This window comes from Lepidochelys kempii, chromosome 5 (genome assembly GCF_965140285.1).
Source record: "Lepidochelys kempii isolate rLepKem1 chromosome 5, rLepKem1.hap1, whole genome shotgun sequence".
Lineage (NCBI taxonomy): Eukaryota > Metazoa > Chordata > Testudines > Cheloniidae > Lepidochelys > Lepidochelys kempii.
Window position 1 is genome coordinate 63,094,154 of NC_136384.1, and position 72,089 is coordinate 63,166,242.

At 42.0% G+C, this 72,089-nt stretch overlaps 1 long non-coding RNA gene across 2 annotated transcripts; it reads right to left on the reverse strand.

Annotated features, from left to right (window-relative positions):
- Window positions 1-5,971: 5,971 nt before the first annotated feature.
- On the reverse strand, window positions 5,972-33,378 carry LOC140911473 (uncharacterized). 2 transcript variants are annotated; one of them, XR_012158982.2, is made up of 5 exons: window positions 33,013-33,378; window positions 31,994-32,120; window positions 31,113-31,204; window positions 26,923-27,047; window positions 5,972-9,514 (listed from the first exon to the last, which is right to left on the reverse strand). It is a non-coding gene; the product is annotated as an uncharacterized LOC140911473 (long non-coding RNA). The 2 variants fall into 2 exon arrangements; XR_012158981.2 differs by lacking the exon at window positions 5,972-9,514 and having other exon boundaries at window positions 25,972-27,047; window positions 33,013-33,374.
- Between the last annotated feature and the right edge of the window lie 38,711 nt (window positions 33,379-72,089).

Here is a 72,089-nt window from a genome sequence, read left to right on the forward strand (position 1 = left end):
CTCTTAAATCTTTGACAGTTACTAACGGGTGGGTTGGTGTTGGCTTTAGGCCTTGTGGTTATTCTTTATATAATTGTTAGTCTTTCTGATATTATGGATGCCAGCTTTGTCATGTGTAATTGGCTTCATTTTACAAATAAAAAATGAGTTAGATAAATATCGAGTCAGATTTTTTTTTTTTTTTGCTATGGTAATGTCATGTCCTTTAACAGTAATAGAGACATTTTGCTGAGGGAGATTTAAACATGAGCACTAATAATGTACCCTTCTTGGTCAATTTCTGTCTTTTTTGACATGAACAATAAACATTTTGTAGCTGTGCTTCAGAATGACCACTCCAAAAGAAGGGTAAAAACACTGGGGTGAGATCCTGTCTGTTTGAAATCAGTGTGGTTTAGCCATTGACTTCACCAGGTATTTCAAGTGGAAAAAAATTAATACTTTGGGATACTATGACCTAAAAGAAAAGGAGGACTTGTGGCACCTTAGAGACTAACAAATTTATTTGAGCATAAGCTTTTGTGAGCTACAGCTCACTTCATCGGATGCATTCAGACTAACACGGCTGCTACTCTATGACCTAAAAGTAACTTTTACAAACCACACTCGTGAATTAGGGTATGTGTAGCATAGATAGATTACTGGAGCCAGAGGAAAAAAAAATCTTACTGAAATTCTGTCCCTAAAAAAGAGTGAGATGTGAAACTCATGAGGACTGGCATTCTATTTTGGTTTTGAGAAGCATCCACAGGCCCAGTACTGAGCTATCCTCACCTCTTAAGTCTGTAGAGTTATTTGGAAATATCTGAAGAACATGCTTTTCCAGAAGATTTATGATCTTTTGTGTTTCTGGTCACAGTAGAAATACTGTAGTCTTACTCATTATATTTTGGCACTTTTGCTTCTGGTGTGTAATCATTGCTTCATTGAAGTAGATAGATAGATCTCTTCCATATCATATCCCCTCTAGGAAAACTGCAGCTAAGGTGAGGTCATGTAACAACCTTCTGAGGAAACTGGCCAGCACTTAATGGGGAGCAAAATGCTCACACTCTCTGAACATCAAGTTTAGCCCTCAGTTACTCCGCAACAGAATACTGACCTGACTCCCTTCGTCTCACATCCAGTTGGTTGACACACAACTATATTAAACTATTCGCATTGTAACTGGGATGATTTGACATACACCAGTACCATAGCTCCAGTGTTAAGCAGCATCACTCCTCCACGCATTTGTCGAGGATGCTACAGCCAGAAAGGTTGAGAAGACCAGGGCAAATCTGACCTAACAGTATACAGAGACATCTTCAACCACCCAAGAGTGTGCTTGTCGTCAAGGCACCTATTGTGGGCCCACTTGCCGTGCCCAGATTTCTCTGGGAAGTCTATGTGGCAGGAAAAATGGTCTGCAGCTGATGTCAGAAACCAATCTCTTATAACTGACCTGACCATGTTTGTACCCAGCATTGATGCTGCTCCTGGGTGCTCCTGAACAGATTTAGAAGGGGCCAGGGTCAATGGGCAGCCATCCTTAACACCTGGGCCAATGAGAGGATCCCACATACGGCTGTGGCCAAAGACAGACAATGTCTCACATCACTGTTGACTGCCCTCTGCTTAGATTTGATGGTGGTCTGAGGGCTCTGCACTTTGCTGAGAAGGCTGCTGCAAATTCACTTGGCAAGATCTGTATCTGATAAGATGAATTGAAGTCACTGGGGATTTTACCTTGACTTCAACAGGTCCAGGATTTCACCCATGATCTCAGTCATAACATAGAAATAAAGAGGCCACAGAAAAAAATGGAAAATAATGGAAAAAAAGCAGACAACTGAACCTTAAAGAACTGAGAAAGTTGGATTAGATCTGTAGGTAAATGACTTTGAGGAAGTTATTTAACTTCTCCTTACACAAATGCATGGTATTCGGTTTAAAATAACAAACAACCTGCAGATATAGAATACTCCACCGTCTAGGAGAAATTACTTAAATATATCATATTGACTTGTTTTGTTTCTATAAAATAAAAATCAGATCTCTACAAGATTGAACATTCTGGGAATGGCTACTCAGTTTTTATTTACTTATGTATTTTGTGTTGCTAAAATCATTAAAAATATTTCATGAGCTCATGTCACATGATATGGAGCGCTCACAATCTTTATTTGTGTTTATGTGTAGAGAAATTTGGGGGATTAAAAATTATTTGCTCTGAGTGCTAGTTTTTGATATTATTATTCCACTGAGGGCTATTCGACTTAATTATATTGTAGATGCTTAGTGGTTCCACTATAGTTATTGAACCAACTCCTCTGTGTTACTTAGGATTACTGACCCAATCCTGCAAACACAAACAAACAGGCTTGACTTCAGTGGGACTAGTCACATACTGAAAGTTAAGCAAGTAGGTAAGTATTTACTGGGGGGAAGGAGAACAAATAAGCACAAATAGTCCCCATTCTAATGTTCATAGAATCATAGAATATCAGGGTTGATATTCTATGATTCTATGATTCTTGTTTGATGTTGTTTAGGTCTACCAAAAAGCAACCATCTAAAGTATTGAGAAATTACTTAGCTTAACCTTGTTCTGTAGTAACATTTCACCAGATTTTATGTGGATAGTTGAAGTCACCCACTGTTACTATTTTATTCGACAGTGTGCACTCAATATCCTTTGCCTGATCAGGAAGCTAGTGCAGTAAACTTATTGGTATACTTGTACAATTGCAACTTGGATTTTATATTCATACAGATTCTGCTTATTGTCCACTTCACTCCGTAATTTTATCTTAGATTTTATATACTCTTTTTTGAATATCAAGATACTGTTTGATCTCTCTTATCTAATCTTCCCTTTCTGTATATTTTGTAGCAAGGTATTATAATATCATATTAATTGCTATTTTGCTATGTTTCAGCAAAGCCTTTTATGTCAAGATCTTCTCCCATTGCCAGGAGTTCTAGTTCACCTGTTTTTGTGTTTTAAAAGTTCTCACATTGGCATATAATGTGGTACCAGGCATATTTTATTGTTTTAATTGATTGTTAGGATTTTCTCTACTTTACTCCAACTGCTACTCACTTAGGAGCCTGCTCCTCCTCAGTACAAGATTCCCACTCAGTTTTAACATCTTTGTGCACACTTTCTCAGTGCCCCCCTCAAACTATGCCTGGGGTTAAAGGCAGGATATGTAGGTTCCAGTGACTTAAATGAGAATCTATTGGTTTCAAGGAATATGAGCCCATTTCTATTAAAATGTTTTGTCTGGAGAGCTGATTAATTAAATGTTAGATTAATTAAACTCTAGCTGGTTTCATTAGACTTAATTAAGCATTTGTCAGGCAGACCTGAGGTCTTTAATATTGTTCCATGCTCTCTAGAACAATGAAATGAAATCACAAATTCCTTCTTTCCCTCCTTCCAAGAGTGACTAAAATGCAAGTACAATCTTATTTTTAAAATAGTTTACACTTTTATACTTTTATAATTTATTTGAATTATATTTATATGAACCCGTGCATTCCTCAAGAGGAATGTCATCTCCTATAATGTATTAGGTTTTGTAATAAATAAATAAAATAAAGGATTCATAAATATCTTACAGGAGAAAGCAAGAGAATGTCACTCAGGCAAACAGACATGGGGCAGGAGGGGAGGTTGCCTGGATAAGGGATGAGTGAAAGCTGAATAAGAACTTAATGATTTTGCCCAATATGTATAGATGTGTTTTTTCATTAATTTTTCATTCAAAAGTATTTTGTCTTTAAGCGTACCCTTACAGTACATGCCGTCTAAGCATTACCGAACTGTGTTAGCATAAAAGAGCAGGAATGCAAAAGTGATTCAAGGCTTGTTACAAACAGAAATGGAACTTACTGTTCTATTTCCATTGTTGTTTTAGCAGCATTGGTCCTGGGATATTAGAGAGACAAGGTTGGTGAGGTAATATCATATCTTGGACCAACTTCTGCTGGTGAAAGAGACAGACTTTTGAGTTACACAGAGCTCTTTCACCAACAGAAGTTGGTCCAAGAAAAGATATTACCTCATCAACCTTGTCTGTTCTTTTTTCATTATCCGGGGGGAAGAAAAAGTAAACAGCATGCATTAGGTTTTTTTTTATGTGACATCAGTTTTGGATTCTAAGGTCTGATTACTATGTAACAGATCCTGATCACTTCTATGACCTGTGTGTGGAGAGGACTCTATACATTGATATCCCACACATGTACAGAAAAGGAGCCGAGATGCATTTGTGGCAGAATCCCCTCTTGGCATGTTATGAGGTGGTGTTTGTATGCTTGGGTATAACCAGGTGTGTGTGCTCCGTGAGATAATAGGACCAAATTCCATGGCAACAGTCCCTCAATTCCATAGCAATGTTCAATTATTCTATTACTGTGAAATACCCTTTTGTCCCATCCCTCATCCTCCATATTTACTGCTTCATAGTAAAAAAAATAAATAAATTCATGGATGTAAAATTGGTCAGTGATGATTTTCAAGGACACTTGTATAGCACAGTACGATGGTGCCGCACAATCTGCTAATCTGCACACAGCCCTGGAGGGAGGAAAGTCCTACTACGCACCGTTTACAGATGAGAACTGGATTACTAAGAGACTACATGATTTTCACAAGAAAGTCTATAGCAGATCTGGGAATTAAACCCAGGTCTCCCAAGTCCTAGGCTAATACCCTAACCATTGAACCTTCCCTCCTCCTCCCTATGCTGCTCATTTCCAGGCTGCCAGGAGATATAAGTGGTACAGGGGCAAGAAGTGTGGGGAAGACCATTCCTTGCACTGAGCTCTAGTGACTGACTGATGCACAAAGCAGTACTGAAGTGCTCTGGAGAGAGCTAAATCTTGCTTTCCCTTACAGAATGGAGCATAATTGTAATATAGAACCATTAAGATAAAAATTAAGGCAATACTTGGGGGGAATATTTAAAAAATGAAATATTAAACTGCATATAGAAGCCCCTGTAATCTTTGGATTAATTTCAATGTGAACTAGATAAAGTATTGGAGGAGATGCAGTCGGGAACTATCCTGTACTGGCCCCAAGGGAACAGATGTGATAGCCCAATATGTCTTTTCCATCTCTAATTTCTGTGGCTAAATTGAAAGATGGTCCTTGGATTTTTTTTAATTGGATTTTTTCCCCCAAGGATGCTTACAAGATTTTTACGTGATCAAGATTAATGTCAATTAAAGACACCGTATATATTACTGCGAAACTGTGCTGCCTCAGATCACGCACAGTTGCTTTCTGCTTTTTTTACTAATGTTCCGATTACTGTAGCAATAAAAGGGAATCTGATAAAAACAGGCCTCTTTTATGCTCTTTCCTTGATGGAGCTGTTCAGTGGTGTATTGTGTCTGCTTTGTGACTCTTTCTCACTCGAACCCATCCCTGATTTGCTGTAATGAATACTCAATAACAAAACGAGTAAAAAGAAAAGGAGGACTTGTGGCACCTTAGAGACTAACCAATTTATTTGAGCATACGCTTTTGTGAGCTACAGCATTCCACTGAATGCATCCGATGAAGTGAGCTGTAGCCCACGAAAGCGTATGCTCAAATAAATTGGTTAGTCTCTAAGGTGCCACAAGTACTCCTTTTCTTTTTGCGGATACAGACTAACACGGCTGCTACTCTAACTAACTAACCTAACAAAATGAGTGTTTCAGTTTTTCTGTGCTTTCTCCTCCAGCCACTTATCCAGCACTGAAGTATTTGGTTTTAGTTTCTCTTTCATGGTGTTTTTCTTTCTTTGCATGCTAGGAGAAATGGTGGAAGTCCCATCATTGCGTTGTGATAAAGTGGCCTAGATGAAGCATTGGAGAATATATAGCAGAGAAAAATCCTGTACAAATATCTAGGAGATAGACTAAATAACCTTTTCCATCTCAGTGTGCTAGGGTTTTCTTATTTCTAAACAGCAATGGCATATTTCCCATCACATAAAATGTGGCTATCTAATGTACTGAGATTTCCAGAATGCTCAGGACACATTCAGTGAGTATCCATTTCTGAAACATTTCACTCAGACACTGGGATGCTTTTCCCATAAGCAATATATTTCTGACATTCCAAATGAAAGGTCCTCCCTTCTTGGCATTCCGACATTTTAATGCCACCTCTTGTCCATAGGTATTAGCCCCCATCTCTCAATTTTATAAGGTGTGTGTTAGAATTTTAAATTGTACATTTTAAAAACAACAGACCCCATCAAAGTCCGATGTAATTGTGATGGAGCTTGTGCGAGTCAGAGTACTTTACTCATTGTTTTCTGTGAGATTTGCAATTTTGTCTTCCTTTCCCAAAGTACTCTGGAGGAAGAGTTACCATTTTCATTTGTAACATAAGATTTATATGCCTTTGATATTAGATATGTACAAATCCTGTCTTTAAATCAGGGATTTTTCCATCTATTTTATTTTCAGTTTTCAAAGGTTTGGACTTTCCTGCCAGTACCTTGTAGCTACGTTTGATTTTTCCACATGATAACTTCTCTTAAAATTGATCATGTAGGCTTAATAATACATCCTCCTGGTATTCATTATTGGACTTGTATACCCAGGGTCCCCCTCACTTTTAAAAATCTATTTGGAAACAACCAGGATAATCTAAATACTCCAAATCTTAGACTGTGTAAAAAAAAAATTGTTTAACTTCTGCTCTCTTTACTACTTGTCACATTTTCAAAGGCACATAAGAAGAGTGAGCATGCAAAATGCATGTGCATCTTCTGCACCTGTGATATCCCATGTTTGGGTGAGCAAATATTTAGCTGTTTGTGCCGGTACCCAGTTTGCCCATGCTAACAAAAGTTTGCAGGCATAAATACAGGGCTTCCATCTAAGATACTGATATGGCCCTCATTACAGAGCACCTCACAATCTTTTATGTATTGTCACAAGATCTGTGCGAGGTACTGTTATCCCCATTTTACAGACGGGGAGCTAGGGTATAGGGGGGCAACGTGACCTGCCCAAAGTCACACAGGAAGTCCATGATGGAGCGGGGAATTTAACCTGGATTTCCCAAGTCCTAGGCTAGTGCCCTAACCCACTTTCCTTCATCTCAATTTTTGTGGGTTCACTAGCTATATGTACAATTTAGGCTCTTGCACAGCTCTTTGAAATCTTGTCTTCATACATTCAAGTTCCTGCTCACTGTTATTTTCAGGAAGTTTGGGGGAAATGGTGAGAAGTGTTTTCGTCTGGAATTTGCTCAAATTACTTTTAGACTTGTCCTGAAGGAGGTTCAAATGTACTTGACTTGTCCCTTACCATGGGGTCTGGGTGAACTCTAAAATAATGAGGGAGCATTTTCATTTTAGATACACAGTACTGGCATTGAATTTATAATTGAAATCGTTGATTCCCCTGTTGTCTAGCAGCAGAATCAGCTTGCTTCTGTTAATTCCTGCTGCTTTGTGATTCCATATAAAAGGAATACAATGAGTAAAGGTTTTAAGGAAAAAGTTCTATGCTGGATCTTCTCCCAATCAGAATGGGAATGAATTATGCTAATGGCTTTGAGGAAAAAAATATACACCATTGATTTACCCCCTTTTAGGCTTTATATCACAAACACAGTTTTTGCTAGCTGCTGCCCTTAAAGTAGCTGCTCACACTCTCTCTCTCTTGAGTTCAGCTTTTGACCCCCATACTGAGATATAATTAGTTGATGAATTTTTATCATCTTAATAATCCAAATACACATTGCAAATAAAAACAAAAACAAAACACCAAACCAACCAAAGCCTGCCTCTCCTGGCTTACAAACATGTAAATTTCATTTCTCTGTGGCAGTCAGGTTTGTGGTACCCCACTAAGGACTTATCAGAGGGAGAGAGGCATATAGTGACCTCTCAGGGCTTTCTCCAGGGGTGAGGATTCACTGTGTTCCTCAGCCACCTTTACCACACCCCTTCCATCCCTTTGCACTGTGGGGGCAGGCTTTGCTGAGCAACTGCAGTCTCTTCTCAATATAAGTTACAATATTAATAAATAAGTCCATAATACATCTAAATCTGACTCTTATTTTTAAATTATTTTTATAAAGTAATTTTATTCTTTTTAAAGACTTCTATCTGGTAGCCCATCTTCCAAACTCAAAATTCCTATGGACTTTACTGGCACTTTCACAGTTAAAACAGCTACAGGATGGATCACACCTATTACACTGAGTTGTCTCGTTCTCTGAGCCAACTTGTGTCTGGCCCGAGTGCAGGTACAAAGGGGAAAAGAAGCAAGGAGCCTTTCTGCCTGTGCCTTGAACCTCCTGTGCAATACCCAAGGACAACTGTAGTCCCTGCATTTAGGGAGCCCAGGAATGGATTCTTCCTAGCATCCCTGGGGAACACAAATAACTCTACAGGGAGGACTGGAGGGCCAGGCTCACAGTTCCATCCCTTCTCACTGGCCTGAAGAGCTAGCTGGTTATGCTGTGGGGGCAGCATTCTGCATTGTCCAAATGGATGGTGCAGCACATGTCTATTTCTTGAATGTGGGCACACACTGTCAGGAATCAGGGCCTGTAACAGAGCCAGTCTCTGGTTAGCACAGCTGGCCTGTAGTAGGCTGCCTGATTGGCTATGCTGGCTGACTAATGGGAAGAGTCAGCAGCAGTGACAGATTAGCCACTGGGCCAATGGGATCCATGGCCAGGGGCCCCGACCAATTGTGGGATCCTTGAAAAATGAGCATCCCCATACTCCCGCCAGGGAGTGGAGTTGGGCTGCGGGGGTTTGCCCTGTTCCACCCACCTGCCATGCTTTGGGGGTGGGTGGAGCAGGGCAAGCCCCTGTACCCTGACCCACTTCCTGCCAGGAACTCCGGGTGGGTGGAGCAAGCCCCCACTCCCAGGCCCCAGGAGCGCAACACCTTACCCTGTCCCTGGTTAGTAGGCCAGGTCTTAAGCTCAGCAGGAGCAGCACTTTGGTGGCTACTCAAAGCGTATACCCACAGCTGCAATAGTTCCTGCCTCTGCCTTGGTCCCAGCCCTCCTCCTGCCTTCCCTCACTCCAGGTAACCTGGCTCTGACCCATGGTTCTGATTCCTGACTTTGGTTCTGACCCCTCAGACCTGGCCTCTGACCCCTCAGACCTGGCCTCTGACTCCTATTCCTGGCTACTGACTTGTGCTCTGGCCAGTAGGTATGATTCCTGCTCCAGCCACTAGGCATGATCACCGAAGTTCAGGTTTCTGGCACAAAGAAAGGGTTTCTTTGCCATTGGAGACCCAATCCCTCTGGAACTCCACCAAGGGTAGAGGTGACTTTGCAGTGCGCCAGTGAAGGCCATTGTATACATAACAGTCTGGCCCAGTCTCTCATACAGGTGGTGGAAAACCTAGAGTGGTATATCTTTTTCTTGTTGTTGAAACAGAACCACCTTTTCACAGAGCCTGTCTCTTCTTCTGTATGAGATTGTTTCAGTTTGCTGAATGCTGCTTCATGGCCTTCTCACCCAAACTGCTTATAGGATACGACACTCTAACACAACAAGAAAGAAGATTTGGTGAGAGAATGAACATATAACTACACTCCACCATCACTGCATTACAATCATTCCCTTGCATCGATAGAAAAATGTCTCTAATAGGAATAACATGGCACTGCCTGGCACCAATGAATGCCCATCCTAATGTGTTGATTCCAAACTTAGGTGTTCCTGCCTTAACAGTGCAGTCAGTAACAAATATGTTTTGAGTAAAATACGATTATTTAAGAACTCAAACATAATTTTTGCCACATAATGCCTTGTATAGCATGAAACCTTAGGTTATGTAGAGGGATGTTTTCTATGGGAGATTAGCAGCACGGTGTTGTGTGGGAACACAAGGCACGCTTTGATACTGGAACCTGACTCCTCATCTAGTTGGAGGCCCCTTTCATTCATGAGCACCCAGCCTATTGCATTTGTTGCCTCATTAAGATGACAAGGGCTGGCCAAGATAAAGGCAAGGGTATTATCTCTCTGCTGTAATATCAGTGTTATGTTTAATATTTAGGGACTGAGGATTAGCTTCATCTTCCAAAAAGGGATTAATATAATAAGGTTTTTGTTCTTTTGTGTTCACTGTAATGTGGAATTAATTTCAGCCTGGATGCACAAAGGTCCCTGCTGGCTGGTGTCACAGTAAGGTGAGTATTGGCAGAAATCCAGCAGGCTTCACACAATAGAGTCAGGCAGCCTTGGCTGAGCATGGCTGGCTTACTGGATTTTTTTAAAAAGCACTGGACATTTCTTCACCATATGAGTGTGAATGTTTAATGTGACTTGATTTTTTATTATTTTAATAGTATGATAATCTATGTTCAGTAAAACCCTCTACAGCAGGTTTCCCTCCCCCTCATAATGCAGGCAGCTTCCTGGCAAAAAATAAAAAAAAAACCTCTACATCATAAAATGATGGGAGAAGAGTGAAGTGAGATGGGTTGGGGAATAAAATGGGTCTTTGCATAGTCCCTGACACACTTTAGATAAGTGAAGATTGTAATGTAGGCAAATGTGAAATGTTAGAAATGAGGAAAGCACACATGTGTATGACAGAGACAGATGGAGAGAAGAAAAAGGATAATATTATGCAGCACTGGAGTACACTATTCCTTATAAGGCTATCACTCCACTGAGGGAGTGTAGAAAACTCATGCACAGTGATATTCATGTCCTTGTCCATGTGATTACCACCACAACGTGAGAGCGGGGCTTGATTCACCTGTTTTTCATTGGTGTTGCCCTAGTGGATTCAACAGAGTTCCACTGGCATCAAATTGCAGAAGTAAAATGGAGAATCAGACCCATACCATACAATATATTGTTCATAGATTTCAAGGCCGGCAAGGACCATTGTCATCATTTAGTGTGACATCTTGCATAACATGGGACTTAGAACTTCACCCAGAAAATTCTGCAATAATTCCTGTTTTAAACTACCAATCGATTACCTCTTACCACATGGTGTCTGAATTCCCCTTTTCAGGTATCTTGCCCTTCAGTTTTTTCATTTCTTTTCCCACAAATGTTATATTAAGATTAAATGTTGATACATTTTATGATCCAAAAGGTATAAGACAAAGCACTCAAACCAGCTCAGCTGAAGTTAATGGAAGCCTTTTCATTGACTTCAGGAGGAGCTGGATATATCCCATATGTGATAGCATAGCACACAGGTTCGCAACCTTTTTCCTTCTGAGCCCTCCCTGCACCCCTCCCCCGCACATGCTATAAAAACTCCATGGCCCACCTGTGAAGCAAGAACTGTTTTTCTGCATATAAAAGCCAGGGCCAGCGTTAAGGGGTAGCAAGCAGGGCAATTACCTGGGGCACCATGCCAAAGGGGGCCCTGCGAAGCCATGTTGCTCAGGCTTCAGACCCAGGCCGTGGGGCTTTGGCTTTCTGCCCTATGCCCCAGGGATAGCACAAGGAAGAACTGGGCCTCCAGAAGCACAATTCCTTCCCCAGCTCCTTGGCACAAGGTAGAAATGGGAGCACAGTATAGTGTAGGATTCTCCATTTTGTGTGACCAGCCAGTGCAGAGGTGGTATGGGGCCCACAGATACACATCCATCCCAACCTCTTTGGGTGGGGGTAATTTCCAGAATCAAAGATCCTTCATTCAGGAAACTGTCGTCAGAGATGAATGAAAACAAGAATGAAAATGCACAGTTTAACTATCACAGCTTCCAATTTTTAATAATTGTTATTAATTCATGTGTTATGTCCTCAAAAAACCCCCACAGTAAAGACATTGCCTCTGCCCTAAAAAGCTTGTAATCTAAATATGACATAATACAACAAATGAGGGTTGTGAATAGTCAAAAAGTGGGGGGGACAACAAAGATGGTATGAAAGGAGGGACAAGGGACCAATAATAAGATCACTTTATTACTCTGTAAGGCATGCATACATCTGTTAACACTGGGTTTTCAGTCCTCCTTTCCTGTCAGTGAGATGGCAGAAGTGAGTTTTTAGGATGGATTTGAATGAGTCAAGGTTAGCGGCTCAGTAATAAAGGAGGGTGTTCATCTGGGGCAATTTGGAAGAAAATATGGCGAGTGAAAGAAAGGAACAAAGAAGAGAAAGTTTTTCACCATTTGTGGAAAACAGATGACAAGGAGACTTGACAGAAGATAAGGTCAGAGATATAGGCATTATAATATTTCACTATTTCTATTATTACCACATTTCTTGGCCCTTGTTTCTATCAGTGTGGTTTGCATATTAACTGATGGACTGAAGCTGATGAGATCTGGATCTGGATCTCAACCTCACACAAATCAGAGGTGTTCAGGGTTTTAGTGTAGCCTGTCATAAAATTGCAAATGTTGAATTCAGATCTAGGTTCAGATTAGGGATAAAATCAATATTCTGAAGACCTCCAAAATAAGTTCTAGGGGTCTCTTTTTTGTGGTTATTTAACTCTTACAGCATATATAATCTCAGTAGTAAATCTTTCCTTTTCCTTGCTAGTGATTCATTAAGAGTCTATTGAGTCAAATCAGCAGCTAGAGTAAATTGGCTTCTCTCTGTTGAAGTAAAGAACTCTATGCCGATTTACACTAGTTGAGTTTCTGTCCCAACTAAATGTCCAGTGGACAGGAAGTAGAAAAATGGAAGCCTTGTACAGAGAGAGAGAGAAAGTAAGTAAGAAATCAACAAAAATCAACAAATTAACAGGGTTACTGGGGAAGCTTAAGGAGAAATTAAAAATAAAAGAAAAGTGAAATAAGGTGGGAGAGAAAATAAGTGAAAGAAAGGGTGGAACAGAAATGAACAAGCAGCACTGTAAGTCAAAACTGCATGAGATCACCATATAAGTAGCACTGCCTTGACTTTGCAACTTACATGGCATTATTTATTAAGAAGGTTTAAAAACAAAGAGCCTCCTGTGGCTCTGAAAGCCCCCTGTGTGCTTCTGGAACCCACTGCAGCTAGAGTAACTAGTAATTAAAACAACTGATATGGTGCACACTGCTGCATTTCTTACCTCTCCCAGAGCTGAAGAAGAGCTCTGTGTGGCTCTAAAGCTTGTCTCTTTTACCAACAGAAGTTGGTCCAATAAAAGATATTACCTCACCCACCTTGCCTCTCTGTTTTCCTACAGGAGACAGGGCTTGTCTTTTCTATCAGGCTTGGTTTATTTGACTTTCCTAAGTGTAACCCTTCTGCCCGTCAGAGTTGGCAGCAACAAGGGCCGGGTTCAATATCTAGGGGTTCCATTCCAATAACACAATGCAAACCGGCTCGAGCCCCCACCCAGTGACCTGGGACAAATATATACCACCCCCGCTGGGCGCCTCCAAGAGGCAATACTTCCCCTCTCGCAAGCACATAGTCTGAGTGTAGCAAAAGTCTTTTAATAACAGAGAGAAACAATGTGGCATTATGTTGGGGAAACACCACCAACCGGATTCATAACACAACCCATGAGCAAAAACAACCCCACCCCAAGCAAATTGGGGCATGCCCTTTTCCCTTTGGTTCTTGAGTCTAGCAACCCCAAAAGTCCAATGCCCCAAAAGTCTCTGTCCCTGGTCAGGGCAGCCCCAGAGTTCGAAAGTTTATCGGCGGAGCTTTACCTCCCAACCTGGGTGGAAATGGGACGGGGGTAAGAGGCACCTTACGTGATCTGAAGCTGACCGCCCCATAGCTCCATAGCGGCGCTCCGCTCCGCCAGCCGCCCCACAAAACTCCTTCGCGCAGCTGCACTCCGCTCCACCAGCCGCCCCACGAACTCCTTCGCTCAGCTGCGCTCCGCTCCGCCAGCCGCCCCACGAACTCCTTCACTCAGCTCCACGGCCCACAAGCAGCTCCTGCCATCCACACACTGCTCCGTGTCGAACTGCTTCACCAGCCGTCCCACAAACTGCTCCACAATATATCTTCAGGCTCCCCCACTACTTAACACAACACTAAGTGATTTCAGCTCTTAGGTGAATTCAGCTTATAGTAGGGGAGCCCCAGTGCTGGTGCACTGTCAGCCCAAAGTGAGCTCAGCAGCCTATAACTAGACTTCTAATGAAATCAAAATTAGCTCTGATATTCCACAGTGGAGAGAGGAGGAAGTGCAATCAGCATGTAAGGCCCTCACCAAGGGGCCCATGCCACCAGTATTAATACTTGTCCCCAGCCTCTCTCCATTCACACAATTTTGGAACCCATGACCCTTGCCTAGCGAGTGCTACTTAGATGATGGTGAATCCCTCCATCGTAACAAAAGGCCACGTACAGTTCCAAGCACAGTTCCCATAATCAGGGTAATAACAATTTATTCTTCCTGCCCCAATAACAGAGACACTGGGGATCCCACAGCAGCCAAAGTGACCATTTGGGCAGCTATGGTCTCATTCTAGGCGTGGTGGGTGTGCCTATGCAAATGAGATTGGCCCCTGAAGTTCTTTTCCACAACTTGCCACACCTCACCACCAGATGTCAGGGTGGAGCTCATCCTGACACTGCTTACATCCTCCCCCCAGCCGAGACTTTGTCGTCCCGACAAATCACACTCCCTTTATACCAACTCATTGGTTTCCTCCAAAGGGCCACAGGAAGCCCACTTTAGCTTCCACAAGCCTGTGTGCTAAATGTATTGGCTCCTCACTAGTCACCCCAGGTGCATCATAAGTTAACCGTTTCACTGGTCTTATCACCCTGTCTCGTCTATTGAGAATCTCTGTTGCCGAAGTAAGGGGAACATCCTCTTGAGTGACGGATGGAGAGGCTTCCCTGGAGGGTCCCTCGGCTACTGGCGTAGGCCCCTGCACTCCTAGTTCTAACGCTGGAGGGTCCAAGGTGCCCAGGACATCCTCTACCTGTCTGTCCCCATTGTCCAATAACCTGTGTGTGTCATCACAGGGGGGTCTCATCAGCAGCACCGGGGTATCAGAAAGGGGCCTAAATAGTTCCGCCATTGGGTTTAGGGCGGAAGAGGGAAAACTCTCGTTTGGTTCAGCTGATCGAGACTGAAATCTTGTCTCCATCCCAGGATACACCAGGGTTGTGTCTTCCTCCTCAGACTCACTCTCAGATGTGCAGAATAGGGGTAAGTTAGCTGCAGGGGGCCCACTGTCTGTGTTGGATGGCGGCTTTGGTCTAGCACCTCTGTTCTGCCCGGCGGCCCTGCCGTGGCCCATCTCACAAGGGGTGCTTACCAATTCCCGCACAGGGAGCAAAAGGTTTCTATGCACCATCTTTATTTGCCCTGGACCGTCTTCAGGTTTGATCTTGTAGACCGGCAGATCTCCCAGCTTTTCCATCACAAGGTAAGGTATTGCCTTCCATCTGTCAGCTATCTTGTGTTTGCCAGCAATACCCAAATTTCGCAGCAGGACTCTGTCCCCCGGCTGGAGCTCCTGCGAACGCACTCTAGCATCATATCAATGTTTGTTGCGGTCTGCGTTCTTCCGAGCCGCAGCGGTAGCTAAGCGATAAGCATCCCGCAGCTTTTCTCTTAGTCGGGATACATATTGCTGATGAGTTTCATAGCTATCTCCATCCTCTGATACACCAAAGCACAAGTCTATGGGTAATCTTGGTTCTCACCCAAACATCAAGAGATATGGGGTGACTCCCGTAGCATCGTTCTTTGTGGCATTGTAGGCATGCACCAGAAATGCGACATGCTGGCTCCAGGTTGCCTTCTGCTCTGGTCGCAAAGTTCCCAACATATCTAATAGGGTTCGATTGAACCTCTCTGGCTGAGGATCACCTTGGGGGTGATAAGGCGTTGTCCTAGACTTTTTAATTCCTGCTATCTTCAGCACCTCCTTCAGAAGGTGACTCTCAAAATCCCGCCCCTGATCAGAGTGTATCCGAGCCGGAAATCCATAGACTGAGAAATATTTGTCCCACAATACTCGAGCAACGGTGGTGGCCCTCTGATCACGTGTGGGATATGCTTGTGCATACCGTGTAAAATGGTCAGTCACTACTAGAATGTTTCCAACATTCCTCTTGTCTACCTCTACAGACAAGAAATCAATGCATACCAACTCCAAAGGTTTGTTGCTGGTGATGTTCTTGAGATATGCAGCCCTCGTGGGCAGAGTTTTCCTTTGAACACATCGAGCGCAAGTCTCACATTTCCTGTGAACATCTTCAGCCATTCGGGGCCAATAGAACCTACTACGAATAAGTTCCAGGGTCCTCTCCATCCCTAAATGCCCAAAGTCATCATGCAGGGCCCTCATGGCCAGGGCTCTGTACTTTTTTGGCAGTACTAGTTGTGCTCGTTGTTTTTTGTAAAGGGTCAGTGGTCATTCGGTGTAGCACTCCCTGAATCAGTTTTAGTTTGGTCCATTCTCTCAATAGTAGTTTACCCTCCGGGTTAGGTGGGACAACCGCAGTTGGGCTTTGCCCCTCCCTTTTGGCAAGTAGTGTATCACGAATGTCAATATCTTGCCGCTGGGCTTCTTGCCAGTCAGCCGCATTGAGCATGGGCAAAGGAGATTGGTCTAATGCAATATAGTTCACCGAAGCAGAAGGCATGCATTCAGGGGGCAGGCCCAAAGCTTCTGCAACACATCCCTGAAAGTCTTCACGGGCCTCTGGCTCTCGGCGACTCACACTGCAAATAGCTCTCACTCCATCTGTGGGTATCACAGCAACTTCTGGAGCCTGCGGACGCCTGGACAATGCATCTGCATCTACATTGCTTCTCCCTGATCGGTACTGAATGCTGAACTCATAGCTAGCCAAGGCGGCCACCCATCTCTGCCCTGTAGCATCCAGCTTAGCACTTGTTAACACGTAAGTCAGTGGATTGTTGTCTGTCCACACCTGGAACTGAGCACCATACAAGTAGTCTCGAAATTTCTCAGTGATGGCCCATTTCAAGGCCAAAAACTCCAGCTTGTGGGTGGGATAGCGAGTTTCACTATCAGACAATCCTCGGCTGGCAAAGGCTACAGGTTTACATTTGCCTTCCACTTCCTGGTACAGGACTGCTCCCAGACCCTCCAAACTGGCATCAGTATGCAGGATAAATGGTTTGCTTGGGTCAGCAAAAACTAGGACTGGAGCATGAGTTAGGCAAGTAATGATTTCTTGAAAAGCCCTTTCACATCTCTCATCCCACCGTGGCCCAAATGGTGCAAAGGGGCCATTGTGTCTCTGCACAGGAGGCTTTGGGGACCTCCCCTTATTCTTGGACTTAGATTTGTTCTTGCTGGACTGATGTCCCCTGGTAAGATCATTCAGAGGCTTTACAATCGTAGCATAGTTTTTCACAAATCTGCGGTAGTAGCCACTAAATCCAAGGAAGGTCTTGAGTTCTCTGTAGTTACTTGGACGTGGCCATGTAGTGAGTGCTTCTATTTTATCAGGATCAGTACTCACACCTTCTTGGGACACAATGTGACCCACATACTTCACTGAGGTTCTGCAGAACTGGCATTTGTCAATTGAAAGCTTCAGACCATAATCCTCCAACCTATCAAGCACTTTAAGAAGTCTTTCTTCATGCTCCTCTAAGGTTCTTCCAAACACAATCAGGTCATCCAAATAAACTAACACTTGCAGTAAATTCATGTCTCCCACAACTTTCTCCATGAGACGTTGAAAGGTGGCAGGTGCTCCAGAAATCCCTTGGGGCATGCGTTCGAACTGATAAAACCCTAATGGGCAGATGAAGGCTGTCTTCTCCTTATCTTCTTCTCCCAGAGGGATCTGGTAGTATCCACTTCGAAGATCCAACACAGAGAACCACTGGCTTCCCAGCAAACAGTCTAAGGCGTCTTGCACTCGAGGCATAGTGTACTGGTCGACCACCGTACGGCTGTTTAGGGTGCGGTAGTCAATACACATCCGGATTTTCCCATTCTTTTTGCGGACTACCACAATGGGTGAGGCGTATGGGCTGCGGGACTCTGTAATGATGCCATTCGCAGCCAGCTCCTGAAGATGATGTCGCACATCTTCCATCTCAGAGAGAGCAATCTTCCTAGATCTCTCCCTGAGAGGTCGAGAGTCATGTAGTCTGATATTGTGCTCTACTCCTTTTGCACATCCCACTCATGCAGTGAGAACACCTTGGATCTTTCACAAAGTTTCTTCCTCAGGCAATCTTTCCAGTCCTCGTACACTGGTGAATCTCCAAAGTCAAACTTTGCTGGGTCTATTGCCGGAACTGGAGTTTCATACTGGGGTTTTACAATCGACTCAGGCTCAAAGAGGTCTGCTATCTTTTGTCCTTGCTTCACAAAAATATCACGACTCGTTTCATTAGCAATCAGTATAGTCACCCTTTCCTGGGCTTCAGCAGGTAGGGTTATGACTCCACTGGGGACCAGCACTCCTTCAGGGAGCTCTCCTCCCATCGGCTGCTCTATCATTGCTAACGTCCCTTTACTGCCTTTCAGACAGGTACTCATGACAAGCACTTCTTGCTCCGTCCTTGCAGGCACTACTAAGGGGGTTGTGCCCGCGTACTTCAGTGCCCCAAGCGGTAGCTCAGATGTGTCCCTTTTAGCGCTCTCAATTTTCCTATAGGCTTCAGCACAAAGCGTATGGATCATCAGGGTATTCAGGTACTGGTCCCCAGCCCGCCTTCTGCAGTAATCCGCGAGTACCTTGAAGAGACTGGAGTTGGTCCCTATCAGCACAGACACATCAGAAGTCCCTTTAGGGTCAGGGCATATTAAGGCAGCTGTGTCTACCTCTTCTCTTACCCCAGCAACCTCCTCTGGGAATTCCAGGTGCACTATGACATACCCTTGATAGGGGTATTCATCCATGCTAAGGCCACATAGGCCAAGGCCAGTCAGTGGCTGTATAGGCAGGTGCCTAAGCATCTGTTGGTAGAATGACTGAAATATAATAGTCACTTGAGATCCAGTGTCAAGCACTGCTTTACACTCCACCCCTTCGATCCTCACCATGACCTCTGCTCGAGGCCCTATCAGTCCTGCAGGGATCCCAGCTGGACAGTCTTTTCTGGGGGGAATCTTCAAATCCTGCAGACCTGGGGGGGTCCCCGTCCCCAGACCCTCTGGCAGCTACCGGATCTCTCCCAACTGATCCTCAGCTTTCCATACACTAAGGAGGGGTTTTCTTCATTACGGCACTTGGCAGCACTGTGTCCATCCTGACCACATCGGTAGCAGAAGAATTGACCTTTCCCCCTTCGCCTGGGGGGGATGGTGGCTCTAAGTGCGGGCTTCTCAATCGCCACAGTTTGAGGCTTCTTATTCCTAGAAGTCTTAACTCGGTCAACGGTACTTTGCAGCTCAGCTATCCGTTCCGTCAGGACCTGCATTTGTTGGGCAAGTTCCTCTCTGGTGCTCACCATCAGTACACTGGCCATTTGCAGTGGTGTTGTGCTGGCTGGCTCCGATGTTTGGGCTTCCCAAAACTCACTGGCAGCCTGCCTTTCTTCCTCCTCTCGGACCTCTTTTATCAGCTGGGAGTAACTTGGGGGATGTTCCCGTCGTTCTCTTAGCCGGAGATGAAGTAGAATCGGGTTCTGATACTGAGTTCCTCTTACAATTTGAGCCAGTCTGGTCTGATCCATCTGCTCAGCAGTCACTGCTCCCCTCATGACAGCTCTCTGAAGCAGTCTCTCCAGTCTCTGTATGTAGGCTGAAGCCTTCTCGCCCTTTTGTTGTCGGGAATTAAGGAACTTACAGTAGCTGTCTTCAGGGCCCTCTACGCTCCCAAAGTTGTGTTCAAGGGCCTCTAGGCAGTCCTTCACACTGACCCCAGGGTCAATGAGCTTCAGGGTGCGAATCACATCTAATGCTGGGCCGCCAAGGCTCTCTATAAGGCATCTTCGCTTTTCTGCATCTGGTACGGCCCACTCTTGCAGCATTTCAGTGGTATGCTCTAACCAGGGTTCAAACTCCTCCTCCCCAGCAAATAATCTTAACTTACGACAAGAGTCTGACTCAGCATGGGGCAGCACAACCTTTTCCAATATTTGCCCCAGAGCTTTTGTCCAATCATTAGCCGAGGCTGCAGCCTCCGAGCTAGAAGCTGCTGAGCCAGGGCCCAACAAACCTGACGTATTAGCCATTATACAAACAGTAATTTCCTCAAAATATAAGCACAAACAAAAAAAAATATAAATTGTTTCCCAATGTAGTGGATCACTCAACAGGTGCTTGCGAGGGGTACTGACCCAGGCGATCCCGGACGAGCCCCCAAAAATGTAACCCTTCTGCCCGTCAGAGTTGGCAGCAACAAGGGCCGGGTTCAATATCTAGGGGTTCCATTCCAATAACACAATGCAAACCGGCTCGAGCCCCCACCCAGTGACCTGGGACAAATATATACCACCCCCGCTGGGCGCCTCCAAGAGGCAATACTTCCCCTCTCGCAAGCACATAGTCTGAGGTAGCAAAAAGCCTTTTAATAACAGAGAGAAATAATGTGGCATTATGTTGGGAAAACACCACCAACAGGATTCATAACACAACCCATGAGCAAAAACAACCCCACCCCAAGCAAATTGGGGCATGCCCTTTTCCCTTTGGTTCTTGAGCCCAGCAACCCCAAAAGTCCAATGCCCCAAAAGTCTCTGTCCCTGGTCAGGGCAGCCCCAGAGTTCGAAAGTTTATCGGCGGAGCTTTACCTCCCAACCTGGGTGGAAATGGGACGGGGGTAAGAGGCACCTTACGTGATCTGAAGCTGACCGCCCCATAGCTCCATAGCGGCGCTCCGCTCCGCCCGCCGCCCCACGAACTCCTTCGCTCAGCTGCGCTCCGCTCCGCCCGCCGCCCCACGAACTCCTTCGCTCAGCTGCGCTCCGCTCCGCCCGCCGCCCCACGAACTCCTTCGCTCAGCTGCGCTCCGCTCCGCCCGCCGCCCCACGAACTCCTTCGCTCAGCTGCGCTCCGCTCCGCCCGCCGCCCCACGAACTCCTTCGCTCAGCTGCGCTCCGCTCCGCCCGCCGCCCCACGAACTCCTTCGCTCAGCTGCGCTCCGCTCCGCCAGCCGCCCCACGAACTCCTTCACTCAGCTCCACGGCCCACAAGCAGCTCCTGCCATCCACACACTGCTCCGTGTCGAACTGCTTCACCAGCCGTCCCGCAAACTGCTCCACAATATATCTTCAGGCTCCCCCACTACTTAACACAACACTAAGTGATTTCAGCTCTTAGGTGAATTCAGCTTATAGTAGGGGAGCCCCAGTGCTGGTGCACTGTCAGCCCAAAGTGAGCTCAGCAGCCTATAACTAGACTTCTAATGAAATCAAAATTAGCTCTGATATTCCACAGTGGAGAGAGGAGGAAGTGCAATCAGCATGTAAGGCCCTCACCAAGGGGCCCATGCCACCAGTATTAATACTTGTCCCCAGCCTCTCTCCATTCACACAGTTTTGGAACCCATGACCCTTGCCTAGTGAGTGCTACTTAGATGATGGTGAATCCCTCCATCGTAACAAAAGGCCACGTACAGTTCCAAGCACAGTTCCCATAATCAGGGTAATAACAATTTATTCTTCCTGCCCCAATAACAGAGACACTGGGGATCCCACAGCAGCCAAAGTGACCATTTGGGCAGCTATGGTCTCATTCTAGGCGTGGTGGGTGTGCCTATGCAAATGAGATTGGCCCCTGAAGTTCTTTTCCACAACTTGCCACACCTCACCACCAGATGTCAGGGTGGAGCTCATCCTGACACTGCTTACATAAGGAAGAAATTTATTTGTTTCCAGATTTTCTTTGCAAGTGACTTGCATTCCACTTCTTTACCTTAATGCAAACTGAAAGTGACACTGACGTGGCTTTTGTCAGTCTATCTAAAGTATCTAGTCTACCCAAAGCTCCAGGAAGCAGTGGGGAGCCATGATTTTAACACCTCTATGTTTAGACAAGGTGTTATACTGTCAGGTAAGAGAGAATCCCAAAGGAATGCTGGTTAACCTTTATGCCACACCATATCATCATTAACTTTCTATATCAGTGGTTTTCAAACTTTTTTTCTGGAGACCCAGTTGAAGAAAATTGTTGATGCCCGTGACCCAACGGAGCTGGGGATGAGGGTTTTGGTCTGTGGGAGGGGCTCAGGGATGGGGCAGAGGTTTGGAGTGCGGGGATGAGAGCTGCCGGGCAGGGCCAGGGATGAGGGGTTTGGTGTGCAGGAGGGGGCTTGATTTGGTGGGCTCAGGGCTGGGGCAGGGGGTTGGGGTACAGGTGGGGGTCAGGGCTCTGGCCTGGGGGTGCAGGCTCTGGGGTGGGGATGAGGGGTTTGGGGTGCAGGAGGGGGCTCCGGGATTGGGGGGCTTAGGGCTGGGGCAGGGGATTGGGGCGCGGGGTTCGGGCACGGACTTACCTCGGGTAAGTGGGGCTTCCTGCCTGCCCTGGCACTGCGTCCCGCGCTGTTCCCCGGAAGCAGCCAGCAGCAGGTCCGGCTCCTAGGCGGAGGTGCACAAGTGGCTCCGGCAGCTCTCTCTCGCAGGCACCACCCCACCAGCTAGGTCCCATTGGCCAGTGTCAGCACCACGGCGTCAGAACAGGTAGGGACTAGCCTGTCTTAGCACTGCTGATGGGACTTTTAACGGCCCGGTTGGGGATGCTAACCAGAGCCACCGCAACCCAGTGCCTTATATTCTGCAACCCAGTACTGGGTCGCGACCTGCAGTTTGAAAACCACTGCTGTACATCTCTTATGTTACTGAAAAACTATTTTAGAAATGTTTTTAAATCATTTTTTTAAAAATCTAACGGAGACTATTTTTGTAACCCTATTCCTGTAAAGCGTCAGTCTGAGTCTGATAACGCTGAAACACCTCTAAAGAATTACCTAAAATAGTCTTTCTGTACCTAAAAATGTCATGATTCCAAAGCCCCACAGTTGCATGTGAGTGGTGGATCCCATTGGGAAGTGCAGAATCTTTCCTTTTTGCAGTTGCTTCTAAACAGATGACATCATGTACTTCAGAAAGCATGGTAGTGCATGGTTACCACCCTATACCGGAAACCTACTGACCGCTATTCCTAGCTATATGCCTCCAGCTTTCATCCAGACCACACCACACGATCCATTGTCTACAGCCAAGCTCTACGATACAACCACATTTGCTCCAACCCCTCAGACAGAGACAAACACCTGCAAGATCTCTATCAAGCATTCTTACAACTACAATACCCACCTGCTGAAGTGAAGAAACAGATTGACAGAGCCAGAAGAGTACCCAGAAGTCACCTACTACAGGACAGGCCCAACAAAGAAAATAACAGAATGCCACTAGCCATCACCTTCAGCCCCCAACTAAAACCTCTCCAACGCATCATGAAGGATTTACAACCTATCCTGAAGGACGACCCATCACTCTCACAGATCTTGGGAGACAGGCCAGTCCTTGCTTACAGACAGTCCCCCAACCTGAAGCAAATACTCACCAGCAACCACATACCACACAACAGAACCCTAACCCAGGAACCTATCCTTGCAACAAAGCCCGTTGCCAACTGTGTCCACATATCTATTCAGGGGACACCATCATAGGGCCTAATCACATCAGCCACACTATCAGAGGCTCGTTCACCTGCACATCCACCAATGTGATATATGCCACCATGTGCCAGCAATGCCCCTCTGCCATGTACAAACTGGATAGTCTCTACGTAAAAGAATAAATGGACACAAATCAGATGTCAAGAATTATAACATTCATAAACCAGTCGGAGAACACTTCAGTCTCTTTGGTCACTCAATTACAGACCTAGAAGTGGCAATTCTTCAACAAAAATACTTCAAAAACAGACTCCAATGAAAGACCGTTGAATTGGAATTAATTTGCAAACTGGATACAATTAACTTAGGCTTGAATAAAGACTGGGAGTGGATGGGTCATTACACAAAGTAAAACTATTTCCCCATGTTTATTCCTCCCACCCCCCACTGTTCCTCAGACTTTCTTGTTAACTACTGGAAATGGCCCGTCTTGATTATCACTACAAAAGGTTCCTCCCACCCCCAGCCCCGCTCTCCTGCTGGTAATAGCTCACCTTAAGTGATCACTCTTGTTACAGTGTGTATGGTAACACCCATTGTTTCATGTTCTCTATGTATATAAATCTCCCCACTGTATTTTCCACTGAATGCATCTGATGAAGTGAGCTGTAGCTCACGAAAGCTTATGCTCAAATAAATTTGTTCGTCTCTAAGGTGCCACAAGTACTCCTTTTCTTTTTGCGAATACAGACTAACACGGCTGCTACTCTGAAACCTATCCTCAAAAATGTTTTCACTTATCCCAGACACAGCACTCCTTCATTTCTATCATTTCAAGTGTTGCTTCCATTAACCAAGTTTCATTTTCATTTTACAAAAACCTTTGCTGTTTTTTGTTGTGGACAAAAAGAGAGAGAGATTTTTGTAACAATTATGGGGCCTACACAGGAACTATAAGGACCCCCACAAACCTCACCATCTTCCACTCCAAGTGCACGGCACATTTCTTCAAGCTTGTCTTCACTATGAACACATTTAAAAAAACCCCAAAACACTACCAAAACAAAACACTGCACACCACACACAATTTTCATGTTGCTGAGAGAGAATGAACCACATGTGATAGACATGATAGATGTAAGTCATGAGAAACCACTATTAAAATAAACTCAGATACTAGGGTGATGAAGGGGTATAAGATCCTATATAGAACGGAAAAGAACAGAATCATGACACAACTTGTCTCTGAAATAGTTTCAACATGATTCCACAGTTAATATACTATAAAATTAACACTGAGGATCAGTTGTTTTTTTCTTCCCATTTTACCCCATTGCCTCATAGGATTTTACCATGAAATTCAAGAAACTTCCCAATGCTATTTACTGAATTAGGCTGATAAAGACCATGGGGGTGATTGGGATGGTTCCAGTAATCTGCAGAAGGTCACATTAACTGAAACAATTGCCACAACTTCACTCTTTCAAACAGAAGGTTGATATAATCCCTTTTGCATTTCTATTTTGGCTTCTTGGGCTGGGTTACTCGTGTGTGTGTGTGCGCACGTACATACATAAGCAATTTGTATAGGTTTGTCCCTGTGGCACTACATCAGTTTTCTAATGTCTGTAAAACAAATCCACCAACAAGACCAAGAAAATGGAGGAGGTAGGAGAAGGAAGTGAACTGTATCAAGCCTGAGAGAGGTTCCTGGCAAAATTATTAATCTTTTATGAGCTTTGCAGCTGTGATTTATATGGTAAAACTTGGACTGAATTTTCATATGTACAGTAAACTTAAGTAGTTCAACTGAAAAAAATTAATGTTACAATAATTACTAACTTAGCTTGTGTCATATCTATCATTAAAATGTAACGAACACTCTCATTCACTGTGAATGCCCACTTGGAGAATAAGTTTACCAAGCAGTGTGGTAACAAGATGAATCCTACTATAAAGCCATATAGATTGTAAATAGCCAAGAATCCAGGTGGTGGGAGGTAGCAAATTGGAGGACATATGTAAAGGGAAATTTGGAAACTATACATGAGTCTGGTGGGACACTGGATATTGCGGGAAGGTGAATGGAGATGGGAATAATTTTTAGGGAGGCCTGAACCTAATGATGGCTAAAACTGGGGGAATCTGGGAGGAGGAAACTCTGGCAAGTATAAAGGGGGCAATTCTATGGGTGCAGTGAGTAGGAAAGTAAAAGATGAGTGAAGAAAGAGACTGGGGAAAAAGAGAGTACGGGAGAACAAAAGGGAAGGGGAGCTAGAGATAGGGAGAGTTGGGGGGAGGGGCAGATCCTGTTCCACAACTCCTCTGTCCTGCCCATTTTGTAAAACTGACTAGACACAAAATGTGGTTCAATACACAAAGTAAACAAATCCAAAAAGTATTTTTTTAAATCTTTCAGTAAGAAGCCTCCAGTAAACCTCTGTGGCAGGATTTTCTCAGGTGGGCAAAGGTGGCTTTGAATTATCCTTATACCACCCACAATTCTAGGACATGCCATGGACCAGTGCAGTCCCCAGGGTAACTTAGAGCAGCCTCTGGTTTTGGGGATGGGTGGTGTACACAGCTATGGTGGGTATTTGAAGCACGACGATTTGTCAGTTCAGTGTGAATGCCCAGGTAGCCAGCTAAACTGGCATAACAGATAAATCAGCCACAGTGGGTACAAGAATCTTGCTCCTTGTTTTATTTATCCCAGTGATGTACAACATATATTACTGTCTTTGTTGTAAAGATAAGATTTACTGTACTGTCATTTGCCAGAAACTGCAGTACTAATTGGTGCTTTCAAACATTTGTACTTAGGCTGGAAATAGCATTGAATTTTGATGCTTTAAAGATGTGTGCAATCCTCAGAAGTTAGGCAGCTATTTTTTAAAATAATAGTCTGTTCATCTCTGACCAAAGCCAAGACGACTGATTCGTCATGCTCTTTATTTTCTCATTTGCTGTCACATTCATTCTGAAGAGCTTTCCTTTCAAACAGATTTCCATCATGTGTATCTGATTTTGTGCTATCAGGAAGCAAATGTTTCTTAAAGGGAAAAGCTTTGAGAAATTAAAAACACACTACCAGCATCTTGGGGTTGGTAATTAAAAGGCTGAGTAATATACACAGTTTTCCCCACATATCACTGATGTAGCACTTAAATAACTAAGACAACTGTGAACTTTGTGGTTTGCTTATGAAATACATTGTGCACAGGTGCAGAGTAGTAAATTGGACCCTAGGTATGTGACTTATTAGCTCCAGTCAGCTGTCTCAGTACTCTTGACTAGGGACTGTCTCCCCTCTAGTGGCTGCTGAATCCCCAGTGAGTCAGCTGCATGGGATTCAACCAATGGTGAGAAAGTATTTCTAATCCCCAGTATTTTGTGTAATTTACTGTGTTGAAAGAAGAACTCAAGCTTTTATAAGAAAGATGATTACACTGCATTGTGTTTGGAGAAGCAGACTGATTATCACTGCCAGCTTTGTATATACCATTTTGATCTTTCACAGTACCCCAATCTTTTAAGAATAATTCTCAGCATATTTTCAGTATGGTAAGTTAATAGCCATTCCGACCAACCAAAAATGTTCAGCACAAGCCGAGATGCTTCTTGCTGCTACACAAGAAAGGAGACATAATGTAAATTAAAGCAGGTGAGAGTGGTATGAAAGGGGAGGAATCTCTTTAAGTATCTGTGCTTGGGAAACCTGCCTACTGGAAAACTGTAGAGAATAACTTAATTTCAAAGGAAGAGTCTGAGGGAAGCTTAATATTTCTTCTACTACTTTAATTGGTTTTATAATGCTTCTTTCCCCACATTATTTATTTAGTGTCCTTGGAGAGATTTCTGGCACAGCAAGCCTGCTTCCCCTAATTTTTTAGAATGAACATGAATAACATCTTTGGGGGGGGGGGGGTCAGTGCAATAGAGAAATACTATCGCATTCTGTGAAAGATAAGTTCAGTTATTCAATTTTCTATTTTTTTGTCTAAATCTCTGCCCTTGCCAATAGCAAAATAAGATTTATTTTATCTTTTTTTTTTTCTTTCCTGACCTGTACTGAGCATTTTTGTTTCAATTTGATAGTCTGCACTGCAGACTAGCATTATCAAAAGGGTCTTGGAGTCTGTATTTTTCTTGTTTAAATTAAGACAGGTGACACAGTGGGGCTCCTGTGATTAATGCTTGAGGAGAAGGGAGATGCTTCCTTTGTGAGCGTTTGCAGCAAAACTATAGAAAGGTCATTGTGTCATAAAGCAGTTTTTCATGTCTGAACTGACAGGTCTTTCCTTCCTATTTACTTCATCAAAGGATATGAATTTAATATTCCCCATAAAGACTTCCTGGGCTTATTATGTTATGCCTTAAGACCTACTTGTCTCCTTTAAAAACCCAGTTGTAATTCTTTTAAGTAGTCTTTACATTAAAAATGTGGAGGGCTCCAAATATTTTCTAGGCAAGGGTTAGAATGGAAGATGCAACAATTGCACCAGCAATTCTTGCTCAAGACTATCCCTATAAGAACTTTGAATAGCTATACTGAAACTTTGTCCAATCATCCTTTCCAAGGGAGAAATGTCATTTGCAGAAGTATTGCTTTCAGTGGCAGTACTTCAGGGGATAAAAGTTAAACATCACAGTCACTTCTGATCAAGGGACAGTGGGCATAAAAGCATCTTTCTTGTCCAAGGGCCTTTTAGTGTAATCTTCTATTTCTTGGGGGTACCTGCATTTTTAAAAGCTATATATACACATCTTTTGGGAAGTAACAGAAGCAGAGAAAACATGTTGGGTGACGTTACAGAGCAACCACAAATTACGAGAAGTGTATACATGGGTGTAGCAGAGAGGGTGAGATGTTAGGAATTTAGGCTTGGATCATGCAAAGTGCAGAGCACTGTGGCTCCAGTCCAGCTAAACACTTGACTACGAGTTTAATTTTAATAGAGCCAGAGAAGTGAGCAATTGTAGGATTGTACCTATAAAGACAACTATGCAGTCTGCTAGTACATTAAAAGAAACCGCTACCTGTATTATAAAAAAAAGCAATCCAATGTATCCTGACTCTTAGTTATTTTTGAAGGATGATTTTACCCATATTCTAAGAAAGGAAACTAAATTGTATAGCAATCACAGGGTGTATTTCTGTATTTTCAGTGAACTTTTGTATAAGTGTAACCCCAACCTTTTCAAACCAATGAATTGTGTTGTGGGTGGGGGGGGGGGGTCAGGGTTCCTTCTCCACTCTGAACTCTAGGGTACAGATGAAAGACCCCCTAAGCTTATTCTTACCAGCTTAGGTTAAAAACTTCCCCAACATACAAACTTTGCCTTGGCCTTGAACAGTATGCTGCCACCACCAAGCGTTTTAAACAAAGAACATGGAAAGAGACCACTTGGGGGGATATTTTGGGGAAAGACATCTCCAAGCCCTACACCCCTTTTCCTGGGGAAGGCTTGATAATAATCCTCACCAATTTGTACAGGTGAACACAGACCCAAACCCTTGGATCTTAAGAACAAGGAAAAAATCAATCAGGTTCTTAAAAGAAGAATTTTAATTAAAGAAAAGGTAAAAGAATCACCTCTGTAAAATCAGGATGGAAAATACTTTACAGGGTATTCAGATTCAAAACACAGAGGATCCCCCTCTGGGCAAAACCATAATGTTACAGAAAACAGGAATAAACTTCTCTCTTAACACAGGGAAAATTCACATAAAACAAAAGATAAACTAATCTGCCTTGCCTGGCTTACCTATACTGGTTGCAGTATTGGAGACATGGATTCGGATGGGTTGGAGAAAATGGATTTCTGTCTGGCCTCTCTCAGTCCCAAGAGAGAACAACCCCATAAACAAAGAGCACAAACAAAAGCCCCCCCGCAAGATTTGAAAGTATCTTGTTCCCTTATTGGTCCTTTTGGTCAGGTGCCAGCCAGGTAAGCTGAGCTTCTTAACCCTTTACAGGTAACACGATGTTGCCTCTGGCCAGGAGGGATTTTATAGCACTGTATACAGAAAGGTGGTTACCCTTCCCTTTATATTTATGACAGGGGGAGTCTCTTTTTCCAGTGCTAAGAAGCACCTTGTTCCTACCAAGAAATCAGAAATAAGCTTACAGGTTTTGACTACCTACCTTTTAATGAACCTCTTTTGTCTTCCTTCGATAATTTATTGTGTGTGTGTGTTGAGAGGGGGCGGGGGATTGCACTCTACTTTTTCTTGCTTTATGATTTATTTATTTTTGCTAACTTTAATGTGTAACTCAACAACATTTGCACAATGCAGTCTAATGAAAAGATCGAGAGAGCAAGTTTAAAAAATCTCAACTTTTGTTTTAACTGTATTATTTACCCAACACAGCCCCTACTCCCAATATAACTGCCGCAAAAAAAAGCGCCAAAAAAAAAAAAAAGATTAAATATACTCAGTTACAAGTTCAGAAAACATGCCTGACTAACCTAATTGCCTTTTATGATGAGATAACAGGCTCTGTGGATGAGGGGAATGCAGTGGACATGTTATTTCTTGACTTTAGCAAAGCTTTTGATACGGTCTCCCGCAGTATTCTTGCCAGCAAGTTAAAGAAGTATGGGCTGGATGAATGGACTATAAGGTGGATAAAAAGCTGGCTAGATCATCGGGCTCAACGGGTAGTGATCAATGGCTCCACATCTAGTTGGTAGCCGGTACCAAGAGGAGTGACCCAAGGGTCGGTCCTATGGCCAGTTTTGTTCAAGATCTTCATTAATTATCTGGAGGATTGTGTGGATTGCACCCTCAGCAAGTTTGCAAATGACACTAAACTGGAGGGTAGGGATAGGATACAGAGGGCCCTAGACAAATTAGAGGATTGAGCCAAAAGAAATCTGATGAGGTTCAACAAGGACAAGTGCAGAGTCCTGCACTTAGGACAGAAGAATCCCATGCACTGCTACAGACAAGGGACCAAGCAGCTAGGCAGCAGTTCTGCAAAAAAGGACCTAGGGAATACAGTGGACGAGAAGCTGGATATGAGTCAGTGTGCCCTTGTTGTCAAGAAGATTAACAGCATTTTGGGCTGTGTAAGTAGGGGCATAACGAGCAGATTGAGGGACGTGATCGTTCCCCTCTATTCGACATTGGTGAGGCCTCATCTGGAGTACTGTGTCCAGTTTTGGGCCCCACACTACAAGAAGGATGTGGAAAAATTGGAAAGAGTCCAGCGGAGGGCATCAAAAATGATTAGGGGTCTGGAGCACATGACTTATGAGGAGAGGCTGAGGGAACTGGGATTATTTAGTCTGCAGAAGAGAAGAATGAGGGGGGATTTGATAGCTGCTTTCAACTACCTGAAAGGGGGTCCGAAGAGGATGGATCTAGACTATTCTCAGTGATAGCAGATGACAGGACAAGGAGTAATGGTCTCAAGTTGCAGTGGGGGAGATTTAGGTTGGATATAAGGAAAAACTTTTTCACTAGGAGGGTGGTGAAACACTGGAATGCATTACCTAGGGAGGTGGTGGAATCCCCTTCCTTAGAAGTTTTTAAGGTCAGGCTTGACAAAGCCCTGGCTGGGATCGTTTACTTGAGGATTAGTCCTGCTTTGAGCAGGGTGTTGGACTAGATGACCTCCTGAGGTCCCTTCCAACCCTGATATTCTATGAAAACTCATGCAGGGGCCAGAGTTTGTTATTTACCTTCAGCATCTACTCCATGTCTCCTGATTTTCATCCTCGTGTAACTGTACAACCTTATTTTTAGTCAGGCAGACTCCGTAACAACTGCATCACTTAAAACAAAACAAACAACTAAGTATCACAAATACCTGGTAAGTGCACCAACATACAAAAGGAGTTCAGCAAAAGAATTGTCACATTATACTTGGTCACTGTGGATGAAACAAAACGTTGGGAACTTCTAGAGTTTTCAATAATGGTCACGATTAGCAAAGCTCTTAAGCAGATGCCTAACTCTGGAAATATGCTGAAGTGCTTTTTTTGAATGAGGATGGACTTAATTGTGTGTTTGTGTGCTTTGTTGAACTGTGTCCAGAGTGAGCAACTTGTCACTGACTGTGGATATATTATTATTTATTATTTAGTATGCACTGTTTGTATTACCATGGAGCCTAGGAGTTGTGGTCATGGACCACGGCCCCATTAGGCGAGGTGCTGTAAAAACACAGAACTGGTTTTATTTTGACAATAATAGATTCTGTATAATTTTGTAGCAAACATTCTGTGTACACATAAAGGGGACATCATGTATTAAATCATACATATTACATCAGTTGACAATGCATCTTAGGTTGTAAGATACCCTAAAACTCACCAAAGCGTTCAGAATAGATGAATTTTTCATCCACCTCACCACAAAGCCCAACTAAATGGGCTTTTTGTGGGGTTGTCTGAAAGATTTGCAAGGAGATATATCTATACACAAACACACAAATCAGGGAATCTAAGGTGCATATTAATATTTTCCATGGGAATATATGGAATGAAATGAGTTCGGTCAAATGTCTTGTTTTATCTTTAAGACAAATTATATTAGACATTACAAAAATCGTAATACTCACCAAGTGTTATTGTCCCATTTAGTTTTCATATACATGCAGTATGTTTAGATATAATAAATGTATGGAAAATTATTCTTTGTCTGCTGAAATTGGGACTGCAATGATTGACTAGGGGCAGATGTGCAACCTGCAGAAATATGAAAAAAAATCACATTTCTTTATGGAAAAACTCAGCTTTCCAAACTGTAGGGGCCCAACCCTGTCAACACTTATTCATATGAATAGTTTGTATTCACATGATTAGTTCCACAAGTATTGAATTGGAGTAGATATAGTTGCTCAAATGTGCAAAGATCACTCATCTAAGTAAAGTTTTGTAGGATGAGGCCCTAAGCTTGTCTCACCAGGAAAATCAGACTGATATTTTCAGCTGCCTGCTAGTTGTGGGAAAACAAATGACTAAAATATAGGGAAATGGCTGGAAGAGTGGAACTGTGCTGTGTGATGGCTGACTTAATAAGGTGAATACTAGCATAATATACTATTCAAAACATTTAACATGTTACTGAAAGCAGTGGCCTCCAAACTTTTTTGATCGCGCACCCCTATTAGTAAAAAATTTTTGAGCACGCACCCCCAATATATGTATATTTATTTATGTATAAATTATATACATGTACTATGGTACTACTATATTGTGTAAATTATAAAACATACACAAAAAATAGAAATTAAAAAACGATGAGATAAAGATGAAATAAACAATATTTTAAAAAATATTTTATGTATTAATGGTACAAAAAACCTTTTTGCTCTCACTACAAAAATTATTAATATTTTTAGTGAGAGCAATGTGATGGAATATGCTTTATTATTTTTGAAAATCTTGGTTTCACACTTTGTGATACAGCGGGCGCTCAGGGTGGGGGTGCGGGGTCTGGGAGGGAGTTAGGGTGCAGGAGGGCGCTCAGGGTGGGGGTGCGGGGTCTGGGAGGGAGTTAGGGTGCAGGAGGGCGCTCAGGGTGGGGGTGCGGGAGGAGGCTCAGGGCTGGGGCAGGCAGGAGGTGCAGAGCACTTACCTGGGGCAGCTCCTGTTTGGTGCAGGGGGTGTGCAGGTGGCTCTGAGCAGCGCAGCACCACCCCCATGGCCACGATTCTGGGGGCCGCGATTCTGGGAGCTGCTCCCCCACCCCCGGCAGGCAGGGCCCCCGGAACGCAGGGGCTTTAGGGGCTTCAGGGCCCTGGGCTAAGGGGGCCCGGGGCCCTGGCCTGCTGCTCTAAAGCCCCTTTCGGAACGCGGCCCTGCGAGCACCGGCCGGAGGACTCAGGAGGAGCAGGGGCAGCCGCGCAGCCAGCGGCCGGAGAGAAGCCGCACTTTCCCCTTCAAAGCGCCGCTTCTCTCCGGCCGGCTTTGAAGGGGAAAGTGCCGCTTCTCTCCGGCCGCTGCCTGCGCGGCTGCCTCTGCTCCTCCACGGGCCGGAGGACTCAGGGCCGCCCTTTCCCCCGCCCTCGGCCCCTGCGGCGTTGCTGGTCCTGCCGCGCCGCCCTTTTCCTCCGGGGGCGCTCCTCCTGCTGCGCCCCCCCATCGATCGTCTTGCGCACCCCACTTTGGAGACCACTGCCCTAAAGTACACTATGCAACCCAACGCTCAACAAATTCTGCAGGAATACATCCCTGCGGAAAAATAAACTGGTTCCTCTTTCTTCCACTGACATGGAGAACAAACATAATTTCTATTAAAACTATGAAGCCTTCTCCACAACATGCAGCGTTGGAGAGAGAGAGGGAGAGAGTATGCTAGGAAAGAGTGAGCGGCATGTGTTCAACTAATACCTGTGTCTCAAAGCAGAGACTGAGGGTGGCGTGTAGTCCTACTCACACGTCTCTGTTCCTGCACCACTTTCCTGCTCTGAATGATGATAGTCGAGACAAGGAGGCCTTATTTCATACTAATGCACCCCCATAATTTTCCTCTCAGAAAACAAGCTCTGTGGGTGGTACAGGTAAATTTGGCTGGCTGTAAAATTAGCCATGGAATGAGAAACAGCTGAGAGGCATAACTCTGAGAGGAATTGATTCCAGTTTCAATAGCTTTAATAAAAAAAAAATACCTCAGCGCTGTGGCTAACACACATTGACAGAAATTACTGCTAACCAGACACAGCAAAGGCTCCTAACTGCACCAGGTGATGAGGTGTTTGGGAATGCTAAATGTTTGGGTGATGCAGTCATTTCATTTGTTAAATAATTTTAGGTCTAGAGCAAATTATTTTTATGTTCTTTTTCCAAAGTTCAGATTGCAGAACATTCCGACAAAACCCCAATTCATTCTTTCAGCCTTTCCTCCAAATAAGGCCCCATTTTAAATCCCCTGTAGCTAATGGATAGTGGAACACCTGTGGAGGAGTTCACATGACATTCCCCCAAACTTAGGAAGTAGACATTCAGTGTTAATATTTAGGGTGGAAACATTTTTGTCTTCACCTGGCCAACAAAGCTCACAAAATATAGCTGAAGAGATAAAATGGTATTCTGCAGAATGGCAGGGAAGTAAGCTTTATCTATTCAGCTATGCAGGACCATGGCTGCAGCTGTCTGAATAGAGACTACTTTCCAAGTTATGTGGTAATAAACATATTCTAGGAGAGAAATTTAGAAATTTGATCCAGGATAAAAATTTGCCATTTTGCTCACTTCAAACATGGCCAGATTTCACAGGGTGTCAAAAGAATCCCCTCCCCCGCCCCCCGCCAATTTTTCCTCTCAGGATGAAATTTTGCCTTTTAAAAAAATACTGGGTTTTTTCCACAGTGAAATTTTTCACTTGTGGCAAGACACAGATGTGTTTCTTTTTTATGTGTACATGGGGGAGGAATATTTGCAGATTTCATGGAATTGTGAAAATGTAAATTTTTTTCTGGTAGTGAGAATTGTTCTCACAGACTCAGCGAAGAGAAGACTGCTGTAACCACTGGCATGTGGAGAGCATTCCACAATTCCTCATCTACAGGGTTACATTACATCATTGAGTATAGTGCAACCTTTAGTGAAGTGTTTCACTGGAGGTTTCAGGAAGCTCTTTCCCTCACCCTTTGGATATTGCAAGTATGTACACGAAGACGTGTCCTCCTAAAGATTTATATGGCTACCAGCCAGGAAAATGCCAACATTTTAGGTGAAAAAGATGGCTAAAAGGCAAATGCCCATTAAAACCAAAATCTCCCCAGCCGTGAGCTGACGAGGAATTTTCTGTTGGAATAATTTTCATTTTCTACTGGGAAAATTGAAATGAAGTAATTCGTTTTGGGTTGGTTTGACCCATATTGCATTTTTTGAATTGACCTGAAATGTTTCCTTTTGAATCAGATCAAGAAAACATTAAACTTCATTTCCCTTTTGTGGCACATAGCCATGCAGGAATTTTAGTTCTGGCCCCCTTATGGGTCAGGGTCCCTGGAGGACTACATCTCCCGTACGCAATGTGTTGATTTCCTTCTGACTCAGCTGTGTGGTGGTGCATTGTGGAAGTCACATAATTCTGGGTGCATTATGGGAGATATAGTCTGGCCAGGAAGCAGGCCATTTCAGAGATGAAAGGTGGAATTACTGGATGGACTAGAACTCAATTACTGGATTTTTTTTTTTTTTTTACTGATCACTTACTCCAAGATGTTTTTCACATGTGACTTTTTTATGAGTGCAAATCACTCCTCTAGGAAGCAGGTATAGCTCTTATCAAGGCATTCTAGATGTGCAAAGGTGGTCTTGTTTAAGGTAAGTGATGCCAAACAGTGGTAAATACTATCCCAGAGCATCCAAACTGGCATATCTTATAAACTTGATGGAACTCTACTAGGCTCCTGGCTCGTAAGCTTGGAACATAGTTTGTGTGTACGGATGGTTAAAATAAAGGCTAACCAAAGAGATGAAAGCTCATTCAGATTTAAAGGGTTTTTATAGCATTCCGTATCTCCACTCCCCCCTTGCAGTTTTATTTTTTGATCAAGACAACTAGAGGTTTTTTCCATCTACTGCACTATGTGAAAAATGTTAAAATTAACATATGTGAAGAACTGGAATATATACAGAAGGGCAAAATATATTTTAAATGAAAAGTGCTCTTTTCTAAGAACTTGATTCTGCCACCCTTATTCACATAGAGAATCACTTAACGTCACAAATAGTGCTAGCGATTTCAGTGATCTGCTCCTAGAGTTAAGACCAGTATGGCATTTAGTTGATTACATTTGAAATCAATAGGATTGCTAGAGGCATTAAATACAACTCAGCAGGCACTAGGGTGGCAGAATCAGGCCCTCATGTCTTAAGAAAAAACACATGAATTTATCACTGACAACTGACACTTTGGGCCAGAATCACTGGCTTGCTCCATCTGCTTTTTGCCATTCTGAGAAGTTGCCATTTGGTGTAGGGGTTGCATAATTGACTCCTATGCTAGTCTCATGTGGGCCTCACTTCAGAGGGCATGGGAGGCTGGGTAGAGAGGCATGGTTAGAGCGAGAGGCATGGTTAGAGCATGTTGTGCTCCACCAATCTCCATCTGGTACATGGGAGCCATAGCCAACTAGTATAGATTAGAGCATATCTAGATGAGGGCAGCATAGAAGCAGGCCCAGGATCAGGAAGATGCAGCTGTATGTCAGAAGTATAAATGAAAGGAAAGAGAGTGATCTCATGTAGTATTTCTGAACTGAAATAACTTTCTTGTGTTTCATAAAATCTTTCGCCATGGATACCATTATCTCTGCAACCCACACACGTCCTGGAGAAGGGTTACATCTCAGTACTCAAAAAGAATGTACCCCAGGAATTGAAGTGACCCAAACTCCTCAGTGCTTTTATTTGGGAGAATATTCATGACTCAAGTTTTCCCCCCAGCTCTAACTATTGCAGTATATGTAAGGATCTGAATTTTCCACAATCTTGTGGCCTCAAAACTGGCCACATGCACAGACCAGTCTTTTGCTTGCTGGAAGAGGGGTCGGGGGGGGGGGGGGGGGAGGAATTTACACTGCTGGCCCCATTCTAAGTAGAGGCAGAATTTCATAAATATTCATGCAGACAGCAGGAACCAAAAAAAGTTTTCAAGACAGCACTATAAGGATGGAACTGCTAATCTTCAGCATTTAACTACTTTATTTAGAATTTTAACAAGCAGATATTCAGCTTTCCAGGCTTAACATGTCCAAAATTGAACCAGAACACAATATTTTTTAAAAAACCAAAACCTATCCCAAATCCTGCAGAATCCAACAAGTTTTCCAGAACTAGGGCTGTGACATATTTGAAATCACAATTTCTCCACTGGACAACCCATCACCAGAGAGCTCAGACCTTGGTTGTTATTGTGAATAACAATTACATGTGCATTCATTGCCTGCCTGTTCTTTGGTGAGTAGTCAGGTTATTAAAAATTACAACACCCATGTTCTCCAAACTCATAGGCAGACAGGCAGATTGGAGGGATGACTATAGTGGAAAGATGCATTTAAAGGAAAAAAGGGAAAGAAATGTATGTCATTTCTTGTTTTCGTTATAGTAACGTGAACAAAAAGTATTAATAGTACAAGAGAAACTAAACAATCTAAGAAATGAATTATTCCCTGTTTATTCTTTAAGGGTGAAATTCAACCCTTTGCAGAAGACCCATGTAATGCATAGCTGGTCCCATTTTAAACTCTATTTTGAGGATTTAAGTGGGACTTAAGTAGTGCACAGACTTTGAGAGCCAGCTACTTTTTACTTCATTACATTAAAACAGAGAACTCACAGCAGTCAGCTGCTAATATCAATTCCTACAATTCTGTTTTCATTTTCCATATAAGAAGACTCACTGGGGTGGATGGAATTACTCAGATGCATAGGTCAGCTGAATTTGGCTTTCCAGGACAAACCTTAATGAGAATATACTATTGCCCAGATGCACCTATCAGAATTTGCAGACCATCTATACTAACACAAAGGTGATGAAGGTGCCAGATGTTTGTAGGAAAAACATGATTGGTTGGGTCATTAGAAAACTGCAGTATTAGTAATACAAACAATATCTTTACTTTGCAGAGCTTGAGTCTGCAAGAGTGTTATTATTAAAGCTGGTTGGAAAATGTACTTATTTTCTGTAGAAAATTTCAGTGAAAATGAAAATTTTTGTCAACATTTTTCATCGACAAGTTTGATTTTCATTGAAAAATCAGACACTGAAATAATTCATCTGAAAACCAAAATATTTCAATTTGAAAATGCTACTGTGGTGCCTCATGGGATTTGTAATCTTCAGTTCTGGTGAGGTAGTTGCTGTGACAGATACTGTAACCACATGCAGTATCTTTGTGGGAACATATTATATTAAGTTTATTCACTGTGGCCAGTGATTGTATGTATGATTGTGCCCTACAGAAGTGTTGGAACCCATAAGACTGATGGGTGACTTCTGGTAAGCTTTTAGCATGCATATAAGAACTATTGTTTTTCTCTGTAACACTTTTGCCTTAAGAAAAATGTGCTTGCTTAGAAAGAGCTGCATGGTAACTTGTAACTGCTGGCATTACTTTGTTCATAGCCCTTGGAGAGAAAGCAAAGCACAGGCACTGACTGACCTTTACATAGACTGGTCTCTTTGGGATATTGCAGTGTAAGACAGAACTGTGCAGCCTTAAAACCTGGGTCAGGAGGGAGAGAGATGCGGCTCTTACCCAGGAGAGGTGATGGCTGAGAGCTGGAAATCTTAAGTGGGTGCCCTTAAGGGATCCTGGAGGGGGAATAGCAGTGCAGTAACATTGAAATGGTGACAGTTGCAACATAGAAATCCCTGGTCTTGATGCATTAAGGGAGATGTAGTCCCACTGAGGAACCCAAAGAGAATAATAGAGACATGAGGATGCCAGACTACAACTCCCACGAGGCAAAATGGCAGTACAGTGGAATCAAGATATTGTGGCTGACAGGTGTCTGGTTTTTGATGAAAAATTGAAATTTTCCATAGAATGCAGACTTTATTCATGAAAATATGTTTGTTCAAAACCCAAATTTTCTGTTAAACAGTTTTGATGGAAAACTTTTGGCTAGCCCTAGTTAATATGTGTTGGTTAAAGATAAAATTCTAAAACTTTTCTTAATTTCCTTTTAAAGTAAACTGTTCATGTGCAGAATTCTGATTCAGTCCCTGCTTTTGCTTCATTGGATAGGAATGCTATTTGATTAATTCTGTTTTTAATAGAGTATCATACATCTGCCAGTCTGTTTGAGGTTAGTAACTCTTTTTTTAAACTGAAATGGAAATAAATATATTATAATCAATCAGTTTAAAAGACAGCCACTTCTAGCACTTCTCCCTAGCTGACGCTCCTCTGCAATGATTTCAGTTAATTGTACCAGCACCAATGCAATCAAAATAACCTAGCTATTTAGTGGCAGAAATACTGCATGATATGGGACATACAGGACTTTGGACAGAAGTCAGAAAAGAGAAAACTATGATTTTCAGCACAGGTCAAAAAATAAACATGGGGTTTTATTTTGTATTATTAAATTACACCTGACCCCATCAGCCAAAGTAACAGGGTTTATGCACTTAAAAATGCTAGTGAATTCAAAAAAGTCACAGCAACCCGATTTTTATTGCCAGACACATTTTCAATTTTTATAATTTTTTTTGCTTGGGGGGGAAACTGACTGGAAAATACATGGAAGTGAAGAAGTAGGTAAGAGCTTTGGCTCTGAATTAAGCATTGATCCTACTGTAGAGAAAAAATGAGTGCTAGCAAACAGTGCTCCCACTGCCTTTATCTTGTTCTCTCTGTACCAGAACAATGGCTATCTCCCACTGCCACCAAATAAAAATCTGGCCTATTCTAAAAAAAACCTGCAAACATAAAATCAAACAACTGCGTACCAGCTGGGCACACCAGTATGTTTGCCATTGCTAATCCTTTTTTTAGAGACATAAGGCAAGCTTACTTAGGTCTTTTCAACACTAACCAGTCCTGTCTGTCCTGACGGGAACATCTGACCTTAACAACTCACAGGCATGGTCTTCATACAATATGAAATTCACCCTGACCCGAGGAATGAAGTGACTTTTTGCTGTCTGTCTTCAAAGAGACAAATTACACCCAGAATGTATATAATTCTTTTTACTATTAAATAAAGTGTTTTTATTTTATTTGGTGATATTTTAGCGTTCCCATGTTCTTACAGTCCCCAATGGAAACATATTTGTGGCACTGTTAGAGATGGACCCCCTCCCTCACCTTTAGCCAGTTCTGGCACCTGATATTTTACTAATGTTAGCCTTACCCATATGTATTGCATTATTTAAGACAATGCATTATATAAAAAGCATATGTTAGTTTTGATGAATGGAACAACATGAGGTAGAATTATTTGGTCCAATGAAAGCTGCACTATCTGCACCAGACCGAAAAGTTTCAGCACATTTTATGGACTTCTCTCTCTGCCTCAGAAAGCATCACAGAGGAACTTAAAGCCTCTTTTGGAGAGAGTGGGCTTAAAAAAGGGGTGTGTGTAGTCTTTTTTGAAATCAGAGAGAGGAAGCAACTGAAAAAAAGAAAAAGTTGGCAACAGACTCAGTTTTTCGGATGTTATTCATATGTTGTGCCTCCTTCATAGCAGCTGTCATAGGAATGTGAACAATAGGAAAAATATGGAGTCTCTTCCCTGCAAACATGTGCCCATTAACAATGATGATGCGCAGCAAAAAACCCCAAACAAACCCAAAACAACACGGCAACAAAGAAAACAGTTGTGAACAGCTTGCATTTAGTATAACTAAACTTAAATAGACATGCCCCACACAATGTACCCCCAGATCTCTGGGAAATCTTCTACCTGATCTGATTGTATCCAGTGGGACAGGAAGCTGGCTCTTATTTTTAAGAACTTCTTTTCATTCCTGATACTTTTAGTCTCTGATAAAAATGACCTTATTTATGGACTAAAGACATGGTGGCCTTCTCATTAATTTCAGTCTCCTAGTAGCTCACAGGAATAGTGATACATATTACTGATTAGAGTTGGGTCGGTACTATATAGAGTATTCACAAACGTTCAGTTGAATTAAACCCATATGTTTGCTAAAATGTGTTTGAATTGCCTGTAATTCACTCTTCTTTGACTTTTTGTTTTAAGGAATGTTCTTGGAAAGCGAAACTTTCACAAATATTCATGTATGCATTAACACAATGCATACTTGTGCAAATGTAGCCATGTGAATGTGTGCGCCACAACCACCTTTGTTCTGCTTATAAAACTTTCAGTGGTCAATTAGGGAACAGAAACAACCTCATGTGACTTAAGCGATCAGTCACATAGTGAAAACTGTAGCTTATGAATAGCAAATAATCAAAGAAATAGACTGAATAGTCTCTGAGGCTGACACTTGCTCTCATTTAAAAAAATCCATAACATAATTTTGAATAATTAACACATTCATAAAAATCTAAGCCTGTTTGTAGAATAAACTGTTAATTGAAAAGAGTTTGCCTTTTGTTTGCACACCAAGAACTAAATCGTCAAGAATCCATTCAATTCCACTTGGATACAATTTGGCTCTTGAACTAAAATATAATGCATATCCCAAACACTATAAAATTCAGCTGTGTGCTAAATAAAATCATCTCTGTAGTAGCCTTCATTTCAAAGAAAAGTAGAAGAAAAGACAGAATGTGAATCTTTTTTTATTCTTTTGTTATGTTGCTATATGTGAAAGTTATAGGGTGATAGGATTCAGAATGCTGGGCTGAAACACAGAAGGCTGTTCATTAAGGAGCTTGGCTAACGCTCATCTCCTCCTCAATAAAGTAGTTGAAACCATGACCCTGAGTAGCTGGTCTGCCTGATCCTAAGGGCACCAGCATAAGTCGGCATTGTCCAGAGTTTATAGTAGTAAAATTAGAGCTGGTCAAAAATGGTGGTAGTGGTTGATAGGAAATTTTGATTTTTGAACACAAATTTAAATACCAAAAATTTCTGGCCAAAAAACAAATGGAAAAATCCCTGATTTGGAAATGCTGCTATAGTGGGTCATAAACGTTGTAGTTCAGATTCCTCATGATTCCCTATGATGATTTAGGGAATCTGTCTACTTACAATTTGTGTTCTGTTTGAAATTATGAACTCACTGTGTTTAAACCCTTATTGTCTGTACTGTATTCTTGACACATACTTCTTGACCTGAGGAGATGAGTATGTGCTGGCATGTCTGCCTAAGCACAGGTCAGTCCTTAAAGATTATCAGTAGCTGAATAGATCTTGCCTGGGCAGACCAAAGGAGTAACTGCATCCTAGATTGAATCAGTTTTCTCCAACTTCTGTGCAGAGAGCAAGGGTTCACAGCAGTGGAATTTCAGCAGAAGGTGAAACAAAGAAACCATTTAAAAACTCAGAGGGACTCAGAGAAACAAAGATAAGTTTGGGGCAGGAGAAAGGAACAAAGGGGCTTGCTTTTGTAGCAGAAGGGACCTTTTTGACTGTTAAACCAGCCAAGGCTGAAGGCAGCTGGCTGCTGGAAAAGCCATGTGCAGGACAAGGGCATCCTGGATGCGCTAGAAGACTCTGGTCAGATCCCAAAGAATGCTCAACAGTGGCAAGGAAAGTGAGTCTTTGCTTCAACTCTCACATGTCCCTGAAGAGGTGAACTGGAAACCAGAGGGTCCACAAAATTGGAAAGCTACTGGGGAGCTAGCATTAGTCTGAGGGCCTAGAAAGTTGGACTCTGGGGCCTCAGCTCAGAAGAGGGTGCTAGGGAGAAAATCTGTGTCCAAAGAGTGTGCCCAGAAATCCAGAGGAAGTACCTGGACTCTTGTCAAACTCAGGAAAGCTTAAAAGCATGTGAGACCCAAACACAGCAACCTGTGAGTGTTCAGCAGGGGGAGCTAGATAAGGGCTGTGACTCCCAAGCACCTCTGCAGAAGGAGAAAAAATGTTTCGTCTTTCTTTAGAAAAACATTTTAGCTGGAAAAACTGTGAGCAGTCATAATTAAAATAAATTAATGACAGGAACATAAAAGGTGCTTCAAATAGGGCAAAGAGGGAGCTTTTACATCTTCCAGCCTCATGACACACAATCAGTCCATGAGTAGATATTTATAACAAGTAGGGATATGCCACATTATTTTATCATGTAAGCGCTTCAGTTTGTCTGCAAATTAGAGAGGTCACCAGTTTGCAAACAGCAAAAGGAAATCTGATAGTCAGTCCTCGTCTATGTGATTCAGTAAATCCAGGAAGTGTTCCCACTCAAGCCATCCACACTGCTCAGATTAATTAAAAATCTCTGTCAAAAGCAGGAAGGCACTCTGACAGCCCCTGCCAGGCTTGAGAAGTGCTTGGTAATTGCTGGTTCATAATGTTGGCTAATTTCACTATTGGCTGTCAGACAGGCAACACTAGTAGGAAGATGCATGGAGCGGGGGAGGTAGCAACATAGCGCATAGAAAATCTTCTCCCTAAAGGGACATAAAATAATAAGACTGGAAAAATGTATTGAAAACACAAAAGGAAGCAGAAAAAATTAATGTACTGCATTGTTTATAAGTAATGTTTATGGACTGTGCTGGCTTCCGAGCACTGAGCTTTTACCTAGGTGCTTATCAGCTATGGAAGATCCCCTTCCAAAAGCAATAATAGAACTAAAAGTTAGCTAATGAATGTGGTCTTCTCTTTGTGCTTTATGATTTGTGACTGCTACTGACTGCTGCCTTATTTAGCTACTTCTGGCTGCTCCCATTCTTTCCCCATAGTTAGTATTCAATGAGTTACTTTCTTGGCAGGCAATTGCCAATAAGTAGCACTATTGTAAAAAGGACTTCTGTGGCATTAGTTGTTTTTTTTTAATGTTTGCAAGTTATTTGGTTTGGGTTAATTCAGATTCTAGCAAAGACCTCAAATATCATGTATCTTACCTTTCTTCCCTCTGAGCATACTTCTTCCTTGGCTTAACTAAAAGACAGGAGGAAGGAGCAGGGAATTCCAAGTTTCACTGGGATTTCATTAGTTTCCCTCTAGCTCCGGCCTTGTGGCTAACTTTTCTGTCCATTGGAATGTGGTATCTAACCTATAAAGGAGGAGAAAAAGGGTAATCAAAAGTCAAGGAGAAAGTACAAGACATTTCTGTGGCTTGATGACAAGCATTGAGGCTTCAGGACAGTTAATTTTAATGCAGTATCCTCTCAACCCAGTAAGGAACCCAAGAAAGAATCCACTCACCGTGATTGGTGGGGCTATACATGGGTGTTCTTTGCAAACTATTTACTCCCAAGCCACAAAAAGAGAAAAGGAATAGATGACCAAGCCACTCCATTTACCTGTGAGGTTTTTTTTGTTAAAAACTAGCTCTATTTAAATAAAGAACCTTATCTTTTTTTTACCCTCAAATTGTATCCCTTGCCTCAGTTAAGCAGAACCCAATAAACAGAAATCCAGCTTAGGGGTGTTTACTGTCCACCTGCCATGCCTTACACAAAAGCAAGAAACTCAATAGAGATGAAAGAAAAAGGCTCATATCTTTATTCTTCCTTCTATAAATTGAAGCACCTAAATACCATATGATCAAGGACTTCTGTGTCTTTGTGTCATATTGCCTACTTGATAGGCCACATTTGGAATGCAGGCAGTTTCGCTTCTTTCTCAATGGCATAATTCTTCCAAGAGAAGGACATAACCTGTAATTATAATTTGTGTGGCCTTGCTAAATTATGTTTGACATGACAGATCATGCTCGGTCGGTGCAACTAGAGGTGCAGGAAAACGAGCAGCAAACCAGCTCAGATAAACAAAAACAAACCCGACACTCCTCCTCTTCCTCCTCTCTGAACCCGTGTACACATACACTCGGTTCCCATAAGGTCTACATCACTTGGCTAATAGTAGGGCAGATTTTATTACCAAAGTAGAGTTTGTGTCAAGGAAGAAAGGGTGTGATTTGCAGATCTCATCTCTGTGCCTCACAGCACACTACAAATTGAGGCCCATTAGCCACTCGAGTACACTTATCTCTCTTGCAGCTTTCCTTGAAAAATGGCTCTTCCTATTAGCTGCCACAGAGGCCTCGTGTCAGGCAATGATTTATGAACTGCTTGAGGTGCTGCCGGGGTTGAAGTACTGTTTCAGCCAACAGCCAGCTGTTGCACACTGGTCAAAGGAAGAGCTCTGTGAGCCTTTGCCTTTTATTAGAGCAGAGAAATTATTCTCTGGATAATTTGCATAATATATAATATTGATAATCAGTATTTGCATACTTAAGAAAGATTCATCTAGAGGAGATAGCACTGGAATGCCTATAAATTCTTTCAGGTAAAATTCAAGTTTTTATTATACATTTATATATTTATGCATGTGTAATTTGTAAGTGTATATAATATGTAAGTATAATTTGTACTCTTAAAACACTGTTCTCCTCATTCAATAACACTGCTATTTGTATCACAGGAGCACCTAGGGATTCCAATCGTAGACCAAGATCTCATTGGGCTAGGTGCTGTACAAACATATAATGAAGATACCCTGTCCCAAGGAGCTTACACTCTAGGGGTCTGTCTACACTTGGAACTGGGGGTGTGATTCCCAGTTTGGGGAGATGTATCCATGCTAGCTGTCATCATGCTAGCTTGTTAAAAACAGAAGGTAGCTGTGTCAGTGTGACCAGTGGAGCTTGCCACCCAGAGTACATCTGTAGGCTCTCTGATGGGCTTGTACTCAGGGTGGCTAACTCCTCCTGTCACTTGCGCTTCCACAGCTGCCTTCTAGTTTTAGCATGCTAGCTTAATGAGAGCTCATGTGAATATGTCTTCTCGAGCTAGTAACCACACCCCACATCGCAAAGTGTACACATATCCAAAGTAGTTTGCTTCAAAATGGGCTATACTGTGCCTGGCCCTAGCATGGATGCACAAAAGAACCAGGCACAATGCCAGTCTCTGCTGGGGAGTGTGGGGACTGCTCCTACCATTTGTCCTCAGCGCCATAAATGTGATGAAGGAAGGATTGGCCCATGGAGCTGGCCAACTGCAAAGGGATGGTGAAGCGTGCACATTGCTTTTACATGCTTAAACTTTTCAAGCACAAATCATTTCATAAGATCTCCTTAAGACCAAAGGGTTTGCATCACCTCTAATGTAGGCCTCTGTCTATCTGGCATAGTATGGCCCAAAGAGTATAATGGGCTAACTGACTGTGAAATTGGTTTTAAATAGAGAAAGTCCTCTTAATATGATCTGGCCTGACTTCTAGAATAGGGCGTTTTCATCTTTAATATGGTGACAGCATTGGAAGGCAGTTATGAACGTTCTGGAGAGCTTCTGTAATATGACTAAATGTAAATGTATACATCTAGGAACAAAGAATGTAGGCCATACTTATAGGATGGGTGACTCTATCCTGGGAAACAGGGACTCTGAAAAAGATTAGGGGGTTGTAGTAGATAATCAGCTGAACATGAGCTGACAGTTCAATGCTGTGGCAAAAAGGGTTAATGAGATCCTTGGATGCAAAAACAGGGGAATTTTGAGTAGGAGTAGAGATGTTATTTTACCTCTGTATGGCACTAGTGTGACTGCTGCTGGAATACTGTGTGCAGTTCTGGTGTTCACAATTAAAGAAAGATGTTGATAAATTGGAGAGGGTTCAGAGAAGAGCCACAAGGATGATAAAAGGAATAGAAAACAGGCGTTATGGTGATAGACTTAAGGAGCTCAATCTATTTAGCTTAATTGGTTACAGTTTATAAGTGGATAAGTGGAACAAATGCTTAATAATGGGCTCTTCAATCTAGTAGAGAAAGGTATAACACAATCCAATGGCTGGAAGTTGAAGGTAGACAAATTCAGACCAGAAATAAGGCATAATTAACCATTGGAACAATTGACCATGGGTCATGGTGGATTCTCCCTGAGTGACTGAAAGAAATGCTCTAGGAAATATTTTGGGGAGCTTCTATGGCCTGTGTTATACAGGATGATCTCAGACTAGATGATCACAGAGACCCTTCTGGCTTTAGAATCTGTGACTATGAGGTCGGTTCATTGGATTTGACATTTTTGGAATCCAAGCACCAATTGTCCTATATTTTCTTTGGAAAAAGCTCTTTATAAACAATGGCTTTGTAAAGAGGGTGCAGTGTGTACCTTGGTTAATTTTCTAAAATGATTATGTGTAAAGCTTTAGGTGATTTGGTAGGGCAGCATGAGGAAGCTTGCACCTCTGCTGCATATTCTGTACTATGTAGGTTTTTATACCACGCTCATCAGTGTAGAATCTGAGCACCTTCCAGTAGTGCATTAACCAAGATGATTACACATATGTCATGTGTTGTTTATTCTCTCAACCTCTCCCAGAGGGAGAAACGTACAGTAGAGTGTCTTCTTTGCTAGGGTTTTTGGTGTGGTTTTGTTGCGGTTGTTAGAGAAGGCAAGGTCAAAGGAATATGTGCGCATTGGAAAGTGGTAAGTATTGTGACTGTTGTTAGTTCCTGGAGAAGTTCATTTCATAGTCTCAGACCAAGTTCCGAGAAAGTCCCATCTCCTGCATCGACGAGCCTTACTCTTATTGTTACTCGTATTGTTCCATTGTGCCAGAGGGGCAGACCAGTCGAACATGGATGGTCTGTTAGATATCTTGGGGCTCAGGCCATAGAATGGAGTGCTTTGAAGATAGTGACTGAGACCTTGATTTGATATTCTATGGGACACCACTATTGAGAGCGGAGTACAGGTTTGATATGCTCATAGTATCCTAACTGCTGAGGAGAGATGCTGCAGCATTCTGCACTAGCTAGAGTTTCTTAAATGCTGAAGGTTTCATGCCCAGGTATATCACAATGCTGTAGTCCAGCCATGAAGTAATGAAGGCGTGAATAACTGGGGTCGGAGTATTCTTTTTCTAGGATGAGATGGAGTCTGCTAGCCAGCAGGAGATGGTAGGAAGCATTACTTGTGGTTGCTGCTATGTGAGACTCCAGCATCAGCCCATGTTGTATATTACCTGTTTTGCTGGATAAGCAAAGGGGTTCAGTGTTCGGGGCAGGAAATCCAGCAACTTTCCCAAGCACAAACAGGTAACAAAAAAAGAGAAGGTGGAAAAAGTGTGTTCTGTGATTCTGAACACTGGTCATTCAGATGCAGCTATTGCACTATAATTTACTAAGATTTACATTTACGTAGACATACTGTAATGTTATTAATAGGAGTTTACCAATCTGTCTGAAAAGAAAGAGATTTCTTTGGTAAATGGGTTTTTAATACATTGGAAAGACAATCTGAGTTCATTCCAATCCAGAAGTGTCTTTCACTGCAGCAAATCTCTTTAAAAGGCTATGACCTTCTTGGGGTTTATCTTTTTGAGGACAGAAAATACTTTGAGCTTTTCTACACATAATTCCCTTAGAAAAACACTCCATAGGAGAGAGCAATATACTAAAAGCACAATTTACTGCTACTTCCCACCATTACAGGCAGAGTCAGTACAAGGGCATTTCAGCCATTTCATTTGAATTGGGTTTCCACCATCCCCATCCCAGCTACTTTTCTAGTTTAAAATAGTGTGGCCCTGATTTTCTGTTCCGACTAAGCTAAACTCTGTGCAGAATAGCGGGCAGGGGGAGGAGGCCACCTTTGCACCCCTGGATTCTGGGGCTAGCTAGGGAACAGAGAAGTCCCAAGGGCTGCTGTAATTTACATTCTACTGCAACTGCTCTCTATTGTCCTTTGCAATAGCCTAGACCAGAGGTGGGCAAACTACGGCCTGCGGGACCCTCCTGCCCGGCCCCTGAGCTCCTGGCCTGGGAGGATAGTCCTCGGCCCCTCCCCTGCTGTTCCCCCTCCCCCGCAGCCTCAGCGCCCTGCGTCGCTGGGGCAACGCTCTGGGCGGCCGGGCAGTGCCGTTGCAGAGCCGCGGCCTGAGCCGGTGCTCTGGGCGGCGCGGCTGTAGCGCCACCAGCCACCCGTGCTCCAGGCAGCACGGTGAGGGGGCAGGGGGGGTTGGATAGAGGGCAGGGGAGTTTGGGGGCTGTGGTCAGGGGTTGGGGCAGACAGAGGGTGGGGAACAGGGGGGTTGGATAGGGCAGAGGTCCTGGGGAGGGCAGCCAGGAATGAAGGGGGGGGTTAAATGGGGCAGCAGGGGGCAGTCAGGGGTGGAGGGTCCAGGGGTGGTTAGGGAGCAGGGGGAGGTGGATGGGGCAGGAGTCCCGGGGGAGCCATCAGGGGGCAAGAAGTTGGGGTGGGGTCGGATAGGAGGCGGGGGCTGGGCCACACCTGGCTGTTTGGGGAGACACAGCCTCCCCTAACCGACCTCTGTACAATTTTGGAAACCTGATGTGGCCCTCAGGCCAAAAAGTTTGCCCGCCCCGGCCTAGACTATCTACAGCATTCTCTAACCATGCCTTCTCCCTCTCCAAGCTATGCCCTGGCACAGCCCTACACTAGGGTCTGCAGAGGGTCAGCAGATTCCCAAGTGGCATGTTTCACCAACGTTATGGTCCTGTACACTGCCAGAAGTGACATACGTGAGTCACAGCAGAGCCTAGAGTCAGGGCTGGTGTTCTAATAAAATGCTAACAGATGCCAAGAAACTGCTTGAATTTAATCTCAGAGCATCTAGAAGCCCCAGCCTGTGGTGGGAATTAAGAATGACAGACTTTTCCCCATCTCCCTTCCATTTGCTCAGGTTGAGCATACTGGTGATGAGATTCTGTCCTCCATTCCACCAGTCTCAATCCAGTGGTTGTGATGAGAAATGCCATCATGACAACCATCAGCTGATTTAAGTTGGTACATCAAAGAAAACAATCTGATATTCCATTTTTGTCAATAAAAAATAATGTGAATGTATATAATGTAGGCCCTTTTTCTTTGACTAGTCCAAGATTTTTCATATTTTGAACTGTTTTAAATTACGCTCTTAGCAATAATCTCCAGGACACTGTAAAAGCCAATGACTTCCTTACACGAAGGAAAATAAAGGGATAGTGTGTAAGGGAGTAACCTTTGAACTAAATATACTGAGTTCCCTTCACCAGCCCTGACCTTTGTACCTGGGGAGGCAGGCAATTCACCCCAAAGGAAGAAAGGCAGTGTTGCCACCTGCCCTCCCTTGAGGACATTGTGCCGTAAATTATACTTGGAGCTCCATAGAAGCCCTGACAGCAGAGCCTTCTCAATGATCTGCTTTGCTTAATCAACACATTGCCCAGCTGCCCTGGTGATGCCTCTTTCTGATGCTTGCTTTGCAGGCTGCAACCCGGCTGAAGATGAAGTTGTGGCCATTTTCTTCTTCTAGATTATCTCCACCCTCAGTGATTTTCAATCCATAAGGACCTCCAAGAGGGTCTCCCTTAGCAGAGTGTAGTGTAGACCTGGGAGCTGACCTTACCAACTCTGGACATTATAAAACACTGCCGTTACTCACAGTGAATCTTCACATGTTTGTGAAAGTAGAGCCAGTGTATGTTTTAGATTATGCTATTGGGGCCTTACAATCTTTGAAAAATAATCTTGGAAATGTATCTGTAGTGTAACTATACTGCAGTGTTGAGTACTGTAGAAATTCCTATAAAGAAATAAATATTTACAAAAGCATAATTAAAACTAACATGCACTAACGTGGATATAATATTGCAATTTGTGAAATGTAGCATGACAGTTAGACCATTTGTCCAACAATAAAGAAGCATTTTCGATTGATTAGAGTCTGTGTAGAAGGCACAGGGATGAAGTGGGCAGAAGGTGCCAGTTTATAACTGTCAAGCTGAGGGAACAGAATGCCAGTTAAAAAGTACTTCTGCATCAGTAGCATAACATTTTTATGCACTATGAAAGAACTGCAGAAATCCTCTAGACAAAAATAATTCGTAATTCAATATTCTCTAGTTCCATGCAACTCAGGCATTTCGTTCTTCTCATTTTGTTTAACAAAATAACTGTAGCCTTAATTTTTTTCCTTCAGCTTTTCTAGTTATAGTTCATACCAGGGACTTAAAAGAACCCAGAAGTCAGTTGTGCTATGCATTGATCAGCAGTGAACTGGAATCCTGACCAACACTTTCTGAGGGTCTAGCATTTGTTCTCTGAGGGACTATAGCATCTCTTTTTACTAGCATGCACATAGATTTCAGATTCCTGAACTTGTACCACCTAATCAAACCTCCAAGGAAGTTCACTGCCTCCACCCATGGCATGTTGAAGAACTGGAATATAAATCACTTATGTAGAACTATACAGCTTTTTTAGAAATGCCTAATAGCATGGGTTTAGAGGAAAAACCTTTCAAATTACTTTTTGTTTGCTAATAGTCCTCTTAGGAATACCTTGGAAGCAAAGCTTCCCACCTGCTGCAAGTTTTTCTGGCCTTAAGTTTTGTCTTTCTTACATGCCGTCATACTGAAACTAAATTTGAATGTCGTCTCTGTTTTGTTTTTAATATCTACCTAGACTTTTACCAGGTGTCGCTTTGGATTGTCTCCTCTGTTTGGTACACTGTAAAACCTCCCCCTAACAGTCTTGTGAATGAGTACTTGAGTCCAGTCTCAAACTGAGATTCATATATCAAAACACTACATTAGTCAGATTTTCAAAGGAAATACTCTATCACGCAGATGCCTATAACAATAGTCAATAGAGTGAGAATTCAGCAGATGCTCACAAGGATGCAAAGCCTTACCCAGCCTTTGATACAGCTGTGCTGCTGTAAGCTATGTAGTGTAGCCTTAGCCTCATGATAGCTGGGGGGAAGAAGAGCTAATGGGTACTGGGATTTCTGAGATTCCCCCACCATATGTGGAAGGACAGTGTATGTGCAAGGAGACAGTATGCATAGCAATTTGTCCAGCTGGAAATGAAACGCTTGCAAATACTCCAGTTCCCTACAATTCAGTAATGTATTCTCAACACTCTATCTCTGTGTGCAGTGTTTTTCTGAAATAATATCTAACTTACCCCACAAATATTGGCTTAAATTAATTCCCCTTTAATATGTTTGAAAACAATCTTTTAAATGGTTTTAAGCAGGAATTAAAATCCTAAACCGTGATCTCAACATTTAATCACAACAGCTAACCAGAAATGTAGCATTAAAAAAAAAAACACTTTTAATTTGAAGATAATTTATTTTGACTAATTAAATGAGCAATGGTAGTGTGTACTTCTCTGACTTTTTGCCATTGCCAGCAATAACGTCTGCTCGGAGCAACTTGAACTTGGAGGAGCTCAACAAATGAATCACATCATGATGTTCAGGAGAGAGCTGCAGTTCAACAACAGAATTGTGATTATATCTCAAGCATAGAGTACAAATCTATTGCTGAACTGTGGGGTTAAGGAGGAGGATACTTTTGCATATTTATGCTTTGAAGAAAAGAATGTGGTTATCCACAATAAATGTGTTGTGTGCTGAGATGAAAATGAAGGGGAGAAGGATAAGATCATCCTCCTGAAGGATTCTCTGTCAGATGAACTAAAAGCATGCCTGGTAACTGCCAAAAACACAGCTAAATGTTCTTCACTAAAGGAAACATTGACTCTGTCCTTCACACACACACACACACACACACACACACAACCGCCACCCCTCAGATAGTACAAGAAGACTGATAGACAACTCTCATCAAATCAGGAAATATAACTTGCCATACTTTGTACGTGCATTTTAAATGTGCCAACAAACTCAATGTTATTCTTTATTTTTATTTTCCCTCTTTGTTTGGATGTGCTATCTAATTTGGCAATTAGAATTAACTTGTTTCGTGTCTACATAGATTTTGGGTATGAACGAATGTTATGTTAAGTGAGCTAATTCAGTAATTTGATCAACGAGATGGCCAGCACATTTCTCACATTTGCAAATTGGGGATCATCATGGGAGATTGTTAGGCGGATTGTTATCACTAAAACCATCTGGATAATGTTTGGCAGTAGTAAAAATGGCAAACAATATCTTGGGATGTGTGCAGAGGAGACTGGCATATATATCACTAAGTCATTTTGGCATGATAATAAGCAATTTTGCGACTAAATTTGGAGTATGGGTTCAAATTCTGCTCTTAGGTACATGCATGCAATGAGATTGATGCCAAATGACTTTGGTTTATATTGTGCAAATCTGGTACTTGCTTCAATTTTAAGAAAGCAGATTGGAGAGGCTTTGAAAGCACCGTGGTAGCAGGGAGAAAGGATCCTCATGTTATCCAATGACATTGGTGCATTGCTATTAATGTTTGTTTATAACTGAAGTGCAATATAGCTTAATGGAAAATTGATTTGGGTACCATAGGCCAAATTCACTGTTGTCCTGCACCCTGAATAGTCATGAGGAGCAGTGCAAAATGTCACCATTCTGATTTGGTAGCAATTTGCACTCACTTTACCTGGGTGTAAATGATCAGACAAGCTGCAGGGCAACAGTGAAGGCTCCATGCTCTCAGTTGTCCCATTAAGACACAGTTTTGAGTGAGAGATGGTACAGAGACATACTTCCCCCAGGAGAGCTCTAGGAGGGATTGCACCTCAAGTAGCACAGTCCTTTACGGTGCTCCCTTCCACACAGTGAAGCAGACTTACTATCTCTGTCGTTTAAGATGCTGGAGGCTATTCTCTCCTTTGCTGAGCCGGATAACTTTTCTGTTCCCTGCCTCCTTTGGAGTGCCTTGCAGTTTGGAAGGAGCAGTCGCTGGGCTTGGCCCCATGCTAGGAAATATACATAAAGCAATAACATGAAGGAAGGCAGTGAGAGGGTAACTGAAATGGGAGGTGCACAGAGTCCAGCTCAGAAAATGGGTCCACAATGACATAGCATATTTAAGGCTACATTGTGGAGTTACCACAGGCTCTAAGTAATGGGCACACTAGGGACCAAACAGAGAGTCATAATTCAGCCTCTGGTTCTCCTTTGTTCTGGAGGGAAGTAAGATGCTATCAGTCTGTTACACAGTGTAGTTTACTTTCCTCTCCATGCAGCTCAGCTGCACTTGCTGGCATGCTGTGTGGAGGTGGGAAGGATACAGTCAAGACCCCTCCTGCCTGCCCACATGTGCGGGAAGGGAAGGATAGATGCCCTGCAGAGGCTGTTTTCCCCTGAACAGTGATCACAGTGCAGGTAGTCAGCACAATTGCGTAAGGGAGCACTTTACATTCCCTTATTCCACTGAGTGGGCATGTACCACTAGTCATGACTTAGCCCATAGTAAGATAACACATGCTCCTGTTTAAGCTCTTGCCAGCTAGTCAATGAGGTAAAACTATTTTAGGTCACATGTTACTGTCTTGTTCATTCTAGCAAACACAAAAGTTTGCAAAGGCACTTTTGTTATAATCTGTGGTGTTTAGATGCTGCTTGTAATTATTAGAACTGGGAGCACTAGCTGTTGGGAGTCTGAAAGGACAGGAAACAGGAACGGGGGAGGAGTTGAGGAGGCTGCGTGAGAGCTACTGAGGGTGCAGCAGCAGCTTGGTAAAGAGGTTTCCACTTTAAAAATAAAGTCCTGTTGAAGTTTGTTAGTACCTTGCCCGGTTGCTACAACATAAACTTATCATTTCAGTTGCTCAGAACTTTTGGAACACATAGATTCACCCTCTCTCTTTCTAAAATGGCATACTGGAGAAACCAAGGATATATACACAAAATTAAATATAGGCGTTTGTGTTGCTTTTACTGTATATGCCTGTGACAGCTTTAGCAAGTGTGTCCTGATGGTGAGAATAGGAGGGGCAACCCAAAATTATCATTTAAGAACAGACTTTCAGTAAAAGAGCTCTAGGAAAAACATTCAGAGTGGTCAGTCCTTGAAAATATTTGAGAACTGGTGAGTACTCAGAATAATGTACCAAGATGATGCCCTAGTTGTTTAAAGGCTGTGCATCAGTGACTAACATTTCACCAGTAAGACTTCAATGATTAGTGTCACTAGTCAGGTCACATTAGTAGGAACTAAATTTCTGTGATGGGTTTCCAGACCTCAGTTGCACATTAGCAAAGGCTTTTGTTTCTAGGGAAGAGAGGCAGTTTTCATGAAGATGTAGTTAAAGTAGAACTAAATGGCATTGAGCCCAGTCTTGCTCAAAGTCAGCATTTCAGCAATGTGACAAAAGACTTACATTAGCAAACAGCTTGCAATGGATTGCATAGTGTGCAACTTGCTGACTGCATGATACATAACATCATTTCCATTCTGCCAAACCCAAGGAGTTCTTTTGGAGTACAACACATATCTATTGTGTGAAACACAATTCAGCAAATTCTAATCGCTAAACTGGCATGGTATATCCTTAGTGCAGATATTTTTACCATTAGTGGGTGAATATCAATGAGTATTTTCCTGATGAAGGACCCAGTAAAGATTGAGTAATGACTCAGAAGTTGACCCCCATTTTTATCCAAATTGCTTGATTCTGCAAAACTGATGTGGAAATCTCATGTGTTTTTCAGTACTTTGTGCTTCTGATCTGGTTGGAAATACATTACAAATTCCTTTTGGAATTTTAGTACCAGAACCAGTAAGTGGAGAAACATAGAAGACAAGGTTTACTAAATTATTCTAAATCTTGAGGTTGGGTTGGGCATGAGTTCTGGTCAGTGGTAAGGATTGTTTTTTTTAATCTATGCAGGTTCACCCATTTCTAATTCTTACTTAAAAGTTTTATTGGGGCTTAAGCATAGTATAATGTGAACATAATACATACAGCATGAAAAGGACAAATGTAACATTTTTTTATCATTGTTCTTCCTTGTTTTTTGGAGAGAATGAAACAGAGAAAGAAGATTCTGTAGACTCTTTGACAGAGTGTAATGACATTAGCTAGCCCCTCGTGAACAAGGGGTTGACTTCAATTAATCTTCCCCAGAGAAAGGGCTATAAAAGTAGTTGTTGGGAAGACAATGAAAGAAAGTAGAATTCTACCACTGGGTTAAAGATGAAATCTGGATTGGTTTGAACTTTTCTGTTTAATCTCGATATATGTTAACTTATTTTATTTCTCAGTGTAAACCCTAGCTCTTGGGGAAGAGACCGTGCAGATTGCAACTGTGGGGTTTTTTTCTGCTGAGTCATTTCAGCAGTTTGCAGCACGCCAATGTAATACAAATATATGCTTCATACATCAGCCAGAGTCTTATTGTGTTTACAGCATCCATTGTAAAGAGACTGAGCTGAAAATACATTAATGATGATGTGCTGCTTCCTGTATGGTTCCTCGAGTGGGAAGATAGGAGTAAAGTGCTATCAAGGTGAAGTACAATAAAAGGCAATCATGGAACATTAAAAAAAGAGGCAAATGAGTCTATGAGCATGTCTACACTGCAGCTGGGATCATGCTTCCCAGCATGTGTAGATAGACATGGGTTAGCTCTCACTAAAAATAGCAACCTGGGAGGGGCACAGGGTAGCATGAGAGGTGGCTTGGGCTAGCTGCCTGAATACTTCCTCAGGGAGGTAGGTGGGTTTGAACTTAGGTGGCTATCTCAAGCCATCACCTGTGCTACCCTGGCTACAATGCTATTTTTAGCATGCTAGCTCAAGAAAAGATTGCACATGTCTGTCTACCTGTTCTGGGAAGCAGCTGCAGTATTTAAAATAATATGGAGGATAAAATCCTAACCTGTTGAAGTCAAAGAGAATGTTGCTGTTAACATTGATGGGTCCAGGATTTTACTTTGGGAATACACGAAGAAACAATTCTTCCAGAGATAAAGGACATGCCACTCTAATCTGCCAAAGAATGGGTAATGAAGAGTCCATAAGGTACAACAGAGAAATCTTACAATTGCCTTAGAAATAGGCTTGCAAACTTAGCATGTTGAAAACAAATAGCAGTTGGTAGGTTTGTCAGTACTAATTTTGAAACCTATTTCCACTTGGATGACCTCCAAAATAAGTATCTCAAGAACTTCATCAATACTGTAAAAGTCTTACTGCTGATTCAGCGAAACAAGATAAATGAATAGTCATCTTTTTCTGTATGCGATTTAAAGCATTTGATTATTTCTCTGTGACCATATAATGGACGCTTTGGGTCTTCCATCTGCCATGATCTTCCTCTTTGGCTTGCTGCCTTCCTCTGGTACAAGATGGTGCGGTGCCAGCCAGTAAGTGCACGCTATCTTTTAGTGTTGGCTTTAGACATCCTGTTGTTCCACGACAACTGACATTTAGAACATTTATGGGGTCTAGTTTCTTAACATAGACAAATCATTGGACATGCATACTCTGCTGTAGAGTAGCACACAGCAATAGCAATAGGTTTGAAAAGTAGTTGGATTAGCTCCCCACTTTGAGGTGACCAACTTTCATAGGATGTTGTTGCTGGCGCTAACTTTCCCTTTCGTCTTCTCCACATCTGCTTTGAAAAAGTGTTTGGCCCAAAGTCACATCCAGGTAGACAGGGTTCAGGTGATTAGCTCATGGGATTCCATTTATTTTCTGCTTGGCTTTTAGATGACGTAGGTGAAAGGCTGTCACCTGTGTCTTGGTGGGGTTGGCACAAAGCTGGTTCTTATTGTAATAAGCTGAGAGGTTGCTCAATGCCCATGTCAGTCTGTTCTTGATAATGGTAAAGTCCTTCTCCTGTGACATGATGCGTAGATCATCAGTGTATATGAAGCTCCTCATATTGCTCTGTATGAGCTGGTCATTGGTATATATGTTGAAGAGGATTGGTGCTAGCACACTGCCCTATGAGAGGTCCTTTCATTGTCATCTCCAGTGGCTCCATTTCTTGCACAGTTCTATGTAAAAATATCTGTTCTCCAGAAGTGATTGGATGAGCTGCACTAGGGGGTAGTCATGCATCATATCGTAGACTTTGGCAAGAAGATTTTGGTGGCTGACTGTATTGTATGCGCTGATAGGTCTATGAACACAGTGCCTGTTATCATCCCACTCTTGAATCCATCTTCTATATGCAGGGGATATTTAGTATTTGGCCAATGAGGGACTTTTCTGGTCTAAATCTGGCTTGCTCCAGTATTAGATGCTGTTCAATATCAGGTGAGACGTGATTGAGAATGAGATGTTCGTAAAGTTTATAAAGGTGACGTAGGAATGATATTGGCCTGAAGTTCTTTGGGTCAGAGGCATCCTTCCCTGGCTTCTGTAGAGTTATTACACAGGGTCGTCGCCATAGCTATGCTAAGGGTTGATGAACAATTGTTAAAAAGGCATAATACCCATAACTTGGTTGCAAGACCAAAGTGCTTTATTTGCTCCATGCATATGTCGTTAAGTCCAGCTGCTTTGCAGAATGTCAAGTGACTTATTCTGGCATTGACTTCATCTATTGTGTATGGCATGCTGAAATGATTTTTTTCCAGATCAGTTGCCATCTAAGTAGTATTTTAGGCTGCTTGTTCAGAGCTTTCCTGTTGAGCAGAAGCTGGAGTGCCACCTGGTTGGCTGTGATATTGTGGTGTTGCTCTACTTTCTTTGGGTCATTACATAAGCGCTGACTCTGTGGGGGTTCCAGGGCTGGAGCACTCATGGAAAAAAACATTGTGGGTGCTGAGCACCCACTGGCAGCCCCTCCTATCAGCACCTCCTCCTCCTCCCTCACCCCAGCACTTCCCACCAGCTGTCGGTCCCACTGATCAGCACCTCCCCCTCCCTCCCAGTGCCTCCTGCCCACTGCAGGTCAGCTTCTTCTGTGGCGTGCAGGAGGCACAGGAGAGAGTAGTGAGGGTGGGGTGTGGGGTGGGAAGAGGTGGGGTGGGGGTGGAATGGGGGCAGGAAGAGGCAGGGAAGGAGTGGGACCTTGGGGGAACGGGTAGAGAGGGAGAAGGGCCTCGGGCGGAGCCGCAGGGGAGCACTCCCTGGTACATTAGAAAGTCAGAGCGTATGGGTCATTATTCAACTTGCGAAAGGTCAAACATGCTTTCCTGCTAGTATGGATCATGTCTGTTCCTTCAATCAGTTCTTTCCATTTCTGTCACCTCTCTTCTTGAAGCTTGTTAATGGACAAGACTTCAGAGTAATTTGCTCTGTCATAGATGTGCTGACAGTGAGCTCTAGTTTCACAAAGATAGCGCTACCATATTTCTCATGCTGCCTTTTGATTGCTAATCTCATCCCAGGAATCCACGGCCTATTGTTATTTGGCCCTCTGTGTGTCTCCTGGAGACAGAGCATATGACATTTATAGTTGGTGCAAATCCTGGTGAGGATATCCTGTTTGACTCCTGTGAGTCCTTCACTGTTTGCAGAGATGACCATCAGTGCCAGCCTTGAAAAGGGCCCATATTTGTGACACTATTTCCAATTGAAGGTTTGACTAATATTGGTTTGAAATGGTTAGTGACATGGTGTGCAGCAGAATATGCAGATTCGTAAGACTCTAACAGGGCCTGAGACATGAAAGCTTCTTCTATGGCCCCTTAATACACTCCATAATATCAATATAGTCTGATTACACCATCGTTTCCTACCTCTCAATGTATCAGCCAATATCTTCTATAACTTAAATATGTGTAACACTTGATATGTCAAGGAAATTATATCCAAGCTTCAGAGACAGTAATATGTGAACTTTATTAAGATAGTTTGAGGATAGATCACATGGAAAATGCAAATTAAGTATATATTAGATACATACTCAAACAAGAAATCCTAAAAATATACATTCTTCTGTTTGGGATACCATAGTAATAATTTATTGTGCAGATGTATATTTGTCTCCAAAGGAAGACAAACATTATTGAATGTGTAGACATTTGATGGTGAAAGAATATTACAATACATATTTCAGAGAGAAGAATCTTTATTGACATAAACTTTTATAAATAATATATACATACAATAATATATATCATTAAGGCAATTAAATTAATGTTAGTATTCAAGAGTGAATTAAGTACAAGATGCAACCTATACTTGTAGAAAAAAAGTATTATATGAAAAATAGTATGTAACCAATATTAGACTGTATTGTATTGCATACTTAAAAGGGGCAAAGTTAATGCTGCCCTTTCAACGTTAATTGTGGTGTTTCCTGATTGTCAGGTGTTTCAATGCACATTCTTAATGCTGCATGAACTTAAATTTTCATCTAATAGCATGTATTGGTAAGGAGGTACAGGGGAATGCTCTCTGATGCTGAGACTGGAGGGCATCCAGATGGCAAACTGCTATGCCTTCCTATCAGACTAATTTAGAAATGTAACTTCAATTTAATTGTTTCTGTATATGTAATTTAACTTTTATTTGGAGTGTCACTTTATGGCCTTCTAAGCAGCTCAATAAAAAAACTGTTTTACACTACTGTACTGGCCTCAGACATAAAACAAAACCATTTCCTTTCTCCACAGGTGGCTATTTTTTCATTTTCTCTCACTTTTAAGTTGCCAGCCATTTGGTTTTGAAGCAGAAGCAAAGATTGTCATCAACACAGAGCATAAATGTTGCTGGCTCTGAAAAAGGAGACATATTGCATTGGCCATTACCTAGGGAAACATGTTTATCACAGATAAGTATTTACTTTTAATATTGCCTAATGCTGCTGTGAATAACATCTGCTTTGTAGAGTTCTTAAGTGTGATTTAACAGTAGTAGTGGAGGAGTTTGGGAACTATGGCTTCTGAGAAGTTCTTTTGTTTTGTTTTGAAAAACAATTCAGGATGAGAGGGGATTAGGTGATGCCGTGAATTAGTGCATTTGTCTTTCCACCTCTTAAGAAATGAGCCCCAGGTTCACCTGATGCACATAACATAATATTCTTATGTAGACTGAGCTCATGAACTAGTTAATATTTATGAGTGTCACTTGTGAACCCAGTTTTGGAAGATTGTTCCTTAAATTCCTGGAGGAGGTGAAGAGAGAAAATTAAGTTCAATTCACATTCAGATAAAACACAAATAAAATACGGTTATGAGATGAATGGAAATCAAAATTCTAAAGTATCCTGGTGATGTGGGAAGGACCTCAGGTCCTGATGTGTTGCTTCACCAATCATCGCCCCAAAATTTCTACCATCAGTCATTAACACTGTTCTTCCTTGGAATTCATTTCTAATTTTGGGAAGGTCTTGGCCTGTTAAGCATACAGGACAAGGCCTCCTAGGCCTGAGTATAAGGACTGGATTCTCTGATCCACCAAGTTCACTTTGTGCTGCTTATGCTTATGCCAGCTCCTTCCCTCACCACTCCAGTATATGAGGAGAAGAGGAGGGGGTATCAACAGTTGGGGTACAGTGGTGGAAGAGCGGAAGAGTGGGTAAATAGGGGAAAGAAGCTCCAACATGCCCAATTCTCCACTGTTGTAGGGTCCCTGAGTGATTTTCCTTTAGTGACATATGTGGAAGCAGCTTCCCTGCAGCTTTAATTTTATGCCACAGCCAAGCAGCTAAGAACTAGGGTGTTGAAACCAACTTCCTGAAAGCCTCCCCCTGTGTGCCGAAATCAAACTTAGGTCTTCTGTTGGGCAGTAGGATTTGAGAAAAAGCTCTTGGATGAAATTTTACTCCTGGACAATTTCATTTTAAATTATTTATTTAAATGTTACCCACAATATGTGAATATTGGCCTGTTTGCATAGCCTGAGACTCTAATCCTGCAAACCTTTTTGCATATGTTTAACTTTACAATCCATTTATGTCCCACTGAAGTAATGGGACAACTCATATGCCTAAGTGTTTTCAGGATTTGATCCTTAGTGCTCATGTTCTGACTTTGCCCTTATTTAAACTAAGCAGTCCTTATGAAATATGAACCCCCCAATTTAAACAACATTTTGAACTACCAGGTCTACAGCACTGGATTGGGGCCATATTGACTAAAATAACGAAATAAGGAAAAAACATGAAGATTCCTGGGAAAACTGATGAAGATTGATCATTCTACTCATTATAGTCACAGTAATTATGTCATGTCAGTAGCTTGGAAATAACTTCCAACTGCAACACTGTGATAAGTTCTCAGGTGTTTATTTGAAATAAATAATTTGTTGAAAACTGCTCCCAAGACCAGTAGTGAAAGGGTTAATGTTCATACATAATAGAATTTAAATCCAGTAGAGCCATGTGTATGTATCTCGTGTAGGCTATTTTGTTGTTTGTTTTGTTTTTACCAATTACATTCCTGTCTCCATGAATCATGCATTGGAGGAGCCCAGCTCAGATCCTATCTTACTCAGCTGTTAAAGAGTTTAGTTCATATTTTCAATTCTGACATCAATTCTGCTTGCTGTAAAAACAGATCTAACGTGGTGATGAGGCAGTGCCGCTGATGCCAAATTAATCTTTACTTAAAATGTGGATCTGTTGTGTCTAAATTTCCTTTAATTTCATTTCATGTTTTAGGGCCTTGCCATTAACTCTGACCTCTAATTAAAAACCATGATGTCACACTCATATTTTACCTATATATATATATATTGGCAGGTGCATTTGCAGTCTCTGTGCTGTTCTCTCTTTGTCTCTCGTCTTCTCTTTCTCTTTGATAACCCTAAATTATCAGGTTCTCATGCTCACTCAGAAGGAAAGATAAATAACTTACATTCTCATTCTATACTTCCTACTGAGTTAATTTATCTTACACCAAAATTCCATCAAAACTGTGTGATGGCAAAACTCTCATCTCTACTGTTGTAAAATTACTAAAAATAATTACAAATGGAGGATCAAATAAAATAATTTGTCCTGTTATTCCCACACCACAAACCATAAAGAATAACCCCAATGACTTTTCTTGTACAGCGATAGCTCATAATAACATAAGAATGGCCATACTGGGTCAAACCAAAGGTCCATCCAGCCCAGCATCCTGTCTACCAACAGCAGCCAACGCCAGGTGCCCCAGAGAGAGTGAACCCAACAGGCAATGATCAAGTGATCTCTCTTCTGCCATCCATCTCCACCCTCTGACAAACAGAGGCTAGGGACGCCATTCCTTACCCATCCTGGCTAATAGCCATTAATGGACTTAACCTCTATGAATTTATCCAGTTCTCTTTTAAACTGTGTTATAGGCTTAGCCTTCACAACCTCCTCAGGCAAGGAATTCCACAGGTTGACTGTAAGCTGAGTGAAGAACTTCCTTTTATTTGTTTTAAACCGGCTACCCATTGATTTCATTTGGTGGCTCCTAGTTCTTATATTATCGGAACAAGTAAATAACGTTTCCTTATTCACTTTCTCCACACCACTCATGATTTTATATACCTCCATCATATCCCCCCTTAGTCTCCTCTTTTCCAAGCTGAAAAGTCCTAGCCTCTTTAATCTCTCCTCATATGGGACCCGTTCCAAACCCCTAATCATTTTAGTTGCCCTTTTCTGAACCTTTTCTAATGCCAGTATATCTTTTTTGAGATGAGGGGACCACATCTGTGTGTGGTATTCAAGATGTGGGCGTACCATGGATTTATATAAGGGCAATAAGATATTCTCCATCTTATTCTCTATCCCTTTTTTAATGATTCCTAACATCCCGTTTGCTTTTTTGACTGCCGCTGCACAGGGTTTCAGCTGCTCTATTTAGCATAATTTATTATATTACTACATTTGTACTAGTGAAAAGTGAACTTCAAGAAGCTTCGAGGTCTGGTTCCTCCAGATTTTGAATGCTTATCTGAACTTTTTGGATCTAAGTACATTTTGGGGTCCAAAATTCTAGTGAAAATTAATATTCAACAGGAAATTCACAATGTACATATTTGGTACCTAAATTTAGGCACCCAAGTACATATTTAGGCATGTAAAGAAATGGCCTGATTTTCAGAGATGCTCACTACCCTCAGGTCTCACTGATGTAAAGGAGAGATCCAGGCTCTATGGATTTAGGTGGCTAGGTGTAGGAATCTTGGTTTGAAAATGCTGGCCTGTCAAAGCACCAGAACTGCTGCCACAGTACATTATCATAGAATCATAGTATCACAGAACTGGAAGGGATCTTGAGAGGTCATCTAGTCCAGTCCCCTGCACTCATGGCAGAACAAGTATCTATCTCTGAAGTATGGCTGAGCTCTGGGCTTTTTCTTCATGTTGTCTTTTTTTTTTTTTTGTAATGCTTGGTTTAATTTTCATGATATTTTGGTGAAAATTACTTTTTGCTAGTGCTCATTCCAATGTGGTCTATTGAACAGTATGAAGAACATTGCCCTCTCTCATAACATTGTACATGATGCATTTATTTGCCTTTAAGTTTTCATGGTGAACACATCGATAATCCACAGTGAAGTATGTTAACTCTCATGAAGTCACATTTAACACACTTCATTGTATACATGAACCCACATCTTTTTACATAAACCTGAAAAGAATTTTTCATCTGTGAAATTTATGTACAGCCAAACACATCCATGATGCAGAACAAGTCAAATTCCATAGACATGTAGGCTTTCATTAATACTAAGAATACAACAACCCACCCACCCTTTGGGTCAGCCACATAATGCCTCAGTTCCAAGCCTGGCATGGGTAGAAAGAATTACTCATCTCTCAGTGGACTGGTGGAACAGAATATGTTTAGTGCCTCCCTGACTCCATGTGATTCATGGGATCCTATTTGGCTGATTAACACCTGGGGAGACTTAATGGGCTGGAGATTCAGTTCCATTCCCTTTGTCCTCTCTCTACTGCCATGACAGTAGAGTGATGGCTAGTGCAGTATAAGGGAGGAGTGACATCTGCAGCACAGAAAAGGATAAAGAGAGATTTGGATCCATGGAGGATTTCTTAAGGTTGATTAGCACAAGTTCTGTCCTCAGCAGCTCTTCCCCTCACTCTATGAGAGGAAGTTCAAATCCCTTCCACCAGTCCATTGTGCAATGGGTTAGCTGTGGCCAGGAGTAGTGAGACTTTCATGGAACTGGCATGGGGCAGTAAAATGCTTATAAGCTCCTTGCTTCATCATAATGTGGGCTCCAGATCAGGCCCATAATAACTAAGATCATGAAGGAAAGTAAAGCAATGAAGAAAAACAACTAGAAATGCTGAGTGGTTCTGGAGCAATGTGATAAGAACTGATCTTTGTATTGTATTATAGGCACAGTAATTATACAAAAACATTATCTAAAAGGAATAATATGAATCCCTATTTTAAAAAAATAGTAGTGGAAGGTGGTCCTACTTGTCATATTTTTTTTCAGAATGAATGAGATATCACGTTTAAAATAGGGCATCCAACACATTTTTTTATCATTTAATTCAATGCAGATAATTATACTGAAGAAATAAAGCTGATGTTTAGAATCCACATATTGATTTTCACTTTAAACTCTAACTATTGACTTCATTTCTTATGGTTTCCAACCTAGATAACAGAAGCCGTGATTGATCTTTTTGTCTCACACACTTACAGGATCTCAATATTTCAGTAAATAAGGTCCTATAATACATTGTTGATTCTCCAATAATAATATCAGATTCACTATATATTGATATTAAACAAATTATTTACCACTTTAGTGAGTGACACAAAAGTAGATCTTATGGGACAAATCGGGTGGGGCTGCAAACCATCAGAAGTAGGTTACTATGTGGATTAGTCATATGGAAATATCTCAGCTTTCTGTACATTTGTAAAAGTGAATTGAAGAGCCTACAAACTTGTTTGATTGGTGCAACTCTAAAGGAAGGCTTGCCTATGCGTTCATGATAGAACTATGTAGACCCAGGGATGGAATCTTTCCTTATTTGTATCAGATAGGGCTGAATCAGATGTAGTGTAGGATTGCTAACTAGTTAGTTACTGGACAGATTTTTAGGGATGAGTTATATAACATCAATCAGTGGGTGCAAATTTAGTACTTGTCAGTGGTTCCAGGTCAGAAACCAAATCCCTTTATTTACCCACTAGGCAGGAACAGTAAGGGCAGCAGTAATGTAAGTTTTCCCATGTTGCCCCTCCAGTGTGTCACAGTCGCTACTGAGAATGGAAAGTGAATTACCTTCTCCACTACAGAGGAGATACCTCTGCTTTGTTGAACTTCTGAGAATGTTGCAAGGCCTTCCTTTCCAGCCACATATTTTCTTGACCAGGATTCAATTACAGAGGCTTTTCCCATGTGGGTCTGTGCATGCTTTTTCCATGTGGACCTTGCAGCAGACCCAGAAGATTAGCAATTTAAACTGAGTTCAAGAGCTGACACTGATTACAACCGAGGTAACGTGGCATGGAGAAAGAGGCAGTTTCTCATGTGAGCACGTCTGACTCACTAAGGCTTTATGGGTTAAAATCAACATCTTGCACTTCACTTAGAAATTTATCACCACCCAATGGAGAATATGGCAACTGGTGTCATGTGATATCTGTGTGGCACACTGTTAACTAGATGGGTGCATTCTGCACTAGCGTCTGTTTCTAAATGGTCTCTGTTTAACCTAATGGCATGCAGAATACATTACAGAAATCTAAGTAGGAAATGCTAGAGGACATGAAAATCTTTTCCTGTCCTTTAAACAAGAATATATATACAGTATATCTGTCTACATACACAGACTATAGATTTTAAAATAGCTGTGTTCCTTCCTGACTAAGAGAGATAGCTATATGGCACATTTATTGGCTGACCAGCAGATTTTTCTTCTCTTTGTCACTTTCCAACTAATTAATTGTGACTCTATTCTGCCTACAAGGTGGCAGGTCAAGTACTTCTTGTGTGAATATGCTTGTCCACACATGAATAGATTTCTACGTGCATGAGTGCCTGTATATGAATTAATAAAAATATTTAGCCAAACATTTGTGCAAGCAAATACTGGTTGCATGAATGTTCAAGGAAAAATGAACAAAAAAAGGGTCTGAACAAGATCAGAGTGAGTTGTGAGTCAGATTTAGCTAGCATGTCCAAGAATAATTTCTTCCACTATGTTTTCTACTCTCTTCAGAATCTTTGAGTTGAGGTTTTATTCCTCCATTGATTTGGCCAGATGTCTGTAAATGTCCTTACAATGTGTGGATGGTGCCAATTAAATCTTCTAGGACAAGGTTGCCTCCTGGTTTTTTACTTCAGTATGAGATAGTTGCTCAACTAAAATAGCTGGAACATTCTTTTGGATGGCTATAACTAAGCAGATCGTACTGGATATGTGGAAATACAGGGAGGTGCAGGGACTCTGCCAGAAAGAGGGGAGGAAGCAATGAATGCCGAAGAATGCTGTTTTTCATACTCTGCTCCTAATTCTTCTGTCCTTCTTTTGGTTTAATATCTATCACCACATAGCACACTGATATTATTAACCACACAGCTATTGATATTGCTAATGTATTAAGCCTTGCAACACCATCAGTGCCCCTGGGGGTAGGTGAATATGAATAACTTGATTTTTGTAGCTAGGAAAAGTTAGGCATGGAGAAATTAAGAGACTTACCCACCCACCGGCAAAAACCCACAAAAAGCCAGTAAAAGAGCTGGGAATAGAAACCATATCTGCAGACTGCCCGCTCTGTACTTTAATCACAAAATCAACCACATAGACACATAGACAAAGTGACTCCCAAGAATCAGTGATCAAGAGAAGAAATTTCACTAATATGAAATGAGCTTTCTGATCTAGAAGTTCTAGAGTAAAATTATATATACTGGGACAAATCAGGGACCCATATGAAATCCATAATGCATATGAAGCTATTTGAATAAGTAGAGGGGTGCATCAATTTACTATAGGCTCCTACGTTCATTTTGGTGATAGCAGTATATGACTGTGTGCATGCACATGGTAGAAGGGGAGGACATCTAAAGGATGGTATTTTAAAATAGGATTCTATATCAAAGTAAGCACAAGTTCTTTCTCCAGTATTCTGAGTAGTAAAGATTATTCATGGGCTTTGAATTTTGAAAAGAATAATGCTGTGTGATGAGATGATGCAAATAATAATAATAAATTATGAAACTCTTGAAATCTACTACATTAGCTATAAAATGCAATAATCTAAAAACTACTTGTCTGAATAGTTTTACATTAATAACTGATGCATTTAACAATTTTATTTAATATTTAATTGCAAAAAGTTAGGATTCCTATGGGCATGGCTCTTGAAACTAGGGTTAGGGTTCCTATGGATAGGGTACTTGGAGAACAGTTAGAGTTCCTATGGGTAAGGCTCCATGCCCCAGGATTCAGGTTTCTATGTGTAGGGTACTTGGAGACAGAGTTTGCATTCCTAAGGCTAGGGCTCCTAGCCCTAAAATGTGGGTTCCTATGATTAGAGGACTAGGAGCTAGGGTTAGGGTTCCGATGAGTAGGGTACCAGGAGCTACATTTAGTGTTCCGGGCTAGGGTTCCCCACCATAGGGTTCCTGTAGGTAGGGTACTTGGAACTAGGGTTAGGGTTCCGGTGGTTAGGGTAGTTGGACCTAGGGTTAGGGTTTCCTATGGGTAGCTTACTCTACCCCTAGATTAGTGTTCCTATGGGTAGCGTACTTGGAGCTATAGTCGGGTTCCTATGTGTAGGGCCCCCTGACCTAGGATTAGGGTTCTTATGGGCTGGGTACTTTGAGCTAGGACTAGGGTTCCTATGGATAGGGTACTTGGAGCTAGGGTTACAGTTCATATGGGTATGGTACTTGGGGATATGCTTAGGGTTCCTGTGGGAATGATACTTGGAACTATGGGTAAGGTATCTACTTAGTATCTGACAAATTTTGAGACAAATAATTGAATTTCCTCTCATTTGTTAAAACTGTTCAACTTTAAATGGTATTTTGAAGAAATAGTTTACTTTCCATTAAACTGTATTAAATACATTAAATATTTCCAATTTCATTATGATTGTGACTTGCATATTTAAATTGTTACTAACACATTAAAACTTCATTCTTTTACTTGATCTGTAAATCAAATGTTTAATTTGTTTTCCTTACAAACATTCAAAAGCCTTGTTCTTTGAAATCTGTATTTTTCCACTACTGTGAACAATTAATTCTGTGTATTTAAAGAGCTTTCCCTCCCTCCTCAGACAACTCATAATCAAAGCATGTAGGGCCAGATCCTTAAAGGTATTTAAGCAACTACCTTTCATTGATTTCAATGAGAGTTAGGTACCTAAATATCTTTGAGGATCTGGGCCTTAGAGCCAATATTTGACCCACTGATACCTTTAAATTTGGAGGAACTAATAAGCTTCACACACAAGGCATTTAATTGATTTTTTTTCTCCCAGCATGCCTTTCTGGTGACTTTCCCTTTAAATTTGGCAGAGAGAAGCTGCTGCAGCTCTAAAGTGGCCATTTTGTAAGAGATGTGTGTTTGCTATTTCTTCCCAGCAAGATGGTAAGTTTTCTTATCCCATTATGTTTTTCTTTTCTTATGGTGGAATAGGTGGCACATTCTCAAAATCCCTTTGCAGAAGCAATATTGTTAAATTCCTTTTACAAATAGAAAAATGGTGTGATAGAGGTTAAGTGACTTACCTACGGTCACATAAGAAATCTGCTGCATAGCTTTCTGATTTCCAGACAAGGGCCTGAACCAAAATACTATCTCTTTATATGATGAACCCCCACTCCCCACCAGTTTCTGAAAATCTCTCAAGTTGAATGTGGATGTTATCATTCTTACAGTAGCTCAAGAAGTAATGATAGGACCCATCTTCTCAAAGGTGTCTTTGCAGGATTCAGTGTCATTTCTTCTGACTCTTACAAGAGACTGGAGTACTTGTGACTATCTGCATTAATGAATGTTTCATTTGTGAGACAAATGCTTTCCCATGGATTGTAGTAAATTCTATTTGTAGCCACAGCGTTTATGAAAAGAAAATCAGCAGAGGATGTAGAAGCAAAAATGTGTGTACTAGCAGAAAAAAACATATGGGAAAACTAGATGATGGCTTTGCAGTGGAAGTATTAGGAAGGAACTCCTGTAGTTTTCATTCTTTGGCAAAAGCTTTTTGAGGTAGAAGTGTTCTTGTCTGAGTCTGGTAAATTCAACACCTGTTCAAATATGTCGTCTCGCTGTGCTCTGTTACAGACCTACAGGAAGAACAGGAGAAGCAGTACTCTGTTGTGGCCTTGACACACCTATTTTGGGATGGTGAGACCCAGAAGATCTGCACAATAGCCTAGCAACCAGACTAGATCTTCTAGTAGTGCTTCTCCCCATCCCTAGCACACTGCAACAAGCACAGTAGAATGCACAAGGCTGTTCTGTTTCAGAAAGAACTGTCTGGAAACAATATTTTTTCTGTGAAAAATGTTGGTGAAAATTATTTTTGCTAATGGCTTAACCAAAACTTTTCAGACTTAAAAATAAACAACCTGCCCTCCCCAAAGAGCCCATACAGCACCGCCTCTGCCTCTAAACTAAAAATGGCTGGTGTTAGCAGATTTTCAATTTTCTAACAAAAATCAGAATTTTTTGATGAAAATTAACATATTTTTGTTTCAAAATATGTGCATCTTGCTGAAAAACCAAATTCTGTTAAAATATGTTTTCATGAAAAGTTTTTGACCAACTCTAGTTCCAATGTAAGAGTTAGTGAAGGAAAAGTTTGTGTGAACAAAGGATTAGTGCTATGTATTGTTCTCCACACTGAGTAGAAGTAAGTCTCATATTCTTTGCATGTCCTCCCCATTACTTTATCTCAGGAGTATATAAGAGGGTTGGGAAATGGGCAGAGACTGGAACTATGGAGGACAAATGGCCATAAGTGCAGCCCCCAGCCTGGTAAAAAGGGAACTTAGCTACTCTTCCACGTAGGCCTTATGCTAGCTATTTGCCAGGAGTAACTTGGTGACCACATTGCAAAGCTTTCATTAATTCTGCACTGAGTTCCTCTTGGTCCCTGTCCTGCTCATTGCTTTTTACATTGTGCCTATATATGTGCAACCTGTACCTCTATGATGATACGGTCAAACCCTTTCAGTGGTAACACAGCAGAATTCCAGTTGGGATTGTACAGTCCTTGAGGCACAAAAATGATCCAAAACAGCACAGACGTAGGTATATGATTATGGAAAGCAAACACAAAAGACTTCAGAGATTATATAGTGGGTTTATTTTTAAAATTGTATTTAAAGATCATACTGTATCTGAGTAGGTTAAAAAAAGCAATACAAAAGAGAAGAGAAATAGACAAAAATCCTACATTTAATTTTTTGTACTTGAGACTGGAAGAGTATTACAGTGTTTCACTGCATTCTTAGCCACCCTCAAACCCCTTCCCTCACTCCCCCAGCTACTCTCAGAAAATTTCAGGAAAGACAGCATAATTTGTGGGGTTTGTCTGTATGGAGATTCTTTTCAGTCTTTTTTCAATTTCTCTGTTTCAGCCTTGTGTGTGTGTGCATGCATTACCAACAGCAATTTGCTTCGGCATCTTGTTGTAAAGCCATATAAAGAGCGCTTCCCTTGTCATGCTCATGCATGCTTTAATATGGAGGCTTTATCAGGAAGCTGTTTGTCAGACACCCTATTAGGAGATATTGTGAGAGTAATCAAAGCCAAAGAGCTAAAATTATTCCCTCTCAACCTGTACCCACATTCAGCAAGGTGACATTTTGCCTACTTTAAAAAGATGGCCGGCTCCTTGGCTTTTAGGATATGAATATATTTTTCCTTTTTTAGGTTCATATTTAAAGACCAAAGTAATTGGCCGAAATTCTTTATTTTTTACATGCATTAAAAATCCTTCCTAAAAGGATTGTGTTTTAAAACTGTGTAGAACTAAAGTTCCTTGCAAATATGTGGTTTATTTTAACATAAATGTTTAATACAAACAAATCTAATTAATAATATTCTGCTAACTTCATTATATGATCATATTTCTGTGACTTTGTATGGGGGTAGGGGGAAAAAGGAAGGGAGAATGTTTGTGCAACATTTATGTGAAACCTGGAAGATCTATTTGTCTGTTATGGGGGTTAAGGGTTCTTTTTCAGTTTTCATCAAACTTAATTCACCCAAAATTCCATCTAGCAGTGGTCTTGGAGATGCTGCATTTCTGAGATTTATATGGAAGTTCTGAGAAGAAGGGAAGGTTTTTTTGTATCCCTTATAAAATGGCAAAGGGAAATGGTATCCTGTGAGAAGAGCCTCTAGGAGAGGAACGAGCAAGAGAGATGAAGAGTGGAAATATCGACAGGAGGCTGGGAGCCGGGTCTGATTTTTAAAGCATGGTCTGAGATGCCTCTGTGGATATGTCTAATCTGCAGTTAAAAACCCATGGCTTGCTCATGCCAGATGACTTGGGCTCACAGGACCTGGGCTAAGG